The sequence below is a fragment of the Polyodon spathula genome, chromosome 14 (genome assembly GCF_017654505.1).
Source record: "Polyodon spathula isolate WHYD16114869_AA chromosome 14, ASM1765450v1, whole genome shotgun sequence".
Classification (NCBI taxonomy): domain Eukaryota; kingdom Metazoa; phylum Chordata; class Actinopteri; order Acipenseriformes; family Polyodontidae; genus Polyodon; species Polyodon spathula.
Genome location: NC_054547.1, coordinates 23,937,975 through 23,997,783, shown reverse-complemented (window position 1 = coordinate 23,997,783; position 59,809 = coordinate 23,937,975). Strand labels below are relative to the sequence as shown.

Sequence of the window (59,809 nt, the reverse complement as noted above, 5' to 3'; positions counted from 1 at the left end):
ACTACTTCTCACGGCACCCCACAAAGCTGTCCACATTACACAACTGTACAGGAACTGAACTTGTTGAAGAACACGTTCACTTTGTCCTTTCTCATGCACTTCCAAAGGCGATGACACTGCCTGAAATACAAACTGAAACAAACTCTCGCGCCTGTCTACAGCTTGTCATTGAAACAGTGCACAATGGATGATGGACTGAGTTGATAAAAGCAGCACAAAAGCTACCTCCAGAAGAAAACGCATGCTTGCTCTCATATGCCCACATGAAGTCTAAACTAACAAGACGAACACCCTGCTATGCAGCAACAGACTAGTGATTACATAGAAGCTTTGGAACCGCACCATTGCCCTGACACATGAAGGTCTCCTTGGCATAGTTAAAACCAAACAGCTTTTTTGGGAAAAAGTCTGGTTCCCAGGAATTGACAAATGTAGAAGCCTACCTCAAAAACTGCTTACCATGCCAAGAGACAACAGCAACCAATCAGGTTGCCCCACTTAAAATGACTGAACCTCCTTCAAGCCAATGGACACATGTCAGTATTGACTTCTGTGATCTTCCAAGTGGTGGTCACCTATTAGCAGTCATGGATGATTACTCCAGATTCCCAGAGGTTGAGTCAGTGACTACATCGTCAGCTAAAGCAGTCATACCAAAGCTTGACAAAATCTTCTCAGCATTTGGCAGTCCTATGGTTGTTATAAGTGATAATGGCCTGCCCTTCAACAGTGTTGAATTTGCTTTATTTGCAGAGTGTCTTGGGTTTAATCACAGGAAGGTAATGCCTCATTGGCCACAAGCCAATGGCGAAGTAGAGAGGTTTATGAGAACCATAAAGAAAACGCTTCGCACTGCCATCATTGAAAGAAAAACACCAACCCAAGAACTGTACAAGTTCCTCAGAAACTACAGAGCAACTCCACATAGCTCCACTGGAATCTCACCAGCGGCTGCATTGTTCAAAAGCCCTCCACGCATCAAAATTCCATCTTTCTCCAAGCAAGTCCTTCAAAATGTCCCTGAAAGACAGAATTGCCAAAGAGAAAATGAAGGAGCAGGCAGATAAATGAAAGAGAGCTACACTCTCCTTTCTCACACCAGGAGACTGTGTACTGGTAAAGAACCTGAAGCCACTGAACAAACTATCACCACCATATCTCCCTCAACCATATTGGGTAACCGTCATCAATGACACAATGACTACTGCTAAAGAGGCGCCCATGTGGTAACCAGAAATGTGTCTCACTTCAAGCTAATTCATGGAACAACCCACACATCCTCTGCTCATCCCGAAGAGCAAGACGATGATGATGATGTTCTCGTTCCCTCCATGGAACCAATCGAACAAGAGAACACCCAGGTGGAAGAACCTCAGAATGCAGAAGGGAACGGTGCAACGTGCTATCCAAAAAGGAGAGCGACAAAACCATCTGAACAATTGAAAGACTTTGTACATCATTAAGATTGATGAGCAATACTGTTTGATAGGAAATAGACTGAAAGAACTAAAGTAAATTAAATAAATAAAGTTAAGGAGGGATGTAATGTTCATATTCCAGTACTGTCCCTTTAAGACAAAACGTAATTGTGACAGGATGGCAGAGGATACTGGCATTCTCAAGACTCAGAGACAGGGTATTTTAGCAAATGGGGGGTTTATTTTAATAAATCAAAACATCTAAATATAAAGAAATGCCACACGGCAAAATAAAGGGCACGGTGGCCAAAACAAAGATTGAAACACAACAGAAATATCTTAAACAAAACATACAAAACTCAGTCAGGAAGGCAGCACCCCCCCCTTCAGTGCTTCTCATTTGTTCTCTCTTTCGTGCTGTAGCACGGCCAGCATTATATTGACCAGCTGGGCCAATTAAATCATTAATTATATAATCCCCCAATTTAGTGATTGGGGTCATGTGTTTAATTGGCAGCCATTCCGACTCTTGGCTGTAGCTCCACTCCAGAGGCAGAATGGTCACCAATCACGTGACCCCATCCCTTAAAGGGGCAGGAAAACTTTGCCCTGCCACAGTAATGCATGGAGGGAAGTGGGGTCAAAGGAGGAAATAAAATAAAGAGAGTTCATTGTTATGATACCAACAAGCCGGCCTCCATGTGTTTTATTACAGCCAGTCCATTATATATTAATATATATTTAGAGTGAAGGAACATCACAATGCCCATCAATTTAAAGTGGAGATATCAAAAACACAAGCCAAGTTTCAAGAAACCATTGCAGCAACCTTGCCTAGCACAAAGCAAATATGCATAACTGTAAAACCAATGGGGCTCAAGGTTGCCCCAATTGTTTCTTCTAACTTGTATCAAAAACACAAGCTAAGTTAGAAGAAACAATTGGGTCATCCTTGCCCAGCACAAAGCAAATAGGCATAACAGTGAAAGCGTTGGGGGTCAAGGTTGCCTGAATTGTTTCTACTAATTTGATTCAAAGCGCATGTGAGTGTCCACGGGACTTGCCTAGTCATAAACTCAAAAGATGATCGATCAAGGCAAGGTACTAAAGGATCACGGACTTCAACAGGTGATTGTACCTGTTGAAAGAATTTGATTCACTTTCTCGAGTACCTGAAACCGACCGTCCTCTCTCTCGCTCTCTCTCTCTCTCTCTCTCTCTCTCTCTCTCTCTCTCTCTCTCTCTCTCTCTCTCTCTCTCTCTCTCTATATATATATATATATATATATATATATATATATATAGCGATGGAGTGTACATTCCAGAGCAAACTTGGGCAGCTGTGGGGCCGTGGGTGTAAAGAATGTACACTCTATCTGGGTAAAGGTTGTGGAGATGTATTAAAAAAAAACTAAAGTAATAAAGTGTGAAGATGACATAAACCAAGTGGGTAGTAAACAAAGTGGGAGATAATGTAATATGTTTAAAAGTAAAATTATAGTTAACAAATTTATGTAAATTGGTTGTCACAGGTTGATGTATTAGGTTAAACCACAAACTTGGGTTTAAGAGAGTAAATGTTTAGTGTCTTTAATACAAAGGAACTAAAGTAAGAAAGAAAATAAATAAGTTTTGGTGTGTGTAGTTCGGGGTAAACAGGAGTAGCCAGTCCCCATTTAGAGAGGGACACCTTTGTGTTTAGTTAGACCCAAAAAGGGTTTAGGCCTTTCTTTTGTTTTGTTTGCACCATCAGTGCAATTGTTTTGTTGTTCAAATGAAGCCACGCCCCGTCGAGTTTCATTAGAAGTATGGCTTTTGCTTGGAATTATTCCTATATTCTACATCACACAACGTCATTATCCTGGTAGACGGCAACAAATTTGTCACAATATATATACGGTATATTGAGAGGAACGGTATAAAAAAAAATTATCCACAGAATTCAACGCAGAGTTCAGCTTCTGGTTTCAACAATAAAGAATCACACAAAACACATACATATTAGTGGCTAGCAGCAGGAATAGCAGAGGCTGGAGCGGAAGCTTGGGAGTACACTTTTACTTACAAAGATAACAAATTGAATAAAAAAATAACTGTCGGGCCAATAGTTTCTCAGTGATGGTAACAAAGCACCTGCTGCTCACTTCCAAACTAACTCTGGAGAGCTGACCTCCCAGCAACCCTTTTACAGTATATGTGGGCTAGACTGGCAATTAATCTAACTTGACCACATGGTGTACATAGTCTATATACATATTTCTTGAATATATATCTCTATATTACCATAAACTCTTATATCATATATAAGTGTTCAAATGTATTTGGTTACCTTTATAGGTTCTAGATCTTTTAAAGAAACTTTTGTATCTTAGATCCTTTGAGAACATGTTTGAAAAAAAGGAAACACCTCCATCATTTTTCATGTATTTATCCATAGATGTTAATAAACCTCAAATTCGTATATTTGAAAAACTCAAAAAATGCTAATTCAAAAGTATTCGTACCCTTTGATTGTATGGTAGTATTGTCTACAAGGTGCTAGAAATTTCAATATGAACCTAATTCTAGAACTGTCTAGAAAATGTTGGAAGTAGGTGAATATTCTGGGTGTATAGATGTGACAGGGTTGCCGGGTGGTGACGTCAGGAAAGAAAGCAGGAAGAAACAGAGGCAGTACTGCAGTTGCAAAAAAAACGTGGCATGCACCGTTTATTTAAATAACAAAAATAAATGCAATTGTGGCAAAGTGCCCGCTCCTGTGTGTATTTTGTGTTGTATGTTGTGTGTTAATGTTGGTGTGTAGTCATTGGTACATGGGATATAAACGGGTCTGTGTAACATGAATGTTTCAAATATATATTTATTTTGGCACGAGGATTGTACAGCACTTCACGTGCAAGTAAAAAGTAATAATATGTGAGCACGGGGAATTGCACTTTATTAATTCACATGCAGCTGTACCTCGACTCCAATTGAATGATTGATTAGCAATCGAGTCTCGATACAGCTGCATAAAAGCAGCATGTTTTCACTCACTCAGGGTTTCATATTTCCTTATGTCCATTGTATGTCGGAGAAACAAACAGCAAATAATAACGCTGGTAAGTAATACAGCAGCGTGTGTTACTTACATTTATAATCCCTGGACTGGTTTCAAAATAGTAGTCCCGTTATTGTATTCCCACATTAAACACAAAACACGTACGCAAGTCAGTTTAGTGTGTAAATTAGTAATTGTGGTACAATACAGTGGTACAAGTGAAGTGCTGTCCTAAGTTTGTGCTGGCATCTGGTGACAGCTCCGGAACATGTTAGCTGTCTAGTAATTGCAAGCAACAACAGACAGAACAAAACAAACACTCACGATTATTCACCACACAAATACAGGTCCTTCCAGGTCACTTACTAATAACCAAATGAAGGAACAGATTACAATTATCCGTCCCCCTTATATCCTGTCACACATGACTCTCTGCTTCATTGTTTCCCTTCCAGGTCAATACGTTCTTGCAACGGAGTCTCGCCTTTTTCAGACTGACCGACTTCCTGACCCTTCAAAAAAAACTCTGTCCTCATTTATTACCCTCACAGGTCAGGAGGGAGATTTACAACCAAGGTTCATTGAATTACTGTCACATATCCCACCGCTCAGAGTTGAGCCGAAGGAAAACTCGGATCAATCTATCTTTCCCATTACTCCCCCCTCCCGGGAAAAATAATCTGCATTTTGACGGTCTTTCCCAGCATGGGGTACCATGTGGTACATGAGGGGTTGCAATGCCAGGTACCATCGAGTTATCTGGGCATTGCTGTCCTTCACTGTGCTAAACCACTTGAGTGGGGTGTGGTCTGTAACAAGATAAAATGAGTGTCCCAGCAGGTAGTATCGTATCAAGAGACTAAGGATGGCTATAATCCTAGCCAAATGCTCGCACCAGGTGGAGCTGTAAATCACCACATTATCAATATACGCTGCTGCATATTCATGATGTGGGCATAAAACCTGGTCCATCAGTCTCTGAAAGGCAGTGGGTGCACCATGTAGCATGGTTTTGAAATGAAACAGACCTTCTGGTTTTGAAAATGCGGTTTTCTCTGCCAGTATCCCCTTTCCCTGTCTTTCTAAAAGTTTGTTGACCTAAAGCATAGGGGATGCATCAAACTTGGCAATAGCGTTTACCTTCCAGAAGTCTACACAGAAGCGATTGGTGCCGTCTTGGTGCACTATGTCCATTGCAATGTTTTCAAAAGGAGTGGAAATAATCGGCAGTCTGGGCATGTGGCTACATATCTCGACACATCAGTATGAAGACCTACTCAATAGAATTGAGCCCATATCCGGTCCCTTGTCTTGTCAGCTCTGAGGTGCCCCCGCAAAAGGGATATCATGCGCCAGCCTCATGATCTCGTTCTGACAAGACAGGGAAACCAATAATTGTGTTACAGGCTATCCTGTGCCCATGGCTAGGTTTACCCTGTACTGTAATTGCCCCTTGATACTGAAATGTGGATATGCTAGCGCCCCAGCACCATCAACATCCTTACCTTCAATAGACCAGACGTCCCCAAGCATGCACTAGTGACGGGTCATTATGTTGGCCCCACACTATGTCCGCGCTTGAATACCACATGTCCGGTATATTAAGAGGGGCAGGAGTAGCATCTGCCCTAGATGGCCCAGTAACCTCACCCTCTTTCATCACACTGCATTCCAACTCCTTTTGACTGGCGTTTGTTACCACTTGAGCGTTCTCCCACCAGACCCCAGCCTTGTCTTAATGATGCTCCCTCTCATTTTGGAGTCCGTCTATCTTTATTCATTTTTCTATGACGGAAAATGGGTTGAAAAGGAAACACTTCACCAATTCATTCCTTTTCTTTTTTTTCTGTCACGTTTACGTGTGCAGTCGAGACTGCCATTAATTTAACCAATTCTTTATAATTTGTCCAGTCTCGACCCAGAATTATTGGGTGTGGTAGCCTTTCCGCCACTCCAACTACTAGGTGGAGTTTTATCGCTCCTACCAATAAATATACATTTAGGATGGGGTACATCTCCGTATCTCCATGGACGCAGGAGATCACCACCAGGCCTTGTGGCTGCCACGACACCCCGCCCAAGAGAGCTGCTTTAATCAAGGTCTGCTCACACCCAGTGGGTGTCCATTAATGTGTGGGTTATCAGCTTGCCTAAAACTGCATTCACAATAGAAGGCCCCTCCCGACCATTTTTCCCATGCTTACCCACTCCAGATGCCCAATTGCACGCTGACACATCACACTCCATATCCAATGGGCATGACCTGGCCTGACGCCCCTGTTGGTTACATCTAAAACAGATAGGGGAGAAGGAGGGAACATTGGTTTACTTACTCTTTAAAGCCTAGGACACACATAAGCGGCATGGCACCACTAGCGGGGAGCTGCAAAACGCTGCACATATCGCTCACCTTTTATTTCAATTAGAGTGAACACACATTGACAAAAAAATGATGTTGTGGAAAAATATCGCAGTGGCAGAATTTTAGAACGGCAGAATATCACTTGGTCAGTGATATTTTGCTGCTCAAGCATTTTCTCTCAGCGGCAATCTGATTGAGTCTAGCCAATCAGGTCCCTGGTGTTGGATAAGTCATGTCTAAATGAACTCGAATATCCATCAACATGGAGGAGCTACTGAAGTTTCTCAGCATCCTGAACTATTTGATTATAAAAATAAGAATTTCTAGAATGTTGGTTATGGGTCTATTGGATGATCCAAAAGAATACTAACTGCCTACACCCCGCATTAATCCAATTACTTGACATCCTGAATCATTTGTCAGTGTGGGGTAGCCAAGACTGACTAGCGGCAGAGACAGCAAACACCCACAGACAGAGTTATCATTCAGCGCCTTGGTTCACTTTTATTCTCACAAAACAAAACAAAAGACAGGAATAAAGTAAATAGTTGAACCAAAATACTATACACCCTTTTACAAACAGAACAAACCAAAATCCTATCTTCACTTGAAGATACTAACTTCACTGTACTGAAGTCCTTAACTCACACAGGACAGCTAAGCTGTTTTCGTGTTTCAAATCCAGTTTATCAATTTAATCCCTCTGTACTTACAGTCTCCACATTCAACACTCCTGCCACATCCCTTTTTTCATCCCTAAGAACAAAAGGACAGTTTATATAGGACAGATAATTGCAAACACTCAATCAGTTAACACCCTATCTATCCAATTAGACAGGTGTGTTTACATTTTTCGGCTAAATACCACCAGCCCTAAAGGCTTCTGGGAAATGTAGTTTCCCCAGCCACTTCGGCCATGATGCCTATAAGGAACTACAAGTTTTTCACCTTAACAGGGGAACATAGATCTTGTCAGCCTCAGACTGACATACTTATTAGCTCTCATTGCCCCACATATCCTCCCTCTCAGCTCAAACCCTCTGGTTAGAGCGGCCTCCGTCGAGAGGCAATGTGCTCGGGATAGACCACCTGCGTTTCCATTTACTGAACCAGCTCTATGTTTAATGGTAAAGCGGTATGGCTGCAAGGCTAAAAACCACCTTGTCACGCTGGCATTCTTCTCTCTGTTCAGACTCATCCACTTGAGTGGGGTGTGATCTGTCACCACAGAAAACTCTCTACCCAGTAGATAATATTTTAGGGTTTCTACAGCCCATTTTACTGCCAAACATTATTTTTCTACTATGGCATATCGCTGCTCCCTTGGTAACAATTTTCTACTTAGGTAGATGACCGGATGTTCCTCACCATTTATCATTTGTGACAACACTGCCCAGAGACCCACTTCAGAGGCATCCGTCTGTACCACAAATGGCTTTTTAAAATCAGGGACTATTAATACTGGGCCACTACACAATACGTTTCCCAACTGGTTAAAGGCTTTTTCAGCCTCTCCTGTCCACTTAACCATATTTGGAGTTTTACCCTTAGTCATTTCGGTTAATGGCGCCGCAATTGTAGCAAAGTCTGGAATAAACCTCCTATAATATTCTACAATACCCAGGAAGGCCCAAACATGCTTCTTATTTATGGGCCTCGGCCAGTTTTTATGGCTTCCACTTTGCTCACTTGTGGCCTAATTAACCCACCTCCGACAATGTAGCCCAAGTATTTTGCCTCTGTTAAACCCAGATGGCACTTTTCGGGGTTAGCTGTAAGCCTTGCCTGACGTAAGCTGTCTAAGATGTTTTCCACCTTAGCTAAGTGAGTCTCCCAGTCCTCACTATGCACCACGATATCATCAAGATATGCCGAGGCATACTGAATATGAGGCCTCAAAACTTTATCTATAAGCCTCTGAAATGTCGCAGGAGCACAGTGTAATCCGAAGGGCATGACCGTGTATTGAAATAGACCTTCCAGGGTCACAAAAGCTGTCTTTTCCTTAGCCTGAACTGTTAACGGGATCTGCCAGTAACCTTTGGTAAGGTCCAGCTTAGACAAGAATTTGGCTTTGCCCAATTTCTCAATCAGCTCATCAACCCGGGGCATTGGGTAAGCGTCAAATTTAGATACCTCATTTACCTTGCGAAAACCATTACAAAATCTCCAGGACCCATCCGGCTTTGGAACCAAGACTATGGGGCTGGTCCACTCACTATTGGATTCCTCGATTACAACCAAGCGTAACATTTTTTTAACGTCACTTTTTACTGCTTCCCTATTGGCTTCTGGTACTCTGTAGGGTCTGAGCTTTACCTTTACCCCTGGTTCAGTGACTATATCGTGGTGCACTAACGTTGTCTTTCCTGGTAATGTGGTGAAAAAGTCCTGATTTCTATTCACTAAATCTCGTACCTCTCTAGTTTGTGTCCCATCTAAATTGGGGCCTATGTGAACTATATCTGCTGGTGCTCTATCACCCTCAGCTATTGGCTCTTCTGCGATTAAGACGGTTTCACGATCTTTCCACGGCTTCAACAAATTAATGTGGTAGATCTGCTCTTTTTTCCTGCGGTCTGGCCGGTGCACTTTACAGTTTACAGGACCCACAACCTCATTTATTTCATAGGGCCCCTGCCACCTGGCAAACAGTTTACTTTCAGGTGTTGAAACTAAAACCAGCACGCGATCCCCAAGTTGGAACCCTCTAACTTGTGCTTTCTTATAGTTTCCCACCTGTTCTAACTGAGCCTTCTCCATGTGCTCTCTTACTATGGGGGTCACTTTCCTAATTCTCTCCCCCATCTCCATTACATGATCTACCACATTCTTACCTGTGTCTACTTGGCTCTCCCAAGTTTCCCTTTCCATGTCTAGTATCCCCCTGGGCTGTCTCCCATAAAGTAACTCAAATAGGGAAAACCCAGTAGAAGATTGAGGAACTTCTCGTACCACAAACATTAAATACGGCAACAGGGTGTCCCAGTTCTTCCCATCCTTACTGATTACTTTCTTGAGCATGTGCTTTACGGTACGATTAAACCCCTCAACCAGGCCATCCGTTTGTGGGTGGTTCACTGATGTACGGATGGGTTTAATCCTTAATAGGTTACATAGGTCTCACATAAGTTTCGATACAAAGGGAGTACCCTGGTCCGTCAAAATTTCCCTTGGTACTCCCACCCTCGAAAAAACCTGGACTAGCTCTTTTGCTATTGTTTTTGAGGCGGTGTTTTGCAAAGGAATAGCCTCTGGATACTGTGTGGCATAGTCCAGAATCACTAAAATATATTCGTGGCCCCTGGCTGACTTAGGTAAGGGTCCTACCAAATCCATTGCTACATGGTCAAACGGCACTGGAAGGGGAACTAAAGGCACTCTAAAATGGGACCGAGGACTCGCTAACTGGCACTCTGGACACCCCAAACAATACTGCTCTATTTCTTTATATATGCCCAACCAAAAGAACCTCTTTAAAACCCATTGTGTAGTTTTCTTGACCCCCATATGTGCTCCAAACAAATGGCTATGAGCTAACTTCATTACTATATTTCTATACGGTTGTGGCACCAGTAACTGTATGACCTAATTTCCCTCTTGTTGTACAACCCTATACAGCAAATCATTCTTGAGAATGTAATGTTCTACAGGATTTTTGGTTTTACCTTCCACCGGCACCCCATTTATTTCCACCACAGATTTCCTTATATTCACCAATGAGAGATCATTTAACTGCTCCCTTCCAAACTGTAAATTTGGCAGAGACCATTGCTCCATTAATTCCTGGTCTCGAATTTCTACTGGTTCTGTACCAGGTGCCCTCTCCCCAAGTAACATTTCTGGTACTCTTTCCCCTATGGGGCCCTTGCATCTTTCTTCTCTTTTAACCCTTCTTGTTTTTCGAATTCTTTGGGGTTTTACAAACAACGTCGGGTCTGGAAACGGGAAGATCTGTTCAAGGCACTCCTCTGGGCCAGTTTCGCCTGCCACTAAATTTCCAACAGGGGGAGCCAATTCCCCTTCAACTTCAACCAGTGCATCAAACCCTGGATAATCTCTTCCTAGAATTACTGCGTGCGGCAATTTAGGCACAACCCCAACTCTCATTTTGCACTTTGAATCTTGACATTCAAGATTAACCATACTGGTTGCATAAAAATTTACATCCCCATGCACGCAAGTAATTCCAGTTTTAAGATTATGGTCCAATTGGTTTGATTCCACAAAATTCATGGAGACCAAAGTAATTGCATTACCTGAATCTGCGAGTGCCAGAGCTTCCTTCCCGTTAATTTTTAAAGGCATTAGAAACTTATGTACTCCTAGTGCCATGTTCACCACATTTATGACCCCACAATCATACTCATTGAGACCCACGTTACACTGCATGGGCTCATGTTCATTTGGGCGCTGCACACTTATATGCCCATACTCTTGGCAACGGAAGCATTTAAAATTTTTATACCGCTCTACTTTTATATGCCTGTTACTCCCCAGTCCCTTCACAGCCTATGGCTGCTCTTCAGAGGCCCTTTTCCCCATTCACTCTTACCGGCTCCATTGCGAGACCAGTCCTTCAGGGTAGCGGGTCACTCGGTGCTCCTGGACAGGGTCTCGTTGGGTAACCGAGACAGTTCTACCGCAGCCAAGTGACGCTCAACTAAGGCTACAAACTCATCCACTGTGCCTGGGTCCCCTTGACCAATATATCTCCTGAGAGAGGCAGGCATGGCTCTCAAATAATGATCCATAACCAGAATCTCCACAACTCTGGTCGCCGTGTTGCCCTTTGGGTTTAGCCACCTCCTAGCCAGATGTATGAGGTCAAACATTTGAGACCTTGGGGCAAGTTTCTCCTGAAACTTCCAGTTGTGAAAGCGTTGTGCACGAACTGCTGGGGTTATGCCAACTCAGGCCAGGATCTCTGCTTCCAAGCTGTCGTAGTTCTCAGCTGCTGTTGCCTCCAGATCATGATACGCCTTCTGGACATCCCCAATCAGGAACGGTGCTACTATCCCAGCCCACTGTCCCCTGGGCCAGGACTCTCGAGCAGCAGCTTGTTCAAAAGCAAGCAGGTAAGCCTCTACATCGTCACCAGTTGTCATCTTTTGCAGAACGTGGCTCGGCCTCATCATGGGCCTCCCGACCAGTGCGTTGTTTCCACCGTGGCAAGCCGATTCGCCAGTTCCTGCCTTTCGGTTTGCCTCTTGCGATCTGGGTCAACAGAAGCCGAGTTGTCTCCTGCTGTGTGTCTGCTTGCTCCCTTTGCAGCTGGTTAATTTCTTGTTGTGCCTCTGTCTGCTCTCTTTGACGCTGGTTTGCTTCTTGCTGAGTAGCCGTGGCTTGCAACAAGGCTCTGAGAACATCTTCCTTAATGAATGTGTTTTTTTTTTTTTTTTATAGGGGTGCTAACCATCCCACTGTTGACACCATATGTGGGGTAGCCAAGACTGACTAGCGGCAGAGACAGCAAACACCCAAAGACAGAATTATCGTTCAGCACCTTGGCGCACTTTTATTCTCACAAAACAAAACAAAACAAAAGACAGGAACAAAGTAAATAGCTGAACCAAAATACTATACACCCTTTTACAAACAGAACAAACCAAAATCCTATCTTCACTTGAAGATACTAACTTCACTGTATTGAAGTCCCTAACTCACACAGGACAGCTAAGCTGTTTTCCTGACATACTTATTAGATCTCATTGCCCCACATCAGATATACATGTCAAGTAATTAACCAGTTGCTAGCTGACTGATTATTGTGTATACAATTGCAAAGAATGTGATCCTTTTTTTCCTTATTAGCAGCTATACAATGCATAACTACAGATACAGTACCACAGTTCAGTCTTGTTAAGTGCAGCGCTGGATATATAATAGCGGTTTCTTTGAAGAAAAATGCTTTCACGTTGTATCCCAGAATAAATATCATATTTTACATACACTTCCTTAGGTAAATAAAAGGCAAATATTTCTGAGTGGTGTTCTGATATGGGAACTTATAATGTTTGATCCTGATAAAAAATTTCTGGAGATGGACATGGTCGTTCACTCTGGGTTCAAGCACTAAAAGTTCAAGCACGATATACATTTTTTGGGTTGTTTGACAGTGCTGGGAAGTGGTGGGTGGTCTTTTTTTTTTATCACTGCTTCACAGTGTTGATGTGTGTCTATCAAACAAAGCGGTATTACCGTGTGCCGCCCTGCTTCGCTTCTCGCAATGTGTATCCTCGGCTATCAAACTGTCTTGAGCAGGTTCATAAATATTAAATGTCTTCATAATAGCAGACTTTGAATAAACATGTAGTGAAAGCCTTGTGGAAATGGCCCATGCTGCTGCATATTGATCTTCATTGTTTTTCATTTGTTGGTGTTTTATAGAATACCCGATCAAATTATTAAGTACTTGTACTGTGTATTTGTACTGTGCTGTAACTGAAAATGTAACATTTGTTGCACTGTACCTACCTTTGAATCAACAAGACTTCTGTTAACAGAGCTTATAGTACCTATCACAAGCACAGAAAGCTACATTTATAGTGCAGGAGACGCAGACACTTTATTAGCAACTACTCCTAATTCATCCCCAGGCCTTTTGACAATGTGCTGGAAGGCCTAACAATGGATCCAAGTCCTTGCAAGACATAGGAACAATATTTCTATTCCATTTTTAACATATATGTGATCATATATTACAAACATATTCTCACATATATAACTTTAACATTCATACATGTATAAATGTAAACCTACAATCGTATAGCCATACCTTCAGGGATAACTATTATATAATAGGAATAATATTAAAATGGTTTCAGGCCTGGTTCCTGCTTCCCTCAAACCTGAGTAATGCCAGTGCTCAAAAAACCCTCCATTGACCCTGCTGTCTTATCTAACTTCCATCCTATATCCAATCTTCCTTTTCTCTCCAAAATTATTGAAAGGGCTGTAGTCAGCCAGCTGAATAAACATCTCACAGATAACAATCTTCTTGAATCTCTGCAGTCTGGCTTGCAGTCCTATCACAGTACCGAAACTGCTCCTCTCTGCTGTAAATTATTTTCTGATTAATTCTGATGCTGCTGCTCCCTCTGTCCTTGTCCTCCTTGAAATAACTGCTGCTTTTGATACCATAGAGCATAGCATTCTTCTTGACCGCCTTCAGAAGTATGCTGGGATCTCTGGAACCTGTCTCTCCTGGCTTATCTATCTGGACGCATGCAGTTTGTTTTCTATGATGGAAGCAGTGCTGACGCAAACCCGGTCACTTGCAGTGTCCTTCAAGGGTCTGTTCTTGGGCCTCTTCTCTTCAACATCTACAGGTTTCCCTATGGTCACCTCACCCACCAACACAGCCTAATGTTTCACTCCTATGCAGATGACACCCAGCTCTACCTAAAATTAGACCCTGGATGTCCCTCTTCCATGGTCCAGCTCTCAGCTTGCATCCAAGACATCGAAGCCTGGATGTCTGCCAACTTTCTTCTGCTCAACACTAACAAATCTGAACTTCTAGTAGGACTGAAAACTCAAGAATCTCAGTATTGCTTACTTGAAACTTGGAAATTGTCTGCTGCTGCCTTCCCCCACTGTAAGAAGCCTTGGTGTACTTCTAGATATTAACCTCTCCTGTGATGCCCAAATCTCCTGTAGTCAAATATTCCTTCTACCTCCTCCAAAACATCTCAAAGGTCCATCCTTACTTTCCCTCCTGGATGCAGAGATACTTTGTCATGCATTCATCTCCTCTCGACTCTACTAATGCAACTCTCTCTATGGTGGTCTCCCGTCACGCGCCATAAACGGACTGCAGCTGTCAAAATGCTGCTGCTAGGATCCTTACCAGATACAAAAAGCATGATCACATTACCCCCTGTTTTGCCCAGCTGCACTGGCTACCTGTAAAGTTCAGGATTACTTTCAAAATTCTCCTGGTTGCCTACAAGACCCTTCATCACACAGGTCCAGAGTATCTCTCCAACTTGCTGACCCACTATGTCCCTACAAGCAAGCTGAGGTCTTCTGACTCTGGCTTGCTTGTTATACCCAAGCAAAAGTGCACCACACTCAGAGAGCGCTCTTTTAGCCCTGACTCTCTGGAACACCCTCCTAGCTTTAGTGTGTGTGGCTCCCACAGTCCCTCACTTCAAATCAACTCTCAAGACCCATTTGTTCTCTCTTGCTTTCAATACTCTGATAGCTGTTATTAGCTGTTGTCTAAATTGCTATTTCAGGTTTTTCACTCCATCTTTCATATGATTCTATATGACACACTGTGACAAAGTGCCTGCCCCTGTGTGTATTTTGTGTTATCTGCTGTGTGTTAATGTTGGTGTATAGTCATTAGTACACAGGATATAAACAGATCTATGTAACACGAGCATTTAAAATGTGTATTTAGGTACGAGGATTGCACAGCACATCACGTGCAGGTAAAATGTAATAATATGTGAGCATGGGGAATTGCACTTTATTAATTCATGTGCAGTTTGTACCGAAACTCCAATTGAATGATTGATTAGCAATCGAGTCTCGGTACAGCTGCATAAAAGCAGCATGTTTTCACTCACTCTGGGTTGTGTGTTCGGTGAGTGGAGAACAGAAAAGGAGAAAACAAAAAGAGAAGTAAAACTAAATAATTAATTTAACTCACCGCGTTTGTCTGTTCGTCCACTGTTTGTTTACTGTTTTGTTCATTTATTTTATTTGGCGTCAAGTGCCATATTCTGTTTTTGTTTAAACCTTTTTGTTTCATTAAAACACTGAGCGCAGTTAATGCGTTTCAGTTTCAACTCCAGTACTGCCTGCTTGTGTTGTTCTTTCTGGCCTAAAAAAAAGAAAAATCTTTTGAAAAAAATAGCTAATTACAACTGGATTAAATATGTTTTCAAAAGGTTGGTTATTTTAATGTCCCATACCTTGCCAATTTCAATCAATGCATTTTGAAACAGGGGTCTACAGCTGGAGCTCCCAGACTCATTAACAGATATATAACCAAGGACTGTTTGTATTATGCTACAGTGTTCTGTCCCTCACTAAATAACATTTGGGTGCTATAGTGTTGTCCAGCACTACTGTAATGTAACATAGGTAGGTTATGAAGAAATCGTTCTGATAAAATGAGGCAGGGTATTATATACGAAGTTGAAATGTCCCTGCCTTTTCAATCAACAAACAGTAGTTTGACACTGTTGTGTTTTGCTGTTGGTTGCAGATTTCTACTGATGCAAATCTGGGTTCCATCTGTTCCAAGGTGGGGGAGCTGAACAGCTTGTTACAAGCTATAGAAGACAAGGTAATTATCAAAACATCTTCAGGATTTTAAATAATGCACACAAGGGACTGGTCCCCTCAAATTTTTGGGTTCTGACCAAATCCCTATTGAAAGTAATGGTGTGATTCCCTCTGTATCTGAACCTGACTATTCTGGAACTCATCATGACTTAAAATCCATAAAAATCTGACTGTACAGTCCAGCACTGATTTTTTAAAACTGTTCTAATAGTGATTTATACTGTTATTTTTTAAGTATAACATTAAAGAGTATATCTTTAAACCAGCATGGTGTATAATCCTGCATAATGTGTTACACTGACACCTTCTCTGATATAAGTGCTCTCCACCCTGCTCAATGCCCCTGACTCCAGCGCTGACACTGTCTCTGATAGAAGTGCTCTCCACCCTGCTCAATGCCCCTGACTCCAGCACTGACACTGTCTCTGATAGAAGTGCTCTCCACTTTGCTCAATGCCTCTGACTCCAGCACTGACACTGTCTCTGACAGAAGGTTGCTCTCCACCCTGCTCAATGCCCCTGACTCCAGCACTGACACTGTCTCTGATAGAAGTGCTCTCCACCCTGCTCAATGCCCCTGACTCCAGCACTGACACTGTCTCTGATAGAAGTGCTACTCTCCACTCTGCTCAATGCCCCTGACTCCAGCACTGACACTGTCTCTGATAGAAGTGCTCTCCACCCTGCTCAATGCCCCTGACTCCAGCACTGACACTGTCTCTGATAGAAGGCTGCTCTCCACCCTGCTCAATGCCCCTGACTCCAGCACTGACACTGTCTCTGATAGAAGGCTACTCTCCACCCTGCTCAATGCCTCTGACTCCAGCACTGACACTGTCTCTGATAGAAGGTTGCTCTCCACCCTGCTCAATGCCTCTGACTCCAGCACTGACACTGTCTCTGATAGAAAGCTGCTCTCCACCCTACTACTCCATGCCTTTCTCACAACTCTGCTCTTTGCTTTATAGACGAGGAGTGTTGTATTTTAGTCTGTTGGCTATTATGGATGCCATTGAAATTCAATGATTCCTCCAGTCACCTTCGAGGTAATGTATCAGCCTTAACTGAAGTATCACGATTAACAATATGACATTAATATTACGACCAGCATCACTGTGTAATAGAGTGTATAAGGAGTTAGACCTCTGTTGGTCACTGTATATGTTCTGCAATGTTAAGTTTCCTGTCGGTGCTATACTCTTTATCAGTGAATCCCAACCTTTTTCAATGTAGGGACCACCTTGGTGTTTGGATTTTTCCCACCCTGCCAATTGCCAGCACACACTTTTTCAATATATGCCTCTGACTCCAGCACTGTATATGTATAAGTACACATAGAAAGTAAAGTATTTATACAACATGCCTAACTTCATGAGATTCCTGGGCTTGAATCTTCGCTACGGTCAGCAACGAATGTTGTCATTTTGTGCATGAAAGTTGCCGTTTCTTTTTTTCTTTATACAGGAGTCTGAATGCTTTGTATTATGGATGCATAAATTCAGCATTCTCCAGTTTTACAGCCTTTGAAGTTTCACGATTAACAATATGACATTAATATTACGACCAGCATCACTGTGTAATAGAGTGTATAAGGAGTTAGACCTCTGTTGGTCACTGTATATGTTCTGCAATGTTAAGTTTCCTGTCGGTGCTATACTCTTTATCAGTGAATCCCAACCTTTTTCAATGTAGGGACCACCTTGGTGTTTGGATTTTTCCCACCAACCACTTGCCATCCATTTTTTCAATATATGTATTTGTATTCGGAATGTATAAGTACACATAGAAAGTAACCAACTGGCGTGCCGACTTACAACGTTGTACCGAACGTATGAAAAGTTGCAAAGGTTTTTTTCAACCAAGTGGCCTGCCGACAGTAAGCAAAAATGGTGGTCAGTCGTGAGTTTGTCTTGTGAATGTGAGTCATTGTGTTTATTCTGACAAAACAAAAATTTATGTAAATAAATACGGAAAAGAAAAAATCAATGGACGTGTTTTAAAGCAGGGGCAAAGAAACGCGTGCATCATACCACCCCTTTCCAGTCACTAGCCATTCAGCACCACTCAGCACCACTCACGCAAGTCACTTCCATCTCCACTTTGCATACTCAGGGTGAGTTTAGTTTTTTACTTGTGTCGCTATTAAAAAAAAAAAAAACAATGAGTGGACCAATAAATACTTAGTTATTTTACCAACTGTACCAAGTGCAAAGCCAGTGTGTTTATTATGCAATGAATGTGTGTCAGTAATTAAGGAATACAATGTGAAAAGGCTTTTTGAAACCAAGCACGGAGCTTTTGGAAATGCGTATATAGAGGGCTCAGTAGTTAGAAGCTCAAAAGTAGAGGCGCTGATCTCTTCCTACCAACATGCTTGTGCAGGGAAGAAAAAAAAACTAAAAAGGTCAAAATCTCCAGGGGCCCTAGAGCTTCAGCTGCCTCCCCTCCAGGCTTAGAAAAATAGCATAGTTATTCACAATAGGTATACATATAGCAGAATGCAGTTTGCTTAGTTTTTCTTTCAATATTACAAAGGATATGGTAGGGTTGTATCCTGGAATAAGGTCCTTCTTGCAATGCGTATTGCTCAGTAAAAACCCACAGGTTTCAGTCCTGAAATAATAAACACAGTATTTAAGACACACACACAATAAAACACGGTCACCAGTCCAAAGTGAGTGCTGTAGTGCTCGTGGTGGAAATACAATTTATCATGAAACAAGTGCGGTGTTTTGTGCTGGCCTGTAGCAACAACTATGGATCGTGTTAGCCATCTAATAACAACAAACAAGTATAATTAAACACAACAAAACAAACAAAACATTCACGACAGACAATGCGGTTCTCCTTCCGTTTCAGCGTTAACTATAACAAAGGAACAGATCACCTTGCTACGTCTCCTTCTATACCGCTGTTAACATTGCAACGGCTCCTCCAATCCGTGGCTGCTACATCATTTCCCTTCCGGGTCCCTGATTTAGTGTACCGTAGCTCTGCCCCCTTTCTAGATGGCAGACTCCACCCAACCCTGGGAATGAATTGTCTGGCCATCCAGTTCCCTTAACACAGTGTCCTCACAGGTTAGGAGGAAGAATCATTCTGTCTCTGTCACAAGATCTCATAAGCCTCAGAAAACCACCGATCAAGATTTTTTATGACATGAACAGGAATATTTCGGTGAGTAGCTGTGGTTGCAGCTCCAATCCTGAAGGAATGTTAAGAATAGTTCAAGAAAGAAAAGCCACCTTTCTGGAGTCTTGCAGAAACCATGACCTGGAGACTGCCGGGTTCTGCGCATTTAGAAACAGCAGGTCCTGGAGACTGCCGGATTCAGTGCAGTTAGAAACTGCAGGTCCTGAAGTGAGGATTAGGGTCTGGAGGCCAGATACAGTGGCTCTCAAAAGTATTTTCTGTTTTGTATTTGTAATTAATTTAGAACAATTTGTAGATTTTATTTTTCACTTTGACATTATGGACTTTTTTTGTATTGATCAGTGGCAAAAACTCCTAATTAAATCCATTTTGATTCCACGTTGTAGCACAATAAAATGTGGAAAGGTCCAAGGGGGGTGAATACTTTTGAGAGCCACTGTATCTCAGCATGGAAGCGTGGGGACAGAAAAAAACAGAATTAGTGTGAGCAAAGTAAACAGTTTCTCAAATTTTAAGCAAGTTACAAGCTTACCATTGCAATTGATCAATAAAATATATATATATATATATATATATATATATATATATATATATATATATATATATATATATATATATATATATATATATAGTGCCTATAGAAAGTCTACTACCCATTTTAAAATTTTAATTTTTTGTTGCCTTATAGCCTGGAATTAAAATGCATTAAAATAGCTTTTTTTTTTCATTTATCTACACATTCCACCCCACAACTACAAAGTGAAAAAAATATTCTAGAAAAATAATAGAAAATTAATTAAAAATAAAAACTGAAATAGCTTGGTTGGATAAATGTCCACCCCCCTTATAATAGCAATCCTCAATTAGCTCAAGTGTAACCAATCGCAGTCCAAATCACACACCAAGTTAAGTGGCCTCCACCGGTGTTAATAGTGATTCACATGATTTCAGGATAAAATCAGCAGTTCCTGTAGGTAGTGCATTTCAAAGCAAAGACTCAACCATAAGAACCAAGGCGCTTTCAAAAGAACTCTGGTACAAAGTTATTGAAAGGCACAGATAGGGGGTGGGTATAAAAAAAATATCAAAGGCCTTGAATATTCCTTGGAGCATGGTCAAGACGATTATTAAGAAATTGAAGGTGTATGGCACCACCAAGACCCTGCCTAGATCAGGTCATCCCTCCAAACTGGATGACCGAGCAAGAAGGAGACTGATCAGAGAGGCTACCAAGAGGCCATTGGCAACTTTACAAGAGCTACAGTCATTTATGGCCAAGACTGGTCAAAGTGTGCATGTGACAACAATATACCAAGCACTCCACAAATCTGGCCTGTATGGTAGGGTAGCAAGAAGGAAGCCATTACTCAAGAAAGCCCACCTTGAATATTGTTTGAAGTATGCAAAAAAACACTCAGGAGATTCTGTGGCCATGTGACAAAATGTTTTGTGGTCTGACGAAACTACAATGGAATTTTTGGCCTAAATGCAAAGCGTTATGTTTGGCGCAAACCGACCACAGCACATCACCCAAAGAACACCATCCCTACTGTGAAGCATGGTGGTGGCAGCATCATGTTATGGGGATGTTTCTCATCTGCAGGGACTGGGGAACTTATCAGGATAGACGGGAAAATGAATGGAGCAAAGTAAGAAAGCTAAAACTGGGACGGAAGTTCACCTTTCAGCATGACAACGACCCAAAGCACACAGCCAAAGCTACACAGGAGTGGCTAAGGAACAAAAAAGTAAATGTCCTTGAGTGGCCCAGTCAGAGCCCCGACCTAAATCCAATAGAAAATTTGTTGCATGACTTGCTGTCCATCAACGCTTCCCAAAGAACTTGACAGAGGTGTACAAAGTTGGAGACCTATCCCAACATACTCACAGCTGTATTTGCTGCCAAAGGTGCTTCCATCAAGTATTAACTCTGGCACCGGGGGGGGGGGGGGGGGGGGGGGTTGGTGGAGACTTATCCAATTATGATCTTTCAGTTTTGTATTTTTAATATATAATTTTTTTCCCCTTAACAGTGTGGAGTATGGTGTGTAGATAAGTGGAAAAAAATCCTCATTTAAAGGTATGAAACTCTGAGGCACTGACATAACAAAATGTGAAAAAAGTTCAAGGGGGTGTAGACTTTCTATATAGGCACTGTATAGATAGATAGATAGATAGTAGGATAGATCAATGGCACTGGTAAGCTTGTAACTTGCTTAAAATTTGAAAGTGTAAAAAATTGTATTTTCACTGTAATATTTATTATATTTCAATGCCTGTTATTGTGATTATTATTGTTAATGTTATTCTATAGCCATATGTTCGGTAATCTTGAAAGAGACGGGGTAATGCTGGTGTTCAGTCTTTACTTGTAATGGTTAGGGACTAGAGAATAATAATGACAATGATAGTAACGAGTAAAGAATAGAAGACTTTATAAACAAAACAAATATGACATTCATGCAGGTTTAAAAAATATGTATAAATGAGAAGAAACATGTGTAATGTTGTATTTAACATGAATTAATGCCGTGTCTTTCCTTAGGAGGGAGCAGTAGTACAATTAGGTGGTCAGTCGTGAGTTTGTCTTGTGAATGTGAGTCATTGTGTACATTCTGATAGTCATTTGCAATCTGAGTGAAGTATCCATTAATAAAATAAATATTTATACCTGTGAACATTAACAAGTTGCTGTTTCCCGCATTCTAAACACCTCTGTGTTAAAAGAATAATGTAATTGTGGGTGGGGGTTAGCTCCAGGATTGACAGATTTCTGCAAGGTTTATAGCCCAAAATGACTTCAAAAATAGCCTAAAAATAGCCCAATTATTTTTTTTAACTGAAAGCAAGCTTATGATTAACACATAGGTGTGGCAAAGTGTTAATGTTAATTGTGTTGTATGTTACATGTTGTGTGTTAATGTTGGTGTATAGTCATTGGTACACAGGATATAAATGGGTCTGTGTAACACGAGTGTTTAAAATGTATGTTTGTATTTAGGCACGAGGATTGCATAGCACTTCACGTGCAGGTAAAATGTAATATGTGAGCACAGGGAATTGCACTTTAATTAATTCATTTGCAGTTGCACCGAGACTCCAACTGAATGATTGATTAGCAATCGAGTCTCGGTACAGCAGCATAAAAGCAGCATGTTTTCACTTACTCGGGGTTGTGTGTTCGGTGAGTGGAGAACGGGTGTGGAGAAAGGGCAGTAATGAGCCAAATGTGGCAGCCACGGTGGGAGGTCCTCATCCCACCACAACAGCTGTAGCGGCCAGGCCAACTGTACACAGGCTGGCTCCTCCAGCCCAGACAATCCTGGCCGCTGCCCGGCTGTCTGTGGGGGTGGTCTCCTGACCTTCTCCCCCTTCTCTGTAGCCGGCAGCTCCCCCTTGTGGGGCTCTGGCCACCAAATTCCCTGCAGCGAAAGTGTTGCGGGGGGAGGTGGTCTCTTGACCCATCCCCCCTTCTTCATAGCCGGTAGCTCCCCCTTGTTGGGCTCCAGCCATAGTATTTCCTGCAGAAAAGCAGGGCTGACAGTAACCCCAGGCAGAGTAGTTCCGGCGACCCCAGGTGACGGTAGCAGTAGTGGACCCTCGGGAGGCGACCGCAGCAGCAGCAGACCCTCGGGAGGCAAACTTGGGAGGGGAGCCCCTGGCCATAGAGGCAATGGCAGGTACTCAGTGTTTTAATAAAATAAAAAGGTTTAAACAAAACAGCACAAGGCACTTGACACCAAATAAAACAGATGAACAAAACGACAAAACAGTAAACAAACAGCGGACAAACAGACAAACACGGTGAGTTAAATTAATTATTTAGTTTTACTTCTCTTTTTGTTTTCTACTTTCCCCACCTATTCTCCACTCACCGAACACACAACCCAAGTGAGTGAAAACATGTTGCTTTTATGCAGCTGTACCGAGACTCGATTGCTAATCAATCATTCATTTGGAGTCTCGGTTCAACTGCAAATGAATTAATAAAAGTGCAATTCCCCGTGCTCACATATTATTACTTTTTACTTGCACGTGAAGTGCTGTACAATCCTTGTGCCTAAATACAAATATACATTTAAAACACTTGTGCTTGTAACCCATATTTATATCCCGTGTATTTTATACATAAACACCTACATTAACACACTACATAAACATAAAACACTAATAAACATAAAGGGGTGGGACACTCCGCCACACACCCCTAAAGATTCTTATAAATAAAATCAAACAAAATGAAATCTGCTTTAACATTCTACTTTTTTAAGTACATCTCAGACTTAAGGAACTGTATTGTGGCCTTCCATGGCTTCCTGTTTCACTGGGGTATAAAAATGAGGTAACATGCATGTAAAATCCATCACCAAGGGAAAAGGCAAAGAACTCACAAATGAAAAGAGACAAATGGTTATTGACCTTCATAAATCAAGCAATGGGTACAAACAAATAGTTAAAAACCTAAATATACCACTTACCACCATTAGGGCAATAATTAAGAAGTTCAAAACCAGTGGAAACATGGTAAATCTGCTCGGTAGAGGACGCAAGTGCATCTTTCCCCCACGCACAGTGAGGAAGATGGTTCAGGAGGCAAAAAAAAAATCCAAGGGCCACAGTTGAAGAATTACAGAACTTGGTTGGATTTTGGGGTCACCAAGTCTCCAAATCTTGAAATTAGATGTCACCTCCATGCCAATAGCCTATTTGGAAGGGTTGCCAGAAAAAAAGCCTTTATTGAGAGCAACCAACAAATGTAAGCGCTTGGAGTTTGTTAAATGGCATTGGCACTTGGATTGGAACCGGGTGCTGTGGTCAGATGAGACGGAAACAGAGCTCTTTGGCCACACACACCAGTGGTGGGTTTGGCGTCGAAATGCGTATGCAAAAAAGAACCTCATACCTACTATAAAAAATAGTGGTGGATCTTTCATTTTATGGTGCTGCTCTGCTTCCATTGGTCCTGGGGCCCTTGTTAAGGTCAACTGCATCATGAACTCTACTAAGTACCAGGACATTTTAGCTAAAAACCTGGTTGCCTGAGGCTGAAACTTGGCCGCAAGTGGATCTTCCAGCAAGACAATGACCCCAAGCACGCATCAAAATGCACAAAGAAATGGTTAATTGACCACAAAATCAACATTTTGCAATGGCCATCTCAGTCTCTGGACTTGAATCCCATTGAAAACCTGTGGTTTGAATTGAAGAGGGCAGTGCATAAGAGCAGACCGAAGGATATCAAGGATCTGGAAAGATTCTGTCTGGAGGAATGGTCTAAGATCCCTTCCAATGTGTTCTCCAATCTCATAAAAAAAATATAGAAGAAGGCTCAGTGCCATTATGCTTGCAAGGGGAGGGTGCACAAAGTATTAAAAACAAGGGTGCTAATTGTGACACTTGATTTTTTTGGAAATTAATTTATAAGTTGGGAAATGTGTAATTTTGGTTGATTCCCTTGAAATATATATATATATATATATATATATATATATATATATATATATATATATATATATATATATATATACATATATATATATATATATATATATATATATATATATATATATATATATATATATATATATATATATATATATATATATATATTCCTTGCAAGTGTAAAAACTCTTGCAAATCTTAGTGGTCTGAATTGAAGTGAATACCTACATACATTAAGACAAGGGCATACAATTTTATGCTGATCTATATTTAAATCAGGGTGGGGGGTGGAGGTGGAGGACCGGACTAAAGTAATTAAAGTTACTTTCACCTCTGATTATATTGCTTAAACGTGTGCAGAGTAAAATACTTCTGGCCTGCCTACTGCTAAGTTTTTTCCAATCTGACCCCTTTAAAAAAAAAAAGACTAGTTGAAGAGCTCTGGTGTACAGGATACTGCTGGTGGGCTGGTGGCACACAGCCAATAGGATTTATAGAATTTTGGTTCAATATGACAGCGTCAAGGACAGGCTGTACACGTTAATTCCAGAAGTAGTGTTAATAGAATATCCTTTTGGCATAGTCTTGTGAGATATTAAACCTAGCTGAATAAACCATATAATAACATGGAACTGAAATCGATCACTGGCACTACGGTACAGTTCAATAATAATGGTATGTTGTATTCCTATACCCTTGACAAGACTAGCACATATATTGACAATGAAAAGTACTAAAACTGTTTTAATGGGTTTAAAAAAAAAAAACAAATGATTTTTTTTTTTTTTTTATTTAATTATTCAAAGCGATTTAGGAATATGCAATGCAGAGCGTTACTTCTATGCCGAGCGAAAAGGCTGGGGCAGCCAGATTTGGTCTATTTACTGAAAATAACTGCAAAAAAACAAAACAAAACAAAAAAAACATTTGTGAATAAAACCACAGAGAAGTTGCTGTAGCCGCTGATTAACACTATCTTTGACTGAGTTTAAAAAAAAAATTAAATGATTTGCTATCTGCTATTGAGACGTATTTCCATGGGTAGAATTTAAGGGCGGCCACATTTTACTTCTGATACTCGAGTACTTTTAAGATATGATACATTTGTACTTTCACTCATGTAACACGTTTGAATACTTCTTTCCACCCCTGCATACATATCATTAAATATCACGTGGTTAAAGCTATTTGTTGTGTTACATAGTAATATTAGTAGCACAACGTGTGAGCGTGTAGAAGTTTGCTTTTGCAAGAATTGCGAATTTTGGGAGTTGTTTGCACGCGGACCGCAGATTGGGAAGCACTGCTCTAGATCAGTTGTTTTCAACCTGTTGCACCCGAACCTTTACTGGCAAGCACAGACACAGACTTTATGACCATATGATTCGTCAAAACACAATGCTCCCTCAATCACACCATCGAAATGTATCAATCTGTAGAGGTACATTAACACCAGCAGAAAGTTTTGAGTCAACACGATTTTTTTTTTCGTCTGTTGCGTCTGTATCCCCGATAAAGTAGATTTAGTTACATTGTTTACCGTCAGGAGTTTAAGTATGATTTAATTGCACAATATTCAATAGTTAGATAATGAACTGATAATACCTCTTCAGCCAAATAAGCAGTAATTTAAGAGCACCGTTACCATTATGTAAAAGAGTATGTAGCTTGAGTTTTGTACTAAAGCAGGGTCAGTTGTTGCAGGGAAAACAAAGTTTATTTCTCAAACTGACCATTTAAAAAATGTGAAAGCAGAACACACATAAATACTTGCGACTGTAATTAGGAAGTGTACTATGTACTGCATCTTGAATGCAGTATTCAGTGTTGTAATTATAGCAGAACGAACTCACTGCAATTTGAACTTGTTTTTACTGAATAATAAACAATATGTAAATCATAAGAGCAGTCTGTGTTACATGCTCTCGGACCAAGATTTCACTGACACTGAGCATAGGAGCTGCAGCATGCTGTCTCCATATTACAACTGTACACAATTAAAGGTGAGGTCACCAACTCCATACACAACACTTGCAAAATATTAAAAATATAAACATGCTGAGTTCATTGCAGTCATTGGCTGCATAGATTAACTATTCAACAGAATGAGACAACAAACAAGAGAGTACAGACACAACAAACGTGGTTGTAATGGGGTTTAAGATTGCACATAATTAGTGGTGCATCTGGTGGTCCCTGTTGGAAACACTGGTACTTGAGATGAAACGGTTGAAAACCACTGTTCTAGATCATGCACATGTTTTTTTTTTGGTATGTTTTTGTACCCCAGAGTTCAAAAAAATTGTTCTAAACATTAAATTAAATTACAAAAATTGTGAACCAAAGGGATAGAATCAAGTGTATTGTATTTGGCAGTTTGGTCATTCCAATGTCATCCCAGCAGGGGACATCTATATTATTAGTATTATAAGTATTATAAAATGAGAAACAAACCACTTTTGAATCTTTAGAAAATTATATAACTTAGTTCTAATTTAGTTCTACACTGAACAAAAATATAAACGCAACATGCACCCATTTCAAAGATTTTACTGAGTTACAGTTCATATAAGGAAATCAGTCAATTTAAATAAATTCATTAGGCCCTAATCTATGGATTTCACATGACTGGGCATACAGATATGCATCTATTGGTCACAGATACCTTTAAAAAAAAATGTAGGGGCGTGGATCAGAAAACCAGTCAGTATCTGGTGTGACCACCATTTGCCTCATGCAGCGCAACACATCTTCGCATAGAGTTGATCAGGCTGTTAATTGTGGCCTGTGGAATGTTGTCACACTCCTCTTCAATGGCTGTGCGAAGTTGCTGGATATTGGTGGGAACTGGAACACGCTGTAGTGCACGTTGATCCAGAGCATCCCAAACATGCTCAGTGGGTGACATGTCTGGTGAGTATGCAGGCCATGGAAGAACTGGGACATTTTCAGCTTCCAGGAATTGTGTACAGATCCTTGCGACATGGGGCCGTGCATTATCGTGCTGAAACATGAGGTGATGGTGGCGGATGAATGGCACGACAATGGGCCTCAGGATCTCGTCACAGTATCTCTGTGCTTTCAAATTGCCATCGATAAAATGCAATTGTGTTCGTTGTCCGTAGCTTATGCCTGCGCATACCATAACCCCACCGCTGCCATGGGGCACTCTGTTCACAACACTGACATCAGCAAACTGCTCGCCCACACGACACCGTACATGCTGTCTGCCATCTGCCCAGTACAGTTGAAACCGGGATTCATCCGTGAAGAGCACACTTCTCCAGCGTGCCAGTGGCCATCAAAGGTGAGCATTTGCCCACTGAATTCGGTTACGATGCCAAACTGCAGTCAGGTCAAGACCCTGGTGAGGACGACGAGCATGCAGATGAGCTTCCCTGAGACTGTTTCTGACAGTTTGTGCAGAAATTCTTTGGTTGTGCAAACCCACAGTTTCATCAGCTGTCTGAGTGGCTGGTCTCAGACGATCTCGCAGGTGAAGAAGCCGGATGTGGAGGTCCTGGGCTGGCGTGGTTACAGTGGTCTGCGGTTGTGAGGCTAGTTGAATGTATTGCCAAATTCTCTAAAACGATGTTGGAGGCGGCTTATGGTAGAGAAATGAACATTCAATTCTCTGGCAACAGCTCTGGTGGACAAAACTACATATTTTAGAGTGGCTTTTTATTGTCCCCAGCGCAAGGTGCACCTGTGTAATGATCATGCTGTTTAATCAGCTTCTTGATATGCCACACCTGTCAGGTGGATGGCTTATCTTCGTAAAGGAGAAATGCTCACTAACAGGGATGTAAACAAATTTGTGCGCAAAATTTGAGATAAATAAGCTTTTTGTGCATATGGAAAATTTCTGGGATCTTATTTCAGCTCATGAAACATGGGACCAACACTTTACATGTTGCGTTTATATTTTTGTTCAGTATAGTTTTGTAAAAAAAAAAAAAAAAAAAATTCTGCTTTAATTAATTATTATTATTATTATTATTATTATTATTATTATTATTATTATTATTATTATTATTATTTTAAATAGGTGATTATTATGCCCTGTAGTGTTTTAGAAGGTCCACCAGCAGGGGGCACTGTGGGTCTGAGAGAGGTGGTTGCAACTTTTGTACATCCCTCCCAGTGGAGCCTCCTAGTGGTGACTCAGCAGAGCTGCTCTAGTAGCAGGCCTATGAAATAGAACCCTCTGTTCTGTTTTTGCAGGTAAAAGTGGATTCGCTGGGGCTTGCAGGAAAATTACAGCTGAAGGTTGACGTGGAGGCTGGGAAAGTCATTGTCAAAAAATCCAAAGATGGGCCGGAGGACAAATTCTACACGCACAATAAAAGTATGTAGTAGTAAATACTACGTCTCTTCAATTGCTGCCCTGAAAGAAATTCAAGCTGCAAGGCACTGTGTGGTTTGACTTTATAAAATGACGTAAAATGATTATGAAATGACGCCTTTACAATTTAAAATTGTTTTCTTTTGTTATTCAAACATATTGTGTGTGTTGTATAAGGAACAAATATGAATTTTATTTCCTTTTCTAGTAAAACTTACAGGTTTTACACTAAAATACTAATGCACTTAATTAACAGTCAAAGGGAACTAGAATGTAGCCAGCCACACAGTGTATTGTAAAAGATAACACATTTATTTCTTTGTTACACACTTTTCAAACTTTTTTTTAAACAACGTATGCATGTCGAGAACTCATCATCATTGGTACCTTAGGAGATAAAAAATATCTTGGATCAGTTTGTTGAAGTCTTTCTTACTCTGTTTTGCTGGTATGCTCAGTCTTGCAGCTGATTAAGTCCCAGAAGGTCCCCAATAAGCTGATGATTACAGTGGAAACAGAAAAGGAGAAAACACAGAAAAAGGAATATATCTTTGCAGATTCCAAGGTGAATTCTCATACTCTAATTCAACTGCTAAAATTAAATAAGCACAATTAACAATGTGGTTAATATCTATAGCCGCTGTGGATATTAAAGAAGGTAACACTTTACATTAAGTGTCTCTAACTACTGTGTATTTACATAGTAGTAACTTAGTAAATACATATGTACTTACCCATATTTATAATTTTATTATGCATAGTTACAATGAACTTAATCATGTGGACTTTTTTCACCATATATCCCTAAGCCTAACCGTAACCCTAGCCCTTTTCCAATATAATTGTGTACTTACATATGTTGCACAAAAAGATTAACACATTAAGTACATTGTAACTATGCATAATAGCACTGGAATTATGTGTAAGTACCCATGTATTTACCAACTACTATGTAAATACAAAGTAATTACCAAAATCAGATCTTCCCAGCAGAAATATGCACTTAAATAGATTGTAGCTAATAATTCCATTAACGTTTCCAGTCGTGCACTTCCATTCATTTACAGTTGGAGTTACTGTAAACAAGGTTTTTATTTTAAAATATGGTATCTGGCACTACACATGGTTAAATAAACATGTGTTCATATCAGCGCTTTCAGATAGAGCTGCACTTGCTTAGTTATTTCACCTGGAGGGTGCACCGCCCACCTCTTCAGTGGCTTCTTTCCTGTCATAAACATTGATTGCTATGCTTTCAGCCAGTAACATGTTATGACTCAGAAGACACTGCTGGGGTGAAATGGCCTGTGAAGTGCAACGTATTTCAGAGAACATAGAAACTTCCTTTAACCTTAGTAGTACCAGATATTTTTTAAAATGAATGAAAATACATGTTTGCTATAGCATGTGCTTCTTTCAGAACTGCACATTTTGTTCGATACAATCAGTTTAAATAGGGGAACCTTTTAAAAGCCTATATAAAAGCTGGATATGTTGTTTGTGGCTTGTCTTACGGAGGTGAGGTGTACTCAATTGATCCAAGGTCGTCTTAGTAATTTTTTTAAGCTAATCAGACGACAACTTGTTAGAATGGCTTACTGTTGTTTGCTGTGGAAGGGTTGCACTTGTAATTGCTTAAATCACTGTACTGTATGTTACATTGTGAGGCACATGTCTGGTATTTCAGAAGCGGGAAGGGTTCTGCCAACTCTTTTCAGCAGATGAAGAACAAGCATTCAGACAAATCGGTGCCTGACATGATCACCATCTTCATAGGCACCTGGAAGTTGGGTGAGCATCTCTAACCTGCTCGCACTGCCACTAAGGAAAGCAGGGTTTCAAATACACAGAGGCTATTGCTCCCATGTTATACACAAGAGACCCTTTGAACTAGAATCCAGAGGGACCTTGTTAGCTATCTTTTAAAGACAGAGAACAAGGTCATTTCTAATCAGACAAATTTGTTTTAGGGTATTTTATTACTTCAAAGAGCTATTGAGTGAACTGAGGAAAATATTATTGTCAGTAGTCACACGCAGTAAAATGCTGTCTATCTCTCAAGTTAAGTAATTCAAGGATGTCATTGTCACACAGGTGTGTTATATGCAAGGTTAATGCTCAATCTTTATCCTCCAGTCCAATCCTTAGTTTTCAAAGCCCAGTAAGAGTAGATGTGGATATACTCTTGTACAGTTACAGTGTTATCCCACATTTAGATCTGCACCAACTCAGTATGACACGAAAGATCACCTGTACGTATAGATTTTGTATGATTGCTATTTATTAATTAATTAGGAGTACCAGGCAATCCAGCAAACTGGTCTGATTTGACTTGTGCTCCTCAGCAGGAAACGCCAACCCTCCTTCTCAAATTAATTCATGGTTCCTGTCGAAGGGACAAGGGAAGACCCGCGAAGACACTGCCGACTACATCCCACACGACATCTACGTGATTGGAACACAGGAGGACCAGCAGGGAGAGAAGGAGTGGATTTTAAAAAACACTCTAATGAATATCACCAACATCGCCTTCAAACCAGTGAGAGACCTGCACCTCAGAGAGCTCCAAATGCCATTTTTATTAGTACTTCCCTTTAACTTTTTAAACTTTGTTCTTTGTAGGTGTGTAACTTTTCACTGTGCATCGATGAATCGTGATGCTGGCCTAACATAACATATTGTAATATGTATTGTTTGTATCGTGATACAAAATCAAAAGCACAAGATAGCTTATTGTAGTTCACCAAATGGTTCTTGAAAGAAGAATAAGCGTGTTTTGTATAAATACATACTCTCCCTATCTAGTTTGTTTAATATTATGTGATACATATTGATACATATTGTCTTGTGACCTGTATATTGTGATACGTATTATGGCACCCCTAGTTCTTGGTAGCTGCTGTTATGAGTAAATAGTTGAATGACCCAGGAAAGCACTTTGAACTGTTTTGATCCCAGCCATCTGTGAAATTCCCACTTTTCTCTCCCATTCGGGGTAATGAGTTTCCAGGGCTGACTGTAGCATCCTGTGACCCCCTCAATGATGTCGCTCTAAAGACTCAAACCATTCAGATTTGGATTGTACAGTAAATATGCTTGCATAGACATAGTGTTATGATAATGTAAAATGATGCACGCTTTTAAATATAAACCTGCGGTACAAATTGCAGAAGCGCTGATTAAAAAAAAACAAAATTAGCTCAGGGAGAGGTCAAACTAAAGGGACGCTACTGGTAGCCATAATCAGAATGAGGAAGTCAGCAGAAAACAGAAGGTCCAGCAACTTGGACAACTCAATATACGAGCAACAGAACAACTCAGAACGGTTGTAAATATTATAAAATTGTAAAGGAGGTTAAAACAAACGATAAAATTGTCATAGGTACTCGCTCTTTAACCCTTAGCAGTCCATTTATGCAGTACTTGTCAGGCATGTCAGGTCCAATTTATTTTCTCATACGCTGTTTACATTTTTTTTCAGACTAAAACAGGTTTAAAAGGCCCTGCATAGCAAAAGGGCATTAGTATTGCATCTCCAGCTAAGCCCCACCCCTTGTTCGCTGTATTTTTCACATACCTCTTTATAGTCGTGCATACTGATAAATCCTCTCCTGACCAAACTCCTCAATAATACGATCCAAGTCATTATTTTATTACTGATATCTCAAAAAGCTCTGCAAATGTCTGTGATATTCTTTGAGCGCTGGATGCGGAAGCAGCTATCGCCATTGAAACGTTTTCTTGGCTTTCTCCGGAGAAAAAATGACTAGAGACGTGCTTGACGTCTTTTTGATGATGTCATACCGGATCAGCCATGTGTGCCAGAGCAGTGTGAAGACGGGCATCGCCAATGCACTCGGTAAGTCAGGATCCACTACAATGTGCTGTTTGGTAATAATAATAATAATAATAATAATAATAATAATAATAATACAAACAGCATGAAACTAGAGTTTTACTTTGATTTTAATAACAGAAAAAAATTCTGATTCTTATGAAAATTTACTTGCACATGGGGGCTTCTGCCATGTGCAAATGCTTCATGATTTCAAACCGAAGTAACTAAAAATAATCTCCATTACTTTTGGTCCTGAAAAGTAATCTGATTACTTATCAATATGACATTTTTTGTACTTTACTGTAATGATTACAAGTAACTTGCTACTGTGACTAGTTAACAACCTGTGACTGTGTTGGAGCGAGTCATCAGAAAACACAGCACACACTATAGCAGGTCTCAATCACATATCATTTTGTGGTCATTTTTGGACCAACTTTTCATTAACAACTTTGATTCAAATTGAGATAGTTCATCACTATATCCTAGGCAGTCCAGAAATGAAGGAGTTATCCCTGTGTTAATATTCACTGCACTAGCTGAATGGTGCCAGAAGAGGAAGAGTGTTACCAAACACAGTTCTGACGACACTCCTGTTACGGCAATCTCCTGAATGTTGTAATGCTAATCTGATGCACATTACCAAATTGTCATACACCCCATCATGCATTATACCAAAACAAGCAATAAGAAGTACATTGCAAGGTTTCAGCTGACCAGCAGGGTACCAAGCTAAACATTTCGATAATATGACAACCAAAATACAAAGCTGGGTACCAAAGGGGCAGTGGGTGTGTCATTCATGTTCAATGGGACCTCGTTTGCATTTGTTAACAGTCACCTGACCTCTGGCAGTGAGAAGAAGGTCAGGTAAATAATAAATACAAGGGACGCAGTCAGTCTTTAAAAAAAAAAAAAAAAAAAAAAAAAGGGCCGAATGAATGCAAAGGCAAACAAGGCATATGCCTAGGGACCAAACTTGTGGTGTGGTAACAGAATGAATGTCCAAACAAGTATTGTACTCCCAAAATGTCTGTGTTTATGAAATAATAACAAAAAGGGTCGCCCCTCTACCAACGATGTTATCCACGTCCCCGTGTGTAAAATTGTGCTCTTCAAACAGTGAGGTCGTGGTCGTAACAAAAACAAAAACACAAGCAAAAGCTCCGGCCGTATGTTACGTTTTAGCACAAGGGGTTGTACTCATGCAACTGCATCCCGTGTGTACCATCAAACTCCTCCCTGCAATCAGCCCATTGCCATTGTTAATCCAATCGCTGCCTGACCCGTATCTGATCGCAATGGAGCTGTTTAGAGTACCTGCAGTTACGCACTTCCTCAAGACGGACAACTTCTGGTTTCTGCCCACCGTCGAGTCGACCCATCTATGGGGAAGTGCACTACCAATCTTACCCAGCGCCCTTTCCGATCGGGAGGGAGATTTACAGCATCGATTCTTTCTCTATCACACTGACATTCGAGCCAAGGCATGTATCTCAAAATCAAAATGCCAGGTGTTACACAGATTTCTGTACTCCATAGAATTCTGTATCCCCACATGATTCCATGACTGTGCAGATGTAGTTTTTCAATGATCGCTGGACGTGCACATGCAGTATTTCTGTGCCGGAGCCCCACTGTGTTCTCAAGCACTGCTATTGAGTTCTGCTGCAGCTTGCAACACATATTGTAAACAAGACAAAACTAATTCTGTGGCAAGATAAAATAGCAAATTTTCTAGCTATACAGTACGTTCAGCCTCCTGCATTGTTCAATACACAAAACCTTTGATTAAAATAACCTTATAATTGTTTAGTTTTTTTAAAACACATTTTCATTTTACTACATGTAAGTACTGTTCAGGAACATCAAGCTGTGTCAGTGTGGAATCATCAAGGGTACAGAATTCTATAGAGTGCAGAAATCTACCATATTTAACACCTCTACTTACTTGTATGCCAGAACATTGGTTATTTCTTTGCTCTGGAGAAAAGGTCATTTTCTTTAATGAAGCGAGTCAAAACCCACCCAATATAAACAAATAAACAAGGAAACATTATTGGCAATTTTGCATGCAGTAGACTGTAACATATTTGAGTATACATCAATGTACAGGGATGTTTTTAAGATGTTTTTATTTTCGTGGACTATTGTGGAGCTACTGTTAGTGAACAAAAGCTTGAGCACCCTTCTATATATTATCTTTTTTCAACTTCATATGGTGTTCCTTATTTATTTGAATTGTTGCCTTTTATTTAGTAAATCAGGAAATGTCATTGTCAAGCTGTGCTGCAGGATTTAAAGGGTACATCAGGACTACATGAAAAATAAAACAAACTATCCCACCTTGCTGTTCCAAATGTATTTGGTCATTGTATAATAATCCATATGTGTCCAAACATTTGCATGTCACACTGTCAATTTCCAAAATCACTATTCTGGAGCATCTCTTCTGAGCCGAAAAACTTGACTTCCATTGCAATAACACGTTGACCTGGAAGGGAAACGATGTGGCAGCCGTAGATTGGAGAGGTGGTTGCACTTGTTTACCAAGTGGTCATGTGTGACAGCATAAAAAGGAACGGAGAATCGTAATCTGTTCCTTCGCTTTGATTTAATGTAAGTAGAACCGAGAAGGACAGTGAAAGTAAACATAAACTAAAATTGTGAGTGTTGTGTTTGTGATTGTTTGTTTGTAATTGTCTCTCCTTGTCTTGTACATTACTAGACAACCAACGCAGATCCAAGGGCCAGCACTAAGCCCGAACAACACTTCACCATTGTCACAAATATAAACTTGTATCACCCACCACGAGCACTACAGCCCGCACCCAGGACTGGTGACCGTGTTTGTGTTATTATGGAACGGATATCGTTTATTATTTGGGATTGGCTGTTCTTGTTATAGACCCCGTGCTGTACACACGTGTTTAAAATTTCCAAATAAAAACATTTCCAAACCGGAAACTATTATCTCTCTCTGCTTCTTTCATGCAGTGCATCACTCCTGCACCTGCTCCCACTCAGTCACTTCGGCACAACCCTTTAACATAGGCTTCAGTTTTTTTCCAGTTTTATTTTGAAATGGATTTAGCACATCCCCTGCAGTTTAATTTTCTGTCAGATTGTGGCAAAGTGCCCGCCCCTGTGTGTATTTTGTGTTGTATGTTGTGTGTTAATGTTGGTGTATAGTCATTGGTACATGGGATATAAACGGGTCTGTGTAACACTTGTGTTTAAAATGTATATTTGTATTTAGGCAAAAGGATTGCACAGCACTTCACGTGCAAGTTAAAAGTAATAATATGTGCACACGGGAAATTGCACTTTATTAATTCACGTGCAGTTGTACCGCGACTCCAATTGAATGACTGATTAGCAATCGAGTCTCGGTACAGCTGTATAAAAGCAACATGTTTTCACTCACTCGCGGTTGTTGTGTGTTCGGTGAGTGGAGAATGGCTGTGGAGACTGAGGTAATAATAATAAAATAATAACATAAAGTAAAATATCAGCTCACCGTGTTGTTTAGTGTTTGTCTGTTTTGTTTGTCTGTTATTTTGGCTACCAGTGCCGTGTCCTGTGTTTTTGTTTGTTACAACCTTTTAATTTACTGTTCTGTTAATTCATTAAATGCTGAGCACAAAACTCCACCTCTCTGTTTATTTCCTGGTTCCTGTTTCTGGTCTAACGCCCCCTACTCCGGCCGTCTTTGTGACAGGCACCTTTAACAATAATAACCTCTTTTAAATGATTAGGATATTTGTCAATGAGCTTTTGGATTCTTTAGTGATTTTGACCATTTGACCATTCTTCAATGCAAAATTGTCCCAGTTCATTCAAATTCCAAGGACTTTAGAGCAGGACTAGGCCATTCCAGAACCTTGATTTTATTCTTCTTTAACCATTCTGAAGTAGCTTTTGTTGCATGCTTTGGATTGTTGTCTTGTTGGAACATCCAGTTGCACTTTAGAATATATTTTGTAGTGGAGGGTTTCAAATGATTTGCCAATATCTTTTGGTATGCTGTGGAATCCATTTTACCATGTATTGGAACTAAATTTCCTGTGCCATTAGAGGATAAACAGGCCCATAGAAGGATATTACCATGTCCATGCTTGTCAGTTAGTATGGTGTTCATTTATTTGTACGCTTCAGCAGACTTTCTCCAAATATATCGACAATCAGTGTGGCCCAATAGCTTGGTTTTTGTTTCATCACTCCACAAAACCTTTGACCAGAACTCATATCCACATTCGAATGCCGTTTTGCAAACTTTGAGTGATTGTCCTTGTGTAACGTTTTCTTAAGAGTGGCTTTGTCCTTGACCTGCGACCATTGAGACCTTCACCATGCAATATTTGACCATAATGACCTGTGGTTGAAATAGAAACCCCAGTCCCACTTGCAGACAATTCACTTTGAATATCTTTTGGAAGTCAATCTTGGTTGGTTATTAACCTTCTTCAGAATTTTTCTACTTGGTGAAAGAACCTTTCTTCCAGACCGAGGAAGCGTTGTGACAGAACCATGAGTTTTGTACTTCTTGATAATAGAAACAATAGTTGAAATTGGGATACTCAAATGTTTGGAAATCTTCTTGTATCCTTCTCCAGCTTTATGACAATAAGTTATTTTCTGCCTAAGGTCTTCAGATATCTCTTTACCATATTGACATATTGGCAATGACAGCAATCATCCTATTGCTAAGCCTTTTATACTTATTAAGAATGTTCCCCTACAATCCAACATTTTCTAGACAGCTCTAGAATTAGGTTCTGCATTATGATATTGATCTTGCTTGCACCTTATAGACAATACTATCATAGCATCAAAGGTTATGAATACTTATGAATTTACATTTTGGGGGGTTTTCAAAAAAAAATGCTGAAATAAATAATTGTAGACATCTGTTTCTGAAACTTGTTTTCCTCATCCACAAAAGCAATATGATGTATATATTCTGTGTAAAACTGATTTTCTCTTATTTCTGGTCTCATTTAAAGGAAGAAGACATCACATTTGCTCCCACCTATCGCTATGAGCGACACACTCATGAAAGATATGTCTATACCAAAGCCAAGGCCACTGGGGTGAGTCCCTAACATTGTAAATGAATAAATGAAGAAGCTGGGCTCTTACCAGCTCCACGCACTCCCCAAGCAGCAGAAACAACAACAACAGCAGCTTTTAAAGCCCTTTTTGACTCGAGACACCTCAAAGCGATATACATAAAAAGCACAAAACTACTGTTTTAAAGCACAGGCCCAAACAACTGCAAAGGCCAAATCAGAATAATCCAACACAATAACATTAACATACACAGCCCTAAACAAAAGGCAAAACCTATCAAATAAATCAAGTTTATTCTAAGGGATTGAACAGAATTTGAGACCAAATACGTTTTTGGAATATCAGAATTTAAGTGCCTAGATTGAAAAGCATGCATTCTCATGCGTTCTCTAATGCTCCACCAATAAACCAAGATCTTGAGACTGGAGTGCATGACTAGGGACATGGAATGAGAAGCTCTGACCTATTGCCAGGAGCAAGACCATGCCATACAGGTCATTAATAAAATACAAGTACAAAAGCAGGGTTGGGGTTAATTCATGTTTTTCAATTCCAATTCCTTTTTAAAATCAATTCCCTTTGAAGAAATTGGAATTGGATTTTATATTTTAGAGGAGGGGTCTCCAACCCTGGTCCTGGAGAGCTACTGTGGCTGCTGGTTTTTGTTTCAACCAATCTCTGAGTTACTTAATTGAACCAATTATTGGCTTAATTAGTCAAGATTAACAGGTCTTCCAGATCTTTATCCACTGATGATGTAGACACCAATAAAACCTGTTAGGTAGGGGCTCTCCAGGACCAGGGTTGGAGACCCCTGATTAGAGGCATAATAATTGTTGTGATTGTTCAACTGTTTTCGTTTGAAGACAACTGGCTAACAATGACATCAATTGAAGTAATATGTTGCCACTGTGAGAAGCTCATTTTAACAGAATACTGCTGACTGCAATTGTAAACAATGTGTTGGAATTGATTAAAAGGGAAATAGATTTGGAAATGAAATTGGGAGTTGATTTTGAAAAGGAACAGGAAATGGAACTGAAATTGAAAAATAGGAATTGAGCCAACCCTGAACACAATCATCGTAAGCACTGGTAAAAGAACCAACAGTTAAGGAGCTTTGAACTTCACAGAGGTCACAATCCATAACGTGCCTGTATAACACTAAGCACATACAAACACCACTTTTCAATCGTTTACATGTTATACAGCTTAATTATTATACAGAACTTGCTTTTGATTTTGGTTTTCTTTATAAATAGGTGATCACAGCTGTGAGAGGGTAGCTTTGTGGATATTGTTTTCATGTGCAGCATGCTACAAGAGGAACTAGGAAATATTTACTTTCAGTTTATGTTATTAAAGGCTTGCTGCTGTTCTAGAGATGGCAGCCCCTCTTCTTCCCTCATTGATTTACCCCAATCATTTAAAAGCTGGGACTGAAATGAACACCGCAGTGCAACTGTCATGTATAACTATTTATGGAGAGTAGAAGTCAGTGAGTGAAAAGGAACGGTTTGAAACACTTCTTAAAAATAAAGAAAACTGGATCTCAAAGACAGACCAAGGTACTGGGACTGTGGTAAGAAAGCAGTACAGCACACTTGCCATTTTATACAGATAGAAATATCATGTATATGACCAAAAAATAAATATGACAAATCTGTAGGCACGGCGGAGAGGGAAATCATGAAATTGAACAGATGTGTAATGCATTGTACCACGTGCATTCCAATGTGTGCTAGAGATACCCTGGATAGTGAGGAACATGGCAAACACAAAAACAAATTGTTTTAATTGTTTCCCTGCAGATGAAGTACAACCTTCCTTCTTGGTGTGACCGGGTGCTGTGGAAGTCCTATCCCATGCTGCAAAAAAAAAAAAAAAAAAAAAAAAAGGTAGTGTGAGAAAGCCTTTTTGTGTGTACTGTTTTGTCAATGTGTGTTACAGGTAAACAGCTTAGCTGTCCTATGTTAGTTAGGTTCCTGTGTGTTGTAGTTAGTGCTCAAGAAAGAGCTAGGCGTTTGTTTTGTTTATTTCTGTTTGTGTTTATTAAAAGTGAGTGTAAGCGCTAAAAAAATCAATTTCTGTGCCCTGGGTCCTGAATTAAAGGGGCAACGAACCTTGAGAGTTGGAGGATCTATTACAATATATATGTTTAACAATATATTTTGCAGTATATTGTAAGTGTATCTATACTATACACCTGAATATATTTAACAACATATTTATCAATATCGTTTTCTATATCTAAAGTATATATTGCCTTATATTTTTCTAAACTAAAATATATGAAAACAGCAATAATTTGTATATTGCGAAATGTTACATGTATTACAACCAGGTGATACCCGGTTCAAATCCCAGCTCATCCACTGACTCGTGTGACCCTGAACAAGTCACTTAACCTCCTTGTGTTCAGTCTTTCAGGTCAGACGTTCTTGTAAGTGACTCTGCAGCTGATGCATAGTTCACACACCCTAGTCTTGTATCGTGGAAAGTGCTTTGTGATGGTGGTCTAGTATGAAAGGTGCTATATAAAGATTATTATTATTATTATTATTATTATTATTATTAGATCGATTCCAGCCTAGGGGTCTGTCTGTGTGGAGTTTGCATGTTCTCCCTGTGTCTGCATGGGTTTTCTCCAGGTACTCCGGTTTCCTCCCATAGTCCAAAGATATGCTGTTCAGGTTGATTGGATTGATCCTTCTAAACTGCACTCTTTGTTTGTGTGTGTGTGTGTGTGGTGTCCTGCGATGGACTGGGGTCCCATCCAGGGTGTAGTCCTGCCTTGCACCCTGTGTCTGCCGGTTTATGCTCTGGATTTTTACATCGGGTCGGGTCGGTTTGATTAATTTGGAACCGTGAAGACCTCTACATTGTTGATGTGCCAGTGTCATGTGAGAGGGGGATTGAAACGCACATCATCCAGAAGAAGGGAAGCATAATTCATTAAAAAGGAACTGGGGGTTCAGTGAGCAAGCGAACACTGATAACCGACCACCCTTTGTATTTTGTATTTTATTTTGTGTAGGTTGGAACAAAAACATGAAGTTCACGCAGCCAGATTTCTAGATTGACGCTGCACAGCATATTGTTAATGTGTTGTTCCTGCATCCATAATAAATCATTTTCATTTTGGTAAATTAAGTGGTATTAAGATATTCTGTCATTCTTTTTTTGGTATGAGACCTGTCCTATCAATCCAGTACCAAACAGTCTGATATATCTGCCTTTTGACGGTAGGCAATTTTCGACTGAATTTGCCAGATGAATTAATTGACATTCCTTAGAAACAGTGATGGCGTGCGCTGGTAACGAGTGGAGATTAGAAGCAAAGCACAGAAAATGTAATCACACAGCAACATTTTATTATTTTTCATTTGTTTTTGTTTTCAGTAAACTCAAAATTAAATTACGTATTTTTCAAGAATGCAGTTTTAGAAATGTATTTCTACAGTGCTTAAAAAACTTAGAATACTGTTTAAAGTAGTAAAGAGAAATAAGTACTTACTTGTTTACCATGCTGACATCATTTATACCTTACATAACTTAATGCACAATGCAATAGCTGCAGCTAGGTTTTGTGAGGGGGTGTGTTTTACAGCCAGATGGATTTTAGTGGGGGGGTGTGTAGGCTGCAACCTACCTCACTTCCAATTTCTTATTCTTACTATGATTGGGAGCAAAGGCAACAGGGCGAACCAGTGATTGGATAATGTTTTTTGAGTATGTTTGGGTAGGTGCACAGATTGCCTATAATACTACTTCTGTAAATGAAAATAAAAAAGGACTCGTAGTTAATGTCACTGAGTCACGGAGCCCGAATGTTCGAATCCGAGTCACACAGGGTTGAGTCTGAGTCTTTTGCAGGCGTGACTTGAGTCCAAGTGCGACTCACGAGAAATGCGACTTGAGTCTGAGTCCCGAGTCCTAAGTCTGAGTGTAAGGTTTGAATTGCACTATTGAAGCGCTTTGTGGTTTCCATATTATGCGTTAGCTGTACAAGTTACTGAAAATGTTAATCAGATTTCAGTAATGTGTTAATGTCTAACTGCCCAACACTGGTCCCAGCACTTAGGGGTCCTCCAGACAAGCACAACATCTATCCAAATAATGAGCAACGGTGCAAAATCACTGATTTAAAACACCATCACATAGTAAGCGAAATGTAAAAAGACGAAAGCTGTTCTCTGGTTTATTAATGTATTTTTTCTGCTGGATGTACCTCTGACATCATGACCAGCGATCACTGCCCAGTCTTTGCTACATTTGAGGTTGGAGTTACATCACAGTTTGTCTCCAAAAATGGTCAGCGTTATTTTTTTACAAATGTGATATTTATTCATTTGCTTATTTGTTATTGACATATTCTGTGATGGCTTGATTGTTTGGTGTATTGTTAATTTACTTCTGCCAAATTAATTATCTGTGGCATGAAACTGACCAGATCCCCATCTACAGGGGAAACTTAACAAATAGCAGGTCCTCCAAATGTGTTCAACAGTAAGAACAAAACCAGCAGTAGCAGAATGGAATAACAGCCAGTAGCTGTGTCAGTAAACAGTACAGTTTCGTGTTTCACTGTCCGATTCTGTCTTTCAGATCCCGACAACACAGACGGTCCAGGTGGGATCAAGTTTATGAACTGTGTGGCAATTCTTAAGACTAAGTCCAAGACCAAATTCTTCACTGAGTTCCACTCTAGCTGTTTGGAGAGTAAGACTATGTTGCCATGATTTTTAGCCATGATTTTGTCCCAGATTTGACACATCCAATTTTTCACCCTGAGCACAACAATTACCCACAACTGTTCAGAAGAAATGAAGGTCAATGGTCGTCCGCCGAGCGTCTTTTACACCCAGGAACTTGAGAGCGGATGTCAGCTGGAGGACAAAGGCCAGCCCTGCAGGTGTCGTTTGAACTCACCAAGCGCCTGGTCAGTAGGGTCCGCTGTAGCATGATGAAGTGAATCAATCCCTCCCTATTCCACGGGAGCACCAGAGCCAATGTTTACTACCTGTGTGTATCCACAGCAAAGACTGGCAGCTTTGCACTGCCAAGATGCGAACTTCAATAATTACTTCATTGTACTTTGCTGTATCATATAAACATGACTTCCAACAATTGCCTTGTTTTCAGTATGTTTAACCCTATATTTAACAGCTGAATTCAGAGCATTACAGAGATCAAGCACAGCATCTCCTTAGCAACGTGACTGTTGAATTTGTCTTTCAGATTTGTAAAGAGTACCGAGGGGAAGAACAAGGAACATCAGGAGGGGTCACTGAAGGTGCGATTTGGAGCGCCCTCAGAGGTAATCACCTGACTAGACTAGCTACCTGTATCTAGATGTGAAAGATAGGCATGAATTAGCATTATCCCTGCATCTAGAATGCATGCATTACAAGTGCAGAGTGAAGTAACTCATTGCTTTCATTATGAAAAAAGAATCCAACAAAATCATTGCAGTTTTTTTCACTCAACACATTCTTCACCATACTCCAGCTGTAATATATAATGATATTCTAATATATATTATCTATATATATCTATATATATATATATATATATATATACACACATATATATATATATATATATATATATATATATATATATATATATATATATATATTTCAATATATATGATTTCAACAATTATATATATTTTAATTTCAAAATATTAAAAAGTTGAAATAAAAAATCAAGCGCTGTTACTTTCCATTTTTTAGGTCCGCGATTTAAAAGTTGAATTGTAGAAGTAAAAAAAAACATCCATAAATGATAGCTGCCTTACACTTTTGTTCAAACTAGTGCATACAATGTACAGCCTTGGACCAGGAAATAAACAAAGAGAGGTGGAGTTTGGTGGAGCTGAGCGAATGGTCTCGTTCAGCATTTAATAGTGCACAGAAAATAAAAGGTTACAAGACAAACAAAACACAGGACACGGCACTGGTAGCCAAAACAAAGAGATGAAACAAAACGGACTAACACTAAACAAACATGGTGAGCTTCTATTTGAACTATTACTATTATTATTATTATTATTACAATTATTATTACCTCCATCTCCAATCCCGTTCTCCACTCACCGAACACACAACCCCGAGTAGGTAAAAACATGCTGCTTTTATGCAGCTGTACCGAGACTCGATTGCTAATCAATCATTCAACTGGAGTCACGGTACAACTGCACATGAATTAATAAAGTGCAATTCCCGTGCTCACATATTACTTTTTACTTGCACGTGAAGTGATGTGCAATCCTCGTGCCTAAATACAAATATACATTTTGAACACTTGTGTTACACAGAGCCATTTATATCCTGTGTACCAATGACTATACACCAACATTAACACACAACCTACAACACAAAATACACACAGGGGTGGGCACTTTGCCACAGCACCCCACTCTCCATGCTTACTAAATATCCTGGTATTGCTGAATATGTAATCATCCCATATTCAAAAATAGCCAACAGATTTTAAAGTTCTTCCACCACTGCAATGGTACATATCACACTGTATATAGCACCATTATTTCTGTTACTGCTGGTGTGAAGTACCTAAAGCAGACTTTGGTAAATTAATCTTCTCAGCTCATCAAAAGATTATTAGGGCTTTGGGAGCTGGTATTTTACAGTTCTGTATTGCTGTTTCTGCTGTATCATTAATTACCACATTCAGCTGAAAAAATCTCCTAGAAGCTACATTTCTGAAGCGTGGTGGTGTCAGAAATGACCACAAGGGTTATATAGTTTCGGCCTCCTCTGCAACTGAACTGTACATTTCTGTACAAAATGGACAGAAATTACAACTGCACACCCCTAGTGGTCAACCACCATCCCGTAAGACATTCAGCTTTCAGGATGAGCTGACTCTTCCCTCTACTGCCCTCTACAGGCAAAGGCTGTGTGGCTCTCAGGTGTGCTGAATTCTGCACCACTGATTTCTCCACCCCCCTGACCCACCATGGGGAACACACGGGGGACTTCAACGGGACCATCCAGCTGCGCACCTCGGAGGGTAAGCAGAGAGAGAAGCTCTACGGTAAGAGCAGCAGGGAAGGAGAAGAAACCTTACAGCAAGAGCAGCGAGGCAGAGAGAGAAATTGTACAGTAAGAGCAGCAAGGCAGAAAGAGAAACTGTACAGTAAGAGCAGAAAGCAGAGAGAGAAACTGTACAGTAAGAGCAGCGAGGCAGAGAGAGAAACTGTACAGTAAGGGCAGCGAGGCAGAGAGAGAAACTGTACAGTAAGAGCAGCGAGGCAGAGAGAGAAACTGTACAGTAAGAGCAGCAGAGAGAGAGAAACTGTACAGTAAGAGCAGCGAGGCAGAGAGAGAAACTGTACAGTAAGAGCAGCGAGGCAGAGAGAGAAACTGTAAAGTAAGAGCAGCGAGGCAGAGAGAGAAACTGTACAGTAAGAGCAGCGAGGCAGAGAGAGAAACTGTACAGTAAGAGCAGCGAGGCAGAGAGAGAAACTGTACAGTAAGAGCAGCGAGGCAGAGAGAGAAACTGTACAGTAAGAGCAGCGAGGCAGAGAGAGAAACTGTACAGTAAGAGCAGCGAGGCAGAGAGAGAAACTGTACAGTAAGAGCAGCGAGGCAGAGAGAGAAACTGTACAGTAAGAGCAGCGAGGCAGAGAGAGAAACTGTACAGTAAGGGCAGCGAGGCAGAGAGAGAAACTGTACGGTAAGAGCAGCAGCAGAGAGAGAAACTGTACAGTAAGAGCAGTGAGGCAGAGAGAGAAACTGTACAGTAAGAGCAGCGAGGCAGAGAGAGAAACTGTACAGTAAGAGCAGCGAGGCAGAGAGAGAAACTGTACAGTAAGAGCAGAGAGAGAAACTGTACAGTAAGAGCAGTGAGGCAGAGAGAGAAACTGTACAGTAAGAGCAGAGAGAGAAACTGTACAGTAAGAGCAGTGAGGCAGAGAGAGAAACTGTACAGTAAGAGCAGAGAGAGAAACTGTACAGTAAGAGCAGCGAGGCAGAGAGAGAAACTGTACAGTAAGAGCAGCAGAGAGAGAGAAACTGTACAGTAAGAGCAGTGAGGCAGAGAGAGAAACTGTACAGTAAGAGCAGCGAGACAGAGAGAGAAACTGTACAGTAAGAGCAGAGAGAGAAACTGTACAGTAAGAGCAGTGAGGCAGAGAGAGAAACTGTACAGTAAGAGCAGAGAGAGAAACTGTACAGTAAGAGCAGTGAGGCAGAGAGAGAAACTGTACAGTAAGAGCAGCGAGAGAGAGAGAAACTGTACAGTAGCACCGAGACAGAGAGAGAAACTGTACAGTAAGAGCAGCGAGGCAGAGAGAGAAACTGTACAGTAAGAGCAGTGAGGCAGAGAGAGAAACTGTACAGTAAGAGCAGCGAGGCAGAGAGAGAAACTGTACAGTAAGAGCAGTGAGGCAGAGAGAGAAACTGTACAGTAAGAGCAGCAGAGAGAGAAACTGTACAGTAAGAGCAGAGAGAGAAACTGTACAGTAAGGGCAGCGAGACAGAGAGAGAAACTGTACAGTAAGGGCACCGAGACAGAGAGAGAAACTGTACAGTAAGGGCACGAGGCAGAGGGAGAAACTATACGGTAAGAGCAGAGAGATAAACTGCAGCTGAACCCAATCCTGGCTGAGTAGAGGAATGATGGGTTATATACAGTCAAAGGCAAAATTATTCGCCGTCATGCATAAACTATGCAAAATAAACAAATTCTATTAAAATGTGGGTGGTATCTTTGACTCTTATTATTACATTTAACCAATAAAAACATCTTGTTTTACTTTTATAAATTCATGCATGAGAAGGTTATAGTATATGGTGCTAACAAACTTACCCCAGTAAACCTTATCTAATATATACTGCTATAATTTTCTATAGGTTTTAGATTTTCCTATATGAAAAACGCACACATTATGGATAAAGGAGATTTACTTTTTTACTTTTAAGCTGTTTTTGAGAAGAATATTTATTCCAGATACTTGCTGATACTTCAATGCTATATGTTTGGCCAACTTTGTAAAGTCACACGAAGGAAATAAGTAGACATGAAAAACAGGGTTTAAGTCCGGCAGGGTGTCCTCGGCTCATCGGAGGCTGACCAGTGACCCCTGTAGTCTGGCCGGGCGCTTGTGGGGTTGCATTGTCCTCCGACGCTGTACCTCCTGGGTAGCTGCATGGTGACTCCACATTGTGTAAAGAAGCGGTCAGCAGACAGCACACGCTTTGATGGACAGCGTATGTTCATCTTCGCTGCTCCTGAGTCAGCGCAGGGGTGGTAGAGGTGAGCTGAGTCTAAATTATAATTGGGCATTTCAAATTGGGAGAAAATAACAAACAAAAACTAATTGGCAACGACTAAATTTATATAAAAAAAAAATGTTAAAAAAGAAACAACTTACACGAGTGTGTAAGATAAATTGTATGTATATTGTTTAGTTGTTTGGTACCAGTTTTTGTAAAATTGGGTGTTTTTCTCAGCAGTATCAACAACATTTGTTGAATCTCCTGACATATCTCAGAAATCTGTTGAGGTTTAGACTTCTTACTGTATTTGTAATATTACTGTAAGCAAGCACCTCAGACAGGTGACCTTAATTCTGACCTCTGATGTCTGCTTTCTCAAACGCCAATTAGCATCAAGCTTTGACTAACTTACCTTAAATTCCCTTAGGTAACATAGTTAGGACTCTTTTAATGCAAGTCTGTTTTTTAACTTGAATTCTTAACGTTATTTAAAATGTTGCATTCTCAATGTTTGCTTCCTGCAGTTCAATTTAAATGTCTATTTGCATCGCGCTTGAAAATGCCCATAATCAGTAACAGATTTGAATTGTGTGGGTTTGATGAAGCTATACCCCTTTCCCACAGGTTACCTCACTTGTCTCTGACAGACATCAGCAACCCCAATTACATGGGGGTTGGTCTGAAAGCAGGTGGTTCTCCGGATCTGCTGCCCCCCTGTTCCTGGAACTACGACCAGCCACCCAAACAGAGCCCCCCAGGCATAGGAGGGAACAGCGACCCACCCCCCCAATCCCCGCTGTCTCCCAAGAAGACTGGTCAGACGCTGCTGAGCCACGGTCAAACAGGCAAACCTGGAGAGCACCTGTAAGTGTTTCCTGTGTGTATCTCTCCGAGGTGTGCGTGAACAGTCTGCATCCTTTCTGAACTTAGGGTCCTGTTGTAAGGTCACCGAAGGTTAAGGAATTGATAAAGTGCGGTACGTTTGTCCTTGTGTAGAAGAGATGTACTGTATGTTCTTTGTCTGGAACAACAATGTAACTCACACCATTAAATTAATAGTGTTTAGATAATGTTAGGAAGTCAGAATGTAAACAAAGTTCAGCTTCACAGTTAGGTACAGTAAGATATATAACACAGGCACTTGACAGACCACTTCTCCCAGAACATTAGGTAATTGATCAATACCAGATTTCTGTTTATAGCTAGGTGCTACATTGTTGTGTCTAATGATGATGTTTGAGCTGTTTGTGTGTAACTTTTGAATACTGGAGTCAATAAATGGAGACTTACTAACATAGCAATTGGTGTTGTGCACACTCATTTACAGACATCAAATTAATTTCCTTTCCTTACACTGTTTAGAAGCCATTGCAAAGGCAGTTATGTTGAGAGGAATAAAATAGTTGTAATGGAATAAAACTGTAAAGAATGATCAGGTAACGAGTAGTTCAATCATTCTAGTTTCTTGCTTGGATGGCTGCCTACAAGGTGGGGAATTTGCCCCCTTAAATGTAAAAAACTAAAATTCAATGATGACATTTTGTAAATATTGTTACCACCATGTAGCATAAACAGCTATTACATAGTAACAAAAAATATTATACGTTTCCTGAAATATTATCTGCCACCAAAAATTATCCAGGGAAACCCATCCCCAACCTGCACATTCCCAATGCTAGAAACATGTTTCCTATTATCTACAGTGGATAACCTTCACTTTACCAAGAAAGAGGACATGCTTCTTTACCAGGGTAACATGCACCAATGACTATGTTTCCCTCCTTTAATACAGTATCTTATGTTTTCTATTCAGTTTGATAAAAGTTTAATATACTGTATCCTGACTGCTAGTGTTTCAGGCCAGAATGCTGCACAGAGAGCTATCTAAAAACAACTAGTAAGCTGGTGATTTACAAAAGGTTGATATTTACTGTTCTTCCATTGGATGTACAGCTATAGTATATTGAATATACTGAAATATGTATATTATGTTTTTATTTACATATAATATAGACAAACATAAATCTAATAGAAAACAAATTAATTTATATTATTTAAGATAATTACTTGCACCTGGTCATCATTGACGGTAAAAAAATAATCCTTGCTGGGAGTAAAGATTCTGCAAGGGGTAAGCTCTGGGTTACTGACATTTTAGAACAGATAAGTGTTACTGAACATGCTGGGGAGTTTAAAATCAAACACATTACTTCCTGTCCATGTTTGACGTATCGCTATAATACCTTTTTCAACCTAATCCCAATTATTTTTGTATTTTTATTAACAAAATCTTGGTCATAAATCAGTGTTGACCAGTTCTTTCCATATGATATTGGATGTATGAATAAGCCTGTTTATATTAATGTCATTGAATCTGCTGGGCCACCCAGACTTAAATCAAAAGTATTCTTAGCAGCTAGCAAGTTGAAAATACTGAGCCACTAATATGAAAAATCTAATTAATGCATTATACTGTATGAAATACAAATGCACGTTATTTTTAGCTATTCAAAATGTTTGCAGTTGGTGTTATAGGGAAAAAAAATGGCCATATTGTGATGTAAATTTGTGGATCTGTCTGCACAACACAGAGTTAGAGTTCTGTGACATTAGAATGTTCTGCCACCTTCTGTTTTGTAGAAGGTTGCTTTTTAAAGGTTTGATTCATCATCCAGTGCTGATCTGTTTGACTACTTTTTTACGGAGGATATTTTATGATGTAATTTGTGGCTTCATGAGACAAAATATAGTTTCAACCCAGCACCGAGTGATTTATTTAGCACCTGTAAATATTTCAGTTAGCCAAGACAAATGTTTTAAATTGCTTAGATCAGTTTGGATAAGGCATTGAGTTACGTTGTATTTTTGAAGTCTATATCGCTGTTTTTTCTTTGCTGTTTTGAGGAACCACAGAAACTTGAAATAGGTATGTCAAGTATTGTAGCTCCACAGCTTTCCTCTCTCCTTTGTCACTTTGCTTGGATTTAAACTAGAAAGGAAGGGGAGAGAAATCAACAAAAAAACAGAATGGAGACCACATCAAAACAAGAACAACAACTCAGGTAAGACAACCATTAAATGTATTTATCTAAATGCTAGAAGTATCAGAAACAAAATTCTAGAACTTGAAGCTACTTCACCAACAAGTAACTATGATGTGATAGGTGTTACAGAAACTTGGTTGTCTGAGAGTGATGGGGACGAATATAATATTTGTGGGTATACACTGTATAGGAAAGACAGGCAGGACAGAAGAGGAGGAGGGGTAGCGCTATACATAAGAAACAGTCTTGAAGCCCAGGTGTTAAACCTGGACAAAGAAAATAAAGCTGAATCAATATGGGTCACAATAACGGACAAAAATTCAAAGGGCATAATAATAGGAGCATGCTATAGACTGCCAGATTCAGACGGTGAGCAAAATAATCTGTTATACAATAACATTAGAAATGCGTGTAGCAAAGGAGAAGCCATACTAATGGGGGATTTCAACTTCCCCCATATAAAATGGGAAAACCCGGTGGGTAGCACAAAGGATGAAATAGAAATGGTGGAAATGACAAATGACTGCTTCCTAACACAATTTATCAAGGCACCGACTAGAGGGGAGGCATGCCTTGATTTAGTCTTTTCAAATAACAAATACAGAATAACTAAAACAGAGGTCAGAGAACCACTGGTAAACTCAGACCACAACATGGTCTCATTTGAAGTGTTTTTTAAAACCCCAAAAGTAAATACTAAAGCTAAGGTTTACAATTTTAGAAAAGCAAACTATGAAGGTATGAAACAGAGACTAACAGAAGTAGATTGGAGTAAAATAGAGAAAACACCCACAGAAGAAGGATGGCTGTTCTTCAAAAATGTAGTACTACAGGCGCAAAACAATTACATCCCTAAAGTAGACAAATCTAAATGTAAAACTAAATTGCCAAAATGGTTTAATAGATCAATTAAAAAAAATATTCAGCGAAAAAAGACATTTTACAGAGCATTAAAAAAGGACCAAAAATAAAGTACACAGAAAGAGTACATGGAACTGCAAACGCAAGTCAAAAAGGAAGTTAGAAAGGCAAAGAGAGAAATAGAAATGAACATTGCTAAGGGAGCTAAAACCAATTCCAAAATGTTTTTCCAATATTACAACAGCAAGAGAACATTCAAAGAGGAGATTAAATGTTTAAGAGATACAAATGGCAAAATCATAGATGAAGAAAAAAAATAGCAAATATATTAAATGATTACTTTTCACAAGTTTTTACAAAGGAAGATACTGACAACATGCCCCACATGTCATCCAGTTCCTATCCAGTTTTAAATAACTTTAGCATAACTGAGGCAGAAGTGTTAAAGGGACTAGGAGCTCTTAAAATAAACAAATCCCCTGGGCCGGATGAGATCCTCCCAGTAGTACTCAAAGAAATGAAAGAAGTAATTTACAAACTGCTAACCAAGATCATGCAGCAGTCTCTTGACACAGGGGTGGTACCGACAGACTGGAAAATTGCAAATGTAATACCGATCCACAAAAAGGGAAACAAAACTGAACCAGGTAACTACAGACCAGTAAGCCTGACTTCTATTATATGCAAACTTATGGAAACTATAATAAGATCCAAAATGGAAAATTACCTTTATGGTAACAGGGTCCTGGGAGACAGTCAACATGGTTTTAGGAAAGGGAGATCGTGTCTAACTATCTTGCTTGATTTTTTTGAGGATGCAACATCGATAATGGATAATTGCAAAGCATATGACATGGTTTATTTAGATTTCCAGAAAGCTTTTGACAAAGTCCCGCACAAAAGATTAATTCTCAAACTGAATGCAGTTGGGATTCAAGGAAACACATGTACATGGATTAGGGAGTGGTTAACATGTAGAAAACAGAAAGTACTGATTAGAGGAAAAACCTCAGAATGGAGTGTGGTAACCAGCGGTGTACCACAGGGATCAGTATTAGGTCCTCTGCTATTCCTAATCTACATTAATGATTTAGATTCTGGTATAGTAAGCAAACTTGTTAAATTTGCAGACGACACAAAAGTAGGAGGAGTGGCAAACACTGTTGCAGCAGCAAAGGTCATTCAAAATTATCTAGACAAGATTCAGAACTGGGCAGACACATGGCAAATGACATTTAATAGAGAAAAGTGTAAGGTACTGCACTCAGGAAATAAAAATGTACATTATAAATATCATATGGGAGATACTGAAATTGGAGAAGGAATCTATGAAAAAGACCTAGGAGTTTTTGTTGACTCAGAAATGTCTTCATCTAGACAATGTGGGGAAGCTATAAAAAAGGCTAACAAGATGCTTGGATACATTGTGAAAAGTGTTTAATTTAAATCAAGGGAAGTAATGTTAAAACTGTACAATGCACTAGTAAGACCTCATCTTGAATATTGTGTTCAGTTCTGGTCACCTCGCTATAAAAAAGATATTGCTGCTCTAGAAAGAGTGCAAAAGCGACCAGAATTATTCCGGGCTTAAAAGGCATGTCATATGCAGACAGGCTAAAAGAATTGAATCTGTTCAGTCTTGAACAAAGAAGACTACGTGGCGACCTAATTCAAGCATTCAAAATTCTAAAAGGTATTGACAGTGTCGACCCAAGGGACTTTTTCAGCCTGAAAAAAGAAACAAGGACCAGGGGTCACAAATGGAGATTAGACAAAGGGGCATTCAGAACAGAAAATAGGAGGCACTTTTTCACACAGAGAATTGTGAGGATCTGGAATCAACTCTCCAATAATGTTGTTGAAGCTGACACCCTGGGATCCTTCAAGAAGCTGCTTGATGAGATTTTGGGATCAATAAGCTACTAACAACCAAACGAGCAAGATGGGCCGAATGGCCTCCTCTCGTTTGTAAACTTTCTTATGTTCTTATGAGTGCACTAACAGACTGACTGGTAAAATGGCGAATAGGGGGACTATGTAGGGACAGTTTGGAAGGTTTTTTAACTTTAATTGCATTTTGGTGCCTTTTACCTGACTCAGTATGCAATGTGACTCAAAAAGCCGGAACTGTCCCAGTAAATATGGAGTCATATGGTGACGAATGGTCGTGGAAAAATATAAACGAGTGTGGTGGCGAGGATAATTATTAGCCAAAATAAAATAATAATAAAAAGTATGTGGAATGCTTCTTTGAGACTATTTTTTAAATCAATGTGCACAAATAATTGGCTTTTTATTTTGTGTGTGTGTGTGTGTGTGTGTGTGTGTGTGTGTATATATATATAAAAATAAGTAGCAAATACTGAATTTCTGTTGGCCACTCTGTATAACATCAATCATCTTTTAATGACAGCAGAGACCGCAAGGTTACCTGCGAGACACACAGGTCGTAACCTCCTTCACGGTAATCCTAGTGATATCTCACATTACCGGTGGCCAAAGTAAAAAAAAAATATTCTTACAAAAGTGAACTGAGTGTATTGAGCTGAATGAAATTGTAGGGGCCCAGCTACACAGAACACCGTGGTGGAAAGTTGCCATCTTGACATATCATCAAGTGCTCTCAAAAGTATTCACCCCCCTTGGACTCCACATTTTATTGTGTTACAACATTGAATCAAAATGGATTTAACTAGGAGTTTTTGCCACTAATCAACACAAAAAAAAGTCTAGAATGTCAAAGTGAAAATAAAATCTACAAATTATACTAAATTAATTACAAATATAAATCAGAAAATAATTGATTGCATAAGTATTCACCCCCTTTGCTATGACACACCTAAATAAGTTCTGGTGCAACCAATTGTCTTTAGAAGTCACATAATTAGTTGAATGGAGTCCATTTGTATGCAATTAAGGTGTTTCGCATGATTTCAGGTTAAATACACCTGCCTCTGGGAGGTCCCACAGTTGGTTAGTACATTTCCTAACAAAAACTACATCATGAAGACGAAGGAACATTCAAAGCAAATCTGGAATAAGGTTCTTCAAAAGCACTAATCAGGGGTAGGCTATAAGAACATTTCCAAGGCATTGCATATCCCCCAGAGCACAGTAAAGTCCATTATTAAGAAATGGAGAGAATATGGCACAACTGTGAATCTGTCTAGAACAGGCCACCCTCAATAACTGAGTATCCGGGCGAGATGGGCACTGATCAGGGAGGCCACCAAGAGGCCTATGGCAACTCTAAAGGAGTTACAGTCTTCCACAGCTGAGCTGGGAGACACTGTGCATACAGCAACAATAGCCCGGGTGCTTCACAAAACTGGCCTTTATGGGAGAGTGGCAAAAAGAAAGCCATTGTTGAAAAAGACTTGCATCAAATCTCAGCTAGAGTTTGCCAGAAGGCATGTGGGAGACTGTGAGACCAAGTGTTAGAAGATTCTATGGTCTGATGATACCAAAATAGAGCTTTTTGGCCTCAATGCTAAGCACTGTTTGGCGCAAGCCTAACACCGCACATCATCCTGAGAACACCACCCCTACCGTGAAGCCTGGTGGTGGCAGCATCATGCTATGGGGATGCTTCTCTGCGTCAGGGCCTGGAAAGCTCGTGAAGATAGAGGGCAAAATGGATGCAGCAAAGTACAAAGAAGTCCTGGAGGAAAACCTGTTGAAGTCTACAAGAGACCTGGAACTTGGGAGAAGATTCATCATCCAGCAGGACAAAGACCCCAAACATACAGCCAAAGCCACACTGGAGTGTCTTAAAAACAAAAAGGTCAATGTCTTGGTGTGGCCCAGTCAAAGCCCGGACCTTGAGAATATGTGAAAAGAGTTGGAAATTGCTGTTCACCAAAGGTCCCCATCCAACTTGATGGAGCTTGAGCAATTTTGCAAAGAAGAATGGGCAAAAATTGTAGTTTCCCAATGTGGAAAGCTGGTAGATACTTATTCAAATAGACTCATGGCTGTAATTGCTGCCAAAGATGCCTCTACCAAATATTGACTCAAGGGGGTGAATACTTATGCAATCAATTATTTTCTGTTTTGTATTTGTAATTAATTTAGAACAATTTGTAGATTTTATTTTTCACTTCGACATTATGGACTTTTTTTGTGATGATCAGTGGCAAAAACTCCTAATTAAATCCATTTTGATTCCATGTTGTAACACAATAAAATGTGGAAAAGTCCAAGGGGGGTGAATACTTTTGAGAGCCACTGTACATATATATATATATATATATATATATATATATATATATATATATATATATATATATATATATATATATATATATATACACACACACACACACACACACACACACACACACACACACACACACACTGTATAATACACAAAAGGATCTTGATACTCGTTGCACTTTCCGTCTTTTGCAGAAGCTTTTTTCAATTTCTTCCCTCCGCTCCAATTTCTCAGTCTAATTTTTGAAAGCACTTTGATTGCAGCGATGGAACCTCTGCTCCAGTTAACACAAGGCTGCAGGGCTTACAGTACGAAGTCGGGGATCAAAAACATGGAGTCTGTGTTACTTTTCAGGCTTTAACACTATAACATGAACTATGGTTATATTGCAAAATGACTCCTACTTTTTCAAATAGTATATTTGCCGGGACGTGAGAAAGGGACGTCATAAAAATTACTTTGAAATACATCTTCAGCAAGTTTTGCAATCCTATAAATGTGAAAATTAGTTAACTGTCTAACTGCAAGATACTAAACTTAATACAGTTTATCAAAATAATTATCCAATAAGGGTAATATTTCAATATTTGAAACTTGAAATTTTACTGGTCTGTTAACAAATCTTTGCTATGTTTGATATTACATTTAAAGTTCCTACTTACCTGTCTAAAAGTTACATTTGATCTGTTAGTCTTATTATTTGTCTTATAAATAATCTACTTCTGAATCTGTGAATGCGCAATGATTTTCAAACTCATTCCCTGTGCTGCTTACCGCCACAAAATAAATGTTAAACAACCTCTGAATTAGACTGAAACGATTTAGAGAAATTATGTGGCATAGAATATAGCTTGAACATGTCTCTCCTTGAATTAGAGCAGGGCAGGGTTAGCCTCAGACCCTCTTATATGTGAAGACAGGTAACCTCACTTCCTATAAGAACACTAGAAAGGCTATCATATTGCTTGCTCCTGGAAAGGGTTCAAACATAAAATTCAATGACGGATTCTGTGTCTTTGAGAAGCTCTGATGAAGGAAATGTAGCGTTTAATTTTGTGCTGTGGATGCTAAAAACACAGAACAAGGCGATACTGGATGCAATTACCTGCATTTCAACATTTCATTGTTTTTGAATGTAAATTATTATTTTTCGTTGGACACAGTGGTATAGTTCGGGAGAGCTGTAGTATGTTTGTTTTTTTTTTACTTGTTTTTTTGTGTGTGTGATAAGTCAATGCACACTGTTTGAAGAAAAAATAAACATCTGTAAATCACACAGTACACAATGAAATATAATTTGCTTCTACTTTTGTAAATGTTTGTTTTTCCTGCCCATGCAAGAATGACTCAAGTGTTACCTTACGACGACAATGGAAACAAATGTTAATGATGCAGAGACTGGCTCGTGGCAGTGGTGGGTACTGCGCTGAGGTTAGCTACTGTATCCTTTACAGAGATGAGAAAATAAGAAGAAGAAAGCAAGAAAGTCATATGTCTTCTAGTTAGTCAATGGAGCAGTTGAGCTAACACTCAGGTGGACTAAAATGAAGGGTTGTATAATATTATACAACTCATTAAATGTTGTAGTGCCAAAGTGGCTCAGCAACCAGACCAGTGTGAGGAAGCAATCACAAAGGCTAACAAAATGCTTTGGTATATAGGCAACAGTGTAGAGTACAAATCAAAGGATGTTAACATGAGGTTGTATAGTACTGGTGATTCCATATTATCATATAGTTTACCATATAGTCACTGTAGTACCAAAAGGATACAAAGTCCACTGAAGAGATACGACTAATCTCGGCTTGAAGGAGTGAGCTTTAAAGACACTTCAGAGTAGTGAGGGTATAGAATGGGTTACCAGGTCATGTAGATGCTGAAACCTTTAAGACTCAACTTGGAATTCAGAGGGATTGGCAGCCATTATATGCTATATGGGGACCTCAAAAAAGAAGTGATGGAAGAAGTTAACATCAATGAAAAGGAATGGGTGGATAAGGTAAGTAAACAGGGCTGGGTTGGGTGGGGGATGGAGGAGAGTGGTGCTAGGATGCTAGCATCAGTGTTACCAGACGTCCCAGTTTTCAGCCTTACATTTCTTGTACCAGTCAGAAATAATTAAATTGTTTTGTTATTTTGTGTTCACATTTTTTAAAGCACAAATTAAAAACTAAAAATTTGTCAACACAGTAATTTAGTATACAAAACTAAAATAAACAAATGGATTTGTTGTTTAAGAATTCTGATTATGTGTTTAATAAATAATATTCTGTTTAACTTCCTGTAGCATTTTTTTTGGTTGTTTTGTTTTTAAATCTTGGAAGTGCCACCAGCCAAGTTATGCTTTAAGTTAGTCCCTATTATGCTTTCATTATCACAGCAATTTTTATAACTGATTTCATATATATTGTAACATATGTGGGGTCTGTGAAGTACAGGAGATCTTAGGATGGGAGGGGCTGTGTTTCGCATCGGTCCAGCAGCCTATTGGCGATGGGCACGGACCGCAGAAACTGCTGGTGATTGGTTGTGGAGTTGGATGGGGTGGGACTGGCTGTTGCTGCAGACCAGTGACAGGGGGAGTGTTTGTTGTTGTTGGAAGCAGAGAGAGACACAAGTAATAAACAGAATAGTTCTACCCCTGATAATTATTTTTGTTATTGTTTTGTTTTAGGTAGGTCGTGGCCCACAGCGACCTGTCAAATTGTTAGTTACCCTTGTTAAATTGTCTTTGATCATTTATTATTGTCTTTGATCATTTATCATTGTAACAAATAAAGATCGAGTTTGGACCTGAAATAGACTGAAGTCATTATTATTTTTGTTATACTGGTGTTAACTGTGGGATATTATGGAGCGTGATGAACTTGAGACGCTCAGAGAATGAATATGGAGAGGGCTAGAGGAGACACCACTATGAAAAAGGAGTGAGGGACAAGCTTCTCACGAGACGTCACAGAGGGCGGGAAGACAACAGAGCCAAGACGCTGCCGAGAAGCTGCAGGCTCAAAGGAAAGATGGGGGTGGGAGCAGTTTTGTCACGTCATCGTTAACAACCAAAACAATAAACCCCCCCCTTCCTCACTCAACTCCTCTGCTCTCTCGCTACTCTACTCCCCGGCTCCGTTCTCTCACCCTGACTCACACAGGCCCCATCTCACAGGCCGTCTCTCACCTGGGCCCCGCGGTCACACCGCAGCAGGATTCCATGGCTAGACCCCCTCCACACCTGAACCCCACCCCCCTCTCTATCTCTGGTCCTGCGGCTAGCCTCCTCTCTGAGCCTGGACCCACATCCATCTACCACTCCCATTCCTGCAACTCTCTCTCAAACTCCTCCAGACTCTCAGTACTTATATCTCCCCCTGCTGCTCCCGCCTACTCTACCGACTAACCAACCGGATCTATTCCTGCTCCTTTCCCTATTCCATGTGACCAGGTGTCACCTTGAACAATACAGGTAATATGTACACAGCCCAAGACAGGCAAGAGAACATACCAGTCCAGCAGACACACAATGGTGCCCGGGTCGCTACAATATATATATAAAAATTACGATTGTGTTATATACTTATTTGAACGGCTACAGTGTTTCTACAGCTTCCATGAATTGAAGAGAATCTGGAAATCTGGTTCCCACTCCTACCGTAAACTATTGTACTTGTAGCTCAGAAGAAACATGCCTGTCCCTGACTGGCAGTGGGCAACATATATGCTGAACGTTACTTCTTAAGTGCCGGTCTTTAATACCTTCTTTATTATTCTAATTATTATTTTATTTAATCGAAAACATTTATCCTGTACTGAAGGCGAAACATGTCCAAGTAAACGAGTGAAAAAATCAGCTTTTAATGTGATTGTCTTTTAAGGAAATTCAGGCACCTGGGATGCATTTTGTCCGCGACAATCTGGCTTTCAGGACCCCGCAAAGATGCAGGAAGAGCGAAGATGGCGGAAAGGAGGAGGGATGGACTGGTGAAAAAAAACACAAGCTAGTAGGAGGAACTGAAATACTCAGTCTGACTGAACCACGTACTGATTCAACTACAGTGCTGTGTTCGCAGGGATTGGAGGATAAAGTACTTAGGAGTAAGTAATAGTCGATAACAGATAATAGTAAAACATAGAGTTTTTAATCTATTGGAATTGTGTGCACTGCTTATTAAATTATAAGGGACCGTGGGTATTAAAAGTTTTGATTAGGTAGGGCAACAGGCATAAAAATAAATAATGTTAAATCTAGTTTGATATTCATGTGGTACTGACGAATGTTACTACAGTGACATAGCTAAAATCGTGTGGGTGGCTTAACGCTGCCAAAATACCCATTTTCATATTCAGATAACTTCTAACATTGCATTTAAGCGCATGTTGTCTTTATTTAAATCTCGCACTCATTACTACTATCTAGACCTGATTGGTTTATTTCCTGTGTTGTTAATTTCATATCAGGATCACTTGTCATT

The 59,809-nt window shown here is 39.9% G+C and overlaps 2 protein-coding genes across 3 annotated transcripts in view; both read left to right on the top strand.

Annotated features, from left to right (window-relative positions):
* Positions 1–16,755: 16,755 nt before the first annotated feature.
* On the top strand, positions 16,756–48,090 carry LOC121326570 (phosphatidylinositol 3,4,5-trisphosphate 5-phosphatase 1-like). The gene is given in 16 exon segments (XM_041269909.1): positions 16,756–17,019; positions 28,943–29,066; positions 29,522–29,628; positions 30,751–30,774; positions 30,776–30,854; positions 31,412–31,634; positions 32,834–32,926; positions 33,679–33,766; positions 37,908–37,994; positions 39,786–39,847; positions 42,185–42,288; positions 42,583–42,706; positions 43,216–43,294; positions 43,795–43,804; positions 44,890–45,036; positions 47,870–48,090. Coding segments are annotated over 16 exon segments (1,836 nt in total).
* A 10,689-nt stretch (positions 48,091–58,779) lies between these two features.
* Positions 58,780–59,809, top strand: part of LOC121326659 (autophagy-related protein 16-like) — a 53,035-nt gene continuing 52,005 nt past the window's right edge. Inside the window, exon 1 of one of the 2 annotated variants that reach the window (XM_041270004.1) lies at positions 58,780–59,432. The gene's annotated coding sequence lies outside the window, so the exon portion shown is untranslated. The remainder of the gene's footprint in view (positions 59,433–59,809) is intronic. The other variant, XM_041270005.1, reaches the window with a different exon arrangement.